Source organism: Aotus nancymaae, unplaced genomic scaffold, assembly GCF_030222135.1.
Source record: "Aotus nancymaae isolate 86718 unplaced genomic scaffold, 86718_ANA_hifiasm-v0.15.2.pri h1tg000030l, whole genome shotgun sequence".
NCBI lineage: Eukaryota > Metazoa > Chordata > Mammalia > Primates > Aotidae > Aotus > Aotus nancymaae.
The window spans coordinates 878,777-949,328 of NW_026988443.1; the positions used below are offsets into that span (position 1 = coordinate 878,777).

Consider the following 70,552-nt stretch of genomic DNA (forward strand, 5'->3'; position numbering starts at 1 on the left):
AGAATTGCTTGAACCTGGGGGGCAGAGGCTACAGTGAGCCAAGATCATGTCATTGCCTGGGCAACAAGAGCAAAACTCTGTCTCAAAAAAAAAAAAAATTAATGGAACAGAATAGAGTCGGAATCTTAACCATACATGTAATGGAATTTAGAAGATCTTTCAGGTTATCTGTTGGAGCAATTGTTTATCCAATTTGGAAATAAATAAAGTCAGACTCCTACCCCACGGTATTGACTAATTAACTTCATGAAAAAGTAAAAGCAATGATAACCAAATTTAATACCACTATGTTAATAATACTTGTTAATGCATGCGCCAGTTAGTAATTGATATTCTAGCTAACAGCAGTCATTTGTGAGTGCGCTGAGTGCTGTCTGGGCCAGGCTCTGGGCCTGGTGCTTCCCTGCATCATCTCATTTGATCCTCACGAGAGTCCCGAGAAGTGGACACAAACAGGTCAAGTCCCCGCCCAATGTTGCCAGCTAGTGAGTGGAGAATCCTAGGATGTGAACTCAGACTATGGGGTGTTCTGGTGCCTGGTTATAGCCCTCAGAACAGAAAGCACAGGTCTGGCCCATAGCGTACCTGACTCCTTTCTCCAGGACCTAAAGTGGGTCACTAAACAATAAGCAAACACAGTGTCCAAAGACAGATCCGGCCAGGAAACTGCAGACTCACATGACGCAGCAAGCTGAGCTGACCTTCCCGGAAAGGGGATCGCAGATCGTGGTGGAACTTGCCTGAGTTCATGGGTCCTGATTTGATCTCTGCCTTTCTCCCTGAGAAGGAAAAATCTTTTTTTTTTCTCTCTCAACAAAATAACATGCACATAACGTATTTATTGTAATTTTAGTAAAAAAGCTAAACGAATATGCCTGTGGCCCAGAAATAGGGAAAGTCAGCTTAATCTCGAAAAGCCAACGCCATGACCTCACGATTGACCATTTGACTACATCCACACTAAGAACTTTCTGCAATAAATTGCATCCTCGGTGTTACGATATAACAGGCAGGTTGGGAGAAAAGGACAACCCAGTGGAAAAGTAGGCAAAGGATAGAATAAGTAGGCGATTCTCATAAGAATAAACACAAATGACAAATATGCATATGAAAAAGGCACAGAAACTCACCAGCAATGAGGAAAATGTGAATTCAAATGACATACTTTTCTTTTCACAAAAATTAAAAATATCAATAGTATGTGTGGGGTAGACAGAAATAGACTCACACATTTTGGAGACACATTTAACATTATCTGTCAAAATTTAAGAGGCACATATATCACCTACTATTGAGAAGTTTCACTTCTTGGCATCTACTCTGGAGAAATGCTCCCAGAAGGGATTCATGATAGTCCTGGTACTGTTTTTAAACAGTGGTAACAATCAAGTGACTGTTGACAAAAAGTCCTAATCAACAATGAGTAATATGCATCTATCCAGATGTGCAGAGTTCTATAGGACATATGTTCATGCAGAGAGAAGTGTCCAAAAACAAGCTTGTGGAACACAAACACACCCCTGCCTATAAGCAAATCAAATGTCAGTGTGTGTCTTTCCAGACCCTTCCAATGCATCTGCCTAGAGATCACTTCACTTTACAGATAGGAGTTGATGGACTCCTCCAGCCTAGGAGGTCAGGTTTGGGTGGCGGCCATCTGCATGCCAAGGAGAGCAGCTTCAGCATGAAACCAATTCTCGGAAGACTGGAAATGTTTTTTCTTTAAGGTTGGGAACAAAGCAAGGATGCCTGCTTTGGCCACTTCTATTTACATAGTACTGAGTCTCAGCCAGAGCAACTAGGTAAGAAAAAGAAATAAAAGGCATCTAAATGGAAAAGGAAGAAGTCAAATCATCTCTGTTTGAAGAAGATATGATCTCATATGTAGAAAACCCGAAGATTCCACACACACACTAATCTGTTAAAATAAATGAATTCAGCAAAGTAGCAGAGTACCAAGTAAATACACCTAAATTCATTGCATGTCTGTATACTAAAAATGAACAATCTGGAAAACAAATTATGAAAAAATCGTACTATTTACAACAGCATCACAAAGAAGCTTAAAAATTGACCAAGAAGATGAAAGATTTGTATAAGGAAAACTACAAAACATTGCTGAAAGATTTTTTGTTTTTTTGAGACAGAGTCTTGCTCTGTTGCCCAGGCTGGAGTGCAGTGGCGTGATCTCGGCTCACTGCAACCCCCATCTACCGGGTTCAAGTGATTCTCTTGCCTCAGCCTCCCTAGTAGCTGGAATTACAGGTGTGCACCACCACACCCAGCTAGTTTTTTTGTATTTTAGTAGAGATGGTGTTTTCGCCATGTTGGTCAGGTCTCAAACTCCTGAGCTCAGGCAATCCACCCACCTTGGCCTCCCGAAGTGCTGGGATCACAGGCATGAGCCACCGCACCCAGCCAGATTGTTTTTTTTCCGGTTGCTGAGTTTCAGGAGTTCTCTATATATTCTGTATATTAATCTCTTATCAGATACATGATTTGCAAATGTTTTCTCCCATTCTGCTGGTTGTGTTTTGCTCTGTTCATGTTGCCTTTCGGTGCACAAAACTTTTAAATTTTCATGAAGTCCAATTTGCCTACTTTTTCTTTTGTTGCCTGTGCTTTTGGTATGATATCCAAGCAGCATTGTTAAACCCAAGTTATGAGTTCACACTGTAAACAAATGTTCTTTAGTGCCCCTTCTTTCACATTTGGTGCTTTTGGGTTAAATGGCCCTCGAGCACAGTGCTGAAGTGCTGTCGAATGCTTGAGAGTGCTTTGATGTGACTTACAGAGAAAATACACGTGTTAGACCAGCTTCGTTCAGGCATGAGTTACAGTGTTGTTGGCTATGATTTCAATGTTAATGAATCAACAACATACATTAAATAAGGGTGTCTCTAAATAGAAATTCACATAAAACAAGGTTACATATTTCTTAGCTGAGAAAAGCATTGTGACTATAAGCTCATAAAAGCCTAATCCTATATTTATCCTATGAACAGCAGTTCACTATTCTCTAATTCAGTGTTTGTCGTGAGTTTATAGAACATAACTACTGCGGTTAACAAGGAATGAGTCTGTCTATCTATCTGTCATCTAACAGAAAATATGCAAAAGATTTGAATGCATACTTCACAAAAGAAGATACACAAATATCCAATGATCACATAAAAAATTGTCCAACATCATTAACTGTTGGGGAAATGCATATCAAACCCTCAAAGGGCTACCACTATGTACCCACAAGAATGGCTAAAATTTTAAAAGATTGATAATAGCAAGTGTTACTGAGGATGTGGAGAAACTGGAACTCTCATATATTTTTGGTGGGAATGTAAAATGGTAAAACCATTTCAGAAACCATTTTGATGATTTCCTATAAACCTAAGCTTCATTGATCATTTGACTTGGCTATTCTACAACTGGATGTACCCACATGAAGACTTTTATGTGAATGTCCCTCGCAGCTTTAGTCATAATAACTAAAACTGAACCAAGCCAAATGTCCATTGGCAGATGGATGAATAAATAAACACGTATTCATACAATGGGTAACTGGGGGAAAAAACAGCAATTAGAAGAAATAAACTGCTGAAGAACTCAACAACATGAATGAATTTCATGCACATCATGCTGAACAAAAGAATGCGGGCACCGTGTACACTGTGTGTGAGCCTGCCGTGTAAGATTGTATTTACGTAAAACGCTAGAAATGACAAATCTAATCCATAGTGGAGAAAGTAGGTTAGTGTTTGCCTGGGACTGAGGGTGAGGGTGGTGGGGCTTGACTGGGAAAGGGCCCCGGAGCTGTCTTATGTGATGGAAATGTTCTTTGATTGTCATGGTTGTTACATGCGTGCATGTATGTAGCAAACTTATTAAATGTGTTTGGAAAATGGTTGCCTTTTATTAAATGCAAATTGTGCCGCAATAAGATTGTTTTTATTTATTTATTTATTATTTTTTGAGACAGAGTCTGGCTCTGTTTCCCAGGCTGGAGTGATTGCAACCTCTCAGGCTCAAGCAATTCTCCTGCCTCAGTCTCCCGAGTAGCTGGGACTACAGGCATGCGCAGTACCATGCCTGGCTAATTTTTGTATTTTTAGTAGAGATGAGGTTTCACCATGTTGGCCAGGCTGGTCTTGAACTCCTGGCCTCAGGTTATCCGCCTGCCTTGGCCTCCCAAAGTGCTGGGATTACAGGTGTGAGCCACTGCGCCCAGCCCCAGTAAGGTTGTTTTTAAAATATAAGTTATTAAATAAAGATTACCAGAAATCCCAGGAATGCCTTTAATATAATACAGAGAGATCAAAACAAACAAAAAGTGAGTTTAAAGGAGAAGAAAACATCCATGCAATTATTAATATCCTAGGAGGGGAAAAAAAGAAAAGCTAACAGATCCATGAAGCAAAGAAGGATGACTTTGAAACGGAAAATCAGAGCACCGAAGAAAACTCTTAGAAATAAGTTTTAAACAATTAACAATAAAAATAAACTCAGTAGAAGGATAGAAAGATGAATTTGAGGAACTTCTCAGAAAGTAGAGCAAAATGACAAAGAGATGGAAGACAGTAAAATAAAGAAGCTTAGAGAACCAGTTCAGTACACTGGATACACAAATAATAAAAAGCCCCAAACAGGACAGAGAAAAATCGGAGGAGATCATGGAAGAAACAGCAGCTCTGTCAGCTTAAATGCAAATAGAGCTATGCCTCCTACATTTTAAAAGGAAATTATTTTGAACCCCAATTCTACTCCCGGCTTAACTATTAATCGAGGGTGAAGGTAGAAGAAAACATTGTCCGACAGTAGCAGCCTAAAACCCAGCCTCCTCGACTCTCATTAAACAGTTTCCTAGGAGGTCAATGGAGCACGAGTTCCCAAAGGAGCGGGCCTAACAGGAGCAAGAGCTGTGCACACAGCAGGAATGGGGAGCGGGGCACAGGGGAGAGGAGGGGCACCTTAGGAAGATGACGCAGGGACCACTGGCCCCAGGCGATGAGGGCACCCAGTGTGGGTGGGAAGGCTCTGGGAGAGACTCCCTAGGAGGAGGAAGCCGGTGGAATACGTGACGTGTCTGATGATCCTGAGGGAGACTTAGAAAACTGTCACCACCTAGGAGTTTGGACCAGCCTGGGTGACATAGAGAGATCCCATCTCTACAAAGAAAAAAATCAGCCAGGCGTGGTGGTGCACCTCTGTAGTCCCAGCTACTCAGGAGGCTGAGGCTACAGTGAGCTGTGATCATGCCACTGCACTCCAGCTTGGACAACAGAGCGAGACTGTCTTAAAAAAAGATTGTCACCAGATTTGAGTTGAATTAATGATAAGTAAATAGAAGAAAATAAGCCCCTTCTCTTGAAAAACAAACAAAAAACAAACCCAAATCGCAGGTAATTATTAGCTCCATGGGATACAAAAGGGGAAGTAGTTCTGGTGCCCTGCATGGCTTATCTCTGACTCAGCTTAATACAGTGTTGCAAACGATGAATTCTGACCTGCACAAGATTACCATGCAGCCACACAGGAGCGTGGAGGGAGGGGAACTGAATGCAGGAGGTGGCAGATGGAGAAGGATAGGAGCCAATTCTCATCATCCAAAGTGAGGAGTCTGTGAATGTACTTTTCTTTTCTCCTTTTTGTGGAGAACGGGGTCTGGCTACGTCGCCCACGCAGGTCTGCTGTGCTCAAGCAATCCTCCTGTCTTTGCCTCCCTAAGTGCTGGGATTACAGGTGTGAACGACCACACCCAGCAGGAAAACCTAAATCTAAAAACCCAGGAAGCCTAACACAGACTTGTTATTTACATGATTAGCGAGAGATGGAAGTGGCTGCCTCTCTGCCTCTGGGGAGAGAGGAGGGTGCAGGAGGGCAGGAGTCCAGGGCAGTGTTGGGCATTTTTATGAACTATTTGAGCTTTCAAACCGTGTTCACATCTACGCTTGGTAGAAATAAAAATGTAAAGATTACTAACACAAATGAAGAGAGCACATTGGAGGCAGAGAACTGGGCAGAGCCTCGGGCTGGCTCTTTCAAGGAGTCAGGCTGGGCAGGGGAGAAGAGGGGCGGGGTGGTGGTTTTCTTGGGTCTGGTGTGATTTGGGTGTTGTGAGTTTTTCATATTTTCATTTTTGCTGATGTGTTCTTCATCTGGTTTTGGTTGTGGTGCTGGTGGTGGTGTCTTGAAGGATGCAGAGATTGGACCAGATGCCGTGGGGGCGACCTTGCCGGGAGCAGAACAGCCGCCGAAGACGGGAGGCAGCTGTTGGAAGGAGGCCTGATGTCTGGCAGTGGGGGGTGGATGTGACCCAGAGGATGGAGGTGGGTTTGTAGAGGGGGAGGGATGGGCAAGCAGAAGGGGCCCAGGAAGAGTCCCTTCCTCCAATAGGGAAGCTTTTTTTTTTAAATTACAAAATTTCTATTTTTAAAAGTAGGAAGTGAAGTTACTCCCTGCGCCAAAGGGAGAGGCCAACAGGGGCTTGAGGAGTGAGTGAGTTCCGCGGGACGTTTCAGTCACTGGCTGAGGCCCTGTGGGGTGGGAGGCAAGGATGCCTGGATTCTGTGAAGCCATGGCCTGTTCTCAGCACCCCGGGTGGGAGGGCAGGAAGGTGCCTGGGGACGAAGGAAGGTTCCCGGTGCCCACTGTCTGAGCAGTTGGCCAGAGCACGGCTCTGCACTTCCCATGGTTCCACGTGCAGATGCAGAGGCCCAGCGTAGCAAAGGCCGCAAGCCAGACCCACGGCACCAGTGTGCTGGTGCCCAAGACTGTCATCTGTGCCTGTCCCTTGCACCTCTGTCTGTCCCCAGCCACTCGCCACAGACCTTGGATGGCTTCTGCAGCAGTGCCTGTTTTCTCACAGCTGTCTCGGAAATAAGTCGACTGGAGCTTGCTTGAGTCTGCTGGGGCTTCCTTACAGCTCCTCGTGGACTGGGTGAAGGGGCTGCTCCTGTGGGTTTGTCCTCTCACCCCTGCAGGAAGCACATGCTCAGCAGACAGAAGATTCAGAGAAGGAAGGAGTGAGCAGGCCTGAACAACTGGCCTCTTCCCAAACCTGGACCCTCTGCTCGGACCAGGCCACTGTCAGGGCCAGGGAACCTGCCTCTCTGGAGTGGGAAATGCCTGAATTCCATTCCCCTGAAACAACACAGAGTGTAAAACAGGACCAGGCAACTGTCTTCACAAAAGTCTCATCCGAGTCCTGTTAGGTCAAAAGATTAGCACCATTCCTGTTTGGGGTGTATAATAAGCACTTTTTTTCCCCTATTTTTGGCGATAGGATCTTGCTCTGTTGCCCAGGCTGGTCCAATCATAGCTCACTGCAGTCTTGACCTCCTGGGCTCAGGTGATCCTCCTACCTCAGCCTCCTGAATAGTTGGAACCACAGGTACACACCACCATGCTCTGATACTTTTTAATTTTTTTTTGTAGAAACAGGGTCTCCCTGTGTCACCCAGGCTGGTCGCAAACTCCTGACCTCAAGCAAAACTCCCACCAAAAAGTACTGGGATTACAGGCATGAGCCACTGCACCCTGCCTGTAAGTTTTACTATAGAATGTTAGTTTTTTGGCTGGGCGTGGTGGCTCACGCCTGTAATCTCAGCACTTTGGGAGGTCGAGAAGGGCGGATCACGAGGTCAGGAGTTCCAGACCAATGTGACCAACATAGCAAAACCCTGTTTCCACTAAAAAAAAAAAATTAGCCGGGTGTGGTGCTGTGTGCCTATAATCCCAGCTACTGGGGAGGCTGAGGCAGGAGAATCACTGGAACCCCGGAGGCAGAGGCTGCAGTGAGCCTAGATCGTGCCACTGCACTCCAGCTGCCTGGGTGACAGAAGGAGACTCCGTCTCAAAAAACAAACAAACAAAACAAAAAAACGTTATTTTTTGCTTTCCAAATCCCCAAATACTCCCCATTCTGGTGTCCCATGCCCCACCAGGAGCACCTTCTTGTGGTTGTGGATTTTCAAGGGTCTCTGGCCAAAGTGCAGGGGTCTTTGGGAACAGTAGCCCTTTTAAGCCTCAGAGCGAAGCTGGGACAGCAGAGATCATACATCCAGCGCAGTCTGCATATGGGGCTAGGGTGGGAAGAGTGCTCAAGGGAAGACAGACTCACAGGGGGGCAGGGAACGTCAAGATGCAGGAGTCTACGCCATGCCTCTGCCTGGCTCCATCTGTGTGTGGTGTTAGCTGGGCACGGTTCAGCCTCAGAGAATCTGCTTCCTCATCTGCACGGTGGAAATGATCATAGCATCTCCTTAGGAGGATTGTCTCGAGGTAACAGTGGAGCGCGCATGTGGAGCTCTTAGTTCCGGTCATATGGAGAATGCACGCTGGCTGCTGTGGGGCCTTGTGTTTGATACAGTAGGTAACGACATTCAGCAGATGGAGCTGGTGGATGGGGCCCCAGGCTGACCGCGTGGCCAGCTTTCTCTGTTCCTCTGTCACCTCTCTCCACCCACCTTTCTGCCAAGTGAGGCCAGAAACCCTGCCCCTTCCGTTCCAGCAGGGGCAGTGCCGGCTTCCGAGAGCGAACCCTGTGGGGACAGCCACGGGGCTGGGTGTCCTTCACCTGTCAGCACCTGAGCCAGATAACTGCCTGCCTCAGGAAGTGGGGTGAAGGGCAGGGCAGGCCCTATTGAGGCATCTGGCTGCCCAGGCCGGCTTGGCTGGGCTGGCTGTCTCGGTGCACATTCCCGTCATTGTTTGTCCGAGGTGGGGCACAGGCTGAGATCAGAGGTCCCAATCCCAATTGTAGAAGTGAGTAGTCCATGAAAATATGCTGTCTCTCCACCTGCAATTCCCCTTCGGGCCACCGTCTTCTGGCTTGCCTATTGGGGATGAGTCACAGGTGAAGGGCCCTCAGGGTCAATTCTCTTCCTCTTCCCTTGGCCAGCACCTGTCCTGGGGCTGCGTGGGGCTCCTCAGTCCTCCTAGCCTTTCGGGGATGGCTATGGGTGAGCATCAGCAGAGACCCAGCCATGGTGTCTGGGAGGCAGTGGAGTCTTGGGAGTGGGGTCTGGAGGGTGGGTGCTTGCAGGCTTAAGGGCAGCAGGTGGGGTGTGGGGAGCCAGGATGCCCAGGAGCAGGAGTGGGACAGGTGTAGAGCCCTGGAGGAGGGGGCATGTGAGCTGGGCAGGGTTTAAGCCAGTAGATGACATCCTCATCACCATCATCATGCCACCTAACATCCACGGTACAACACACCTGGACTGTGCTGGGTGATGTGTGTGTGATGCAAGGGGCAGCCATGCACCTCATTCCAGCCACTGGAGGAGGCATGTCCTGAGCAATCCACAGGTGTTACCAGCTCTCACCCCAGAAAGTGGAGGCCAAGGGGCCAGACTCCCGGTGGATAATAGACTTGGACGTTGCCATCAGCAAACCTCCCAGGCCCTTTTTGCCCCCTTTCCGTCTTTATCATGGGTTACTCATCGCTCTCATCAGCCCCTGCCTCTTCCTCTGCCTCAATTCGAGAAGCGGTAAGGTACCCTTGCAGGGGAGGGAACCTGGGAGGCAGGGCCAAGGCCAGCCTGGTGCTGACTTGTCCGGTGCCCTGGGCCAACTCTCACCCTCCTGGGGCCTGGCTCTTCATCTGTAAATTCCCAGGCTTCTCCCAGTACTGCTGTGCTGGTGGCTGAGGCTGTTCTGACTTGGCTGCTCATGCCCAGGGCTGAGGGAGCAGAGAGGCCCACCCAGTGACTGTGACCCTCTCAGGCCCTCTGGGAGCTCCTCCCTCAGTGCCAGGGGCTGCGGCAGGAATGGCCTTTCCCCGAAGCACTGGAACTTGGTTTCCTAAGTGGTACTATTTTAAACTCTGTTATGACTGAGTAAACATTCAGTTCTATGGGAAAAAGCAAAAGTACCAGTCCAAGTTTATGATAAAATGCAAAGAACATGGCATTCTGTGTTTAATGAATAAGCACAATGTGAAGCCATCATCTGTCCAGGCTGGAAATTGCAGGATCATTCTAGAACTTCCTTTTCTTCATTCCCACAATGATAACAGCTGCCGGTACTTGCTGAGATGTCCTTGGTCCCAGGGGCTTATCTGAACCGAGTCCTCAAATCCTCCCAGCAGCCTGTGAGGTGGAAATAATATTCCCATTCTGCAGACAGGAAGCTGAGGCTGAGAGGGGCCACACACTTTGGCTGGCTCAGGCCACGCCCTTGGCCACCTCCCTTCGGCTGCTCCCAGTTCACCAAAGTTGGGCCGAGACTCTCCCATCTCCCTGGTCTAGCCTGCCTGCCCACACCCACAGCATTTCTCGGCTGGATGGCTGTCACTGCCCAGCAGATAGCCCCATAGGGCTTGCACCTTGGGCGAAAGCCAAGCTCAGCTCTGTCTGCAGGAGCAGCCCAGGCCCTTGTAACCTTCAACACACACCTGGCCCAGATCAGCCTTGCCCTGCCCAGGGAAGCCCTTTCTGACTTTGTATGGCAAAGTCTCCCTCATCTCAGACAACCCTGCCTGGCAGGTTGGGCTCCTGGCTGGGTTTTCCTGACACTCAAGTGCCATTTGGAGTTTTCAGTATTGGTGAAGTCAGTATTGTGGGTGTGAAAAACTTCTTAGCATGTCTGTGCCCCCTGCTCCCAGAGGGACAGAGACCCTGTCATAGTGAGACATGAAGCATGATGGTTAACCTCAGGGGCCCAGGAGCCACTCTGCTGGAACCAGGATCCACGCCTACTTGCTGTGTGACCTTGGGTAAGTCACTTAACCTCTCTGTGCCTCAGAGTCCTCATCTAAATTGTATCTACCACATAAGGTTGTCACAGGATTAAGTGAAGAAGTAAAGCACTTCGAGCAGCACCTGGCACCCAGTGGCGCTGGCAAGTCATCTCACGCTGCATGTGCTGGGTGCTTGCCTCCGGCTGAAGGAAGTCCTGGCAGCTGAGCATGCTGTGTGGATCCAGCCTCTCTGGGTACCATCTAGAGAGCCTGGCAGTGTGATGATCTCATTACCTGTGACGGAAGAGAGCAGCCACAGCTAGGAACCCCCGTGTCTGCCCCAGCGCCCCAGATCTTAGAAGTTACTGTCACTGGGAACGATGCAGACAGAACAAAGGCCCCTGAATCGTGCGGAGTGGGAAAAATCACTTCAAATCTGTTTTTTCAAATCGCGTTATTTTAAATGCCCTGGGCGGATGCCCACGTGTGCAGGGACACTCAGCCTGTCCAGAGGCGCTTTGTCTCTTTGAAAGGCCCTATTGTGACCCCACACCGGCCCCAATTGATTCCCAGAACAACAGGCCCTTGTGTGGGCCCCGAAGGCAGGCTCGCTCCAACCCACGGCTGGCAGCGCAAACCCTTTGCTGTCTCTTTAAGGTCAGTGTAAAACAGCCTTCAATCCTCCATTTGGGCTGCTTTGCTGCAAAAATAGTCCTACAACCTGTAGGGGCAGGGGTACGAGATGCTGTTTAGAATTCAGCTCTCGAATGTTGATGAAGCCCGGCTTCTATAAACCGTGTCTTCTCCAGAAGGGCAGATTGATGGGGTTCTATCGTGTGCAGAATGGGGGGCAGGAGCTTGGCTCCCCGGAACACCTCCCAGGCCACCCTACCCTGCACAGGGAAGGCCATCAGGAGGGTACCCCTAGGAATCCCCCTGAAGCAAGGTGCCACAGCCTGGAAGTGACAGGCCATAGCCTCCAAAATGTTCTGGTTGGATTTGGCTCGTAGCTGCCTTCTGCTGATTGCCCTCTGGTGACGCGCACCCTCCCCACATGTGTCCATACAAATCATAAGCCCTGTGGAGCTGCCCGAGGGCCATGGAAGACAGGAGGGAGTGCACTGATGAAATCACTGTCCAGTCAAAGCCACACCGGAGCGCTCCCAGCCACTGTCCCAAAGCCCTGGCTGAACCCCTCTCAGAAGCCCCCTTTCACCTGGCATCTGTTCACAACAAGGTCTCGTCTCACTGTCATTTCCTGAGAGGCCAGAAGACAGATACGCATGAGCTCAGGTCAGCTAGAGCAGCCCTAGGGCGCTGGGCCTGCTCACGCATGCGGCCGTGTTTACTGAGCACTGGACCCATGCCCTCCTGGCACCTGGCCAGGTGCTAGTGTTCCTGGGTCCACGGACAGCACACAAGCCACAGGGACAATCAGGGGAGGAGGAGGAGGCCCTTAGCAGTGACCCACGAGGGCCAGTTGGTCCGAATTCCCTGGTCCTCTTCTCTGTTGGCCCCAAGACTTGGTAGGGATGACAGTGGGGTGACTGACTATGGTTTGGCCTATTCTGCAAGCTTTGGCTCTTGGTCACATCATAGACATTAGCTTCTTCCTAATCCTTTCTCAGGCTTGTGGATAGATTTAGCTCTTTATTCTGTGAGCATAAAAATACCCAGTTCCTCACCTTTGCAAAATATCAGCTGGACTGGGCTAGCCTTTGGCTCTGTGAGGGCTGCAAAGTAGACCCAGTAGTTACCTGAGCTGGCGTGGCTGTGGCTACAGCTCTGAGCAGCCAGCTCCTCTCCAGAAAACAGCTGAGTCCAGGTCCTGGCCGTGGCCGTGGCCATGGCTTGCTGTAGGCCCTGGTGGTGATCCAGGGCTGTCTTAAGTGCTTGGCTTCACTCCCTGAAGGCCCCTGCCTACTGGCATCATGGCACCACTAAATCTCACTGCCACTTCCTGGGAGGCGGGTGGACAGCCCTGTGTGAGGACAGGTCTGGGCACCTTAAGGTCATATCAGGCCCAGGGCTCCAGGGCCAGAGGGAGGCTGCCCTCAATCTAGCTGCACTTCTCACCACCTGCACCAGCCTCAGTTTCCTCATCTGTAGGATGACATGGCCACTGGAGAAGTGACAAAGGCTATATATGGAAGGTGCTTACACAGTGCCTGGCACAAGGCAAAAGCCCCAAAATGGCAGGGAAGATGGTTACACAGGAGTGACTTTGGGTCTTCTGGGCAGTTATATTCGATCCAAGTGAGGGTCACCAAGCAGGCAGTCTCTGAGTGCCTTGGGTGGCACCAGGCTCTGCTCTAGAGGAAGTCCCCTCCTGTATAAGACCCAGAGGTAGAGAGGTGAGGCGTGCCAGACAGAGGCAGCTTTGGGGGCTAGACATTATTCTCCCAGTGGTCCCGGCACACAAAGTGCTCAGCTGGTGTCCCTGCTCTACAGCCTGCTTCACCTAGCAGGCTTATTTAATGTCCTCATTCACAGCCCTTCCTACCCAGGCACCGTGGGCTCCCAGGGGAGCAGCGCCCACGGCTGGCAGGGCTGCTGCCAGCTCGCATGTGTACCTGCAAGCACGAAATAGCTGGAAACGGACAGAGCTGGGCACAGAGTTGCCGGAGCAAAGAAACCCGACAGCGGGTAGGGGTGGAGGTGGGGGACAAGGAGGAAGAGCAAGACCGGGAGGGGGTATTTTTTGAGGCTGGAAATGAAACCTTGCCCGTTCAATTCATATCCAAGTCAAATGTGAAATGAAACTGCAAATTTAAAACATGCCCAGGGATAGAAGGAATGAGAAAGGGGTGCCAGAGAACCATCTGCAAAGCCTTTGGTTAAAGAGAAAATAGAGAAAGAGTATATGAAAGGTTTTTAAAAAGAGAATGATTAAAATGTCAAAACACTGAGAAGCCCTTGGGAAACTAAGCCTTCCATTTCTTCTTCTTTTTTTGATGAGAGGAAGAAGTGAGCTTCATTAACACGACGTTGCTGGCTTCCTGTAATGCAACTGGACAGTTATGTTGAAAAATGAGGCTTTCCTCCATCAACGACTGATTCAAGTTTTGTTAAACACGTAACAAACTTCCTATTACTTCTCATTTGTAGTTTAGTTTTTTAAGGTGAATCTCCAATCCAACCTTTTGCTCATGATGTACAATGAAATGTTGGCTGTTTGAAGTGGACTTACTAAAAGTGGCTGGTTTCTGGTAACAGTTATCCTGGGTTAACAAAGGACCTCCTGAATACACCAATTTAGTTGTAGAATTTCAAGTTGAAGAGGAGCAAAATGTCAACTAAACTCACCACTTGAGGCTTGAATTATTATATTTTATTTTATTATTTTATTTTAGAGACAGGGTCTTGCTCTGCTGCCCAGGCTGGAGTGCAGTAACACCATCACAGCTCACTGCAACCTCAAACTCCTGGGCTCAGGTGATGCTCCCACCTCAGCCTCCTGAGTAGCTGGGACCACAGGTACCTGACACTATTCCTAGCCTGAAGCTTGAATCTTTGCCTCCACGGCTGCCAACAAGAGGTCGCAGACGCTCTGCCACACACCTCCATGGCGGGAAGCTCAAGGGTCTTGGCGCACCTGTCCCAGGGTCCCATCACTGGAATGGCGCTCATTCCTGGGAGCCATGGGATAAAGGAGCATTTCATAACAGAGCTGGGCATCCCAGATTCCTAACTCAGTGCCTTCTTCCTAATCATCCCATCTCCTTTCAACCCAGACGTCTCAGACCCGAAACATGGCATTCCCCCTCTTGTCACTGTACATCCTTTCACTCCGTAATCTCCCTTCCTTTCTCTCCTATGGAGTGCCCTAAGGAAATTCTAAAATAATGTATGATCCACATAATTGGAACAGAACAGACTGCCCAGAACATTCTGATGAGTTTCACAATGAGTGAACGGAAACTTCTGCACCGTGTTTTCTTTTGGTGGAAGGAGGTTCCAGTGGGGCACAGACCACTGTGTCTTATAGGAAAGAGAAGGGGCCCCGGGCTGGCACTTAGCCAGTTTCCACAGAAAGGGGCAGCCATCTGGGCAGGTGGCTGGGAGGGTGGGCTCCCCAGAGTGCAGTGGCCAGGCACACACAGTGTCGTCTGAGCTCCCACCTGATGCTGTCTCTTGAGATTCAGGTTAAGTCAAAGGATTCCTCAGAAAGAAAGCTGAAATGATGGCATTCCTGATGCTGGGGAATTCAATCCAAACCCAAAAAACACCCAACAAATGTATTGAACATAAAGACACTTTATAAAGTATTTCAAAGGGTTATCATCTTCCACCATGGATATTCGGAAAGATCTGTTGAGTGAGTTTTAGTCCCCATGACACACAGACATCCACGAAGACTTAAGAAAACATGCCACAAGATGGGGCGCTCAGGAGAGCCTGTGGAAAATTCCAGATGGCCCTTCTCAAGAGCTGGTCCAGGGGTCAGCAGGGGATCTTTGTTTCCTTCTTAGGTCATGGTCCCCACTTCCCATCCCCGAACAAGAAGGTCCCCTTTCACAAACAGGAGGTCACCTAGCAGCCAGCGCAGCAGTCGGAGGTTAGACACAGCAAGCTCCCAACCCGGACTCGAAGGCACGCGGGAGAGTCAACACGGCACCCACAAGCAACAGGGCAGGGTTTTTTTTTTTTGCGCGGGGTGGGGGGGTCGTTTTCTTTTTTCCACCATCAAGGGCATTTCTGTTTTCTAAAAAGTTATTCTGGAAGGTGGGGGGACCAGTTAACACCATCTGGGTTTTCAGGTTCCGCTGTGGCTTTATGAGGACTTCCACCTGATTAAAGAGAACACCGCGTGGATCACGTACAGCAGCGTGGCTACGTAGGAGAACACCTGGAACCAAGAGAAATGGCCGTTAATGGGCTTGCTCAGGGAGGACGAGGCACAGCGTTTCCACTGCATCCGGCCCCACATGGCGCAGGGTTACCAGACCCAGAAAGCGTGAGCTGCCATTGCTTCTCATCCCACACGCGGAGGATGCCCTCCCTGCTGAGCCCAGGTGTGCACCAGATCCTCTCAGTACGGAGCTGATGTGACCCACGGGCTCCTGGACCTGGTGTGCAAGGTAAGACTCTCCACTATCACCCACCATCACACTGGACTCGGCTTGAGGTCTCAGCTGACTTGAGATGGAGTCCTCAAAGGCCCCTCCGGTGAAAGCATCTCAGGCGGGTAACTCTCCAGGGACAGTTCCCTCCCCACACTAGTGAGACCAGCACCCACCAGCTGTGGTCCTGATAGCTCAGTTGAGAGATGGTAAAGACCTGGGTTTGCTGGCCCTGGTGAAGTCTCCATGCTGCTTGGACATCCTTGTCCTCTCGGGATTGTGTTCTAGGGTTCTTAATATCACCGGTGTGGCCAAGGGAGCCAGGCTTCATAGGAAGTGAAGGACAGGGATTTTGAGCTTTTGTTGAAAGAAGGGGGCTTACTGTTGGGACCATGCAGTCAGCCACTGTGGCCTTGGGAGGGATGGCCCTGCTCACTGGAGACTTGCTGTGTCCTCCTGGGCACCGTCTGCTCCCATCACCCTACTCCCTAAACACTTGCCTGCTGCCAAGTCCAATCTCTGCACCTGGTTTTGTGACCTTGAGTGGGGGTCAAGAGTTTCCAGCTCAGGCACAACATCCATTTAGGGTGGCTACGCTTCTGTGACTCCTGAAAATGCCCATCAACCCCAGCCCTCGGGGTGCCTGCCCTCCTGCCCCCATGCCTGGGCAAGCACTTTCTCTCATGGCCAAATTATTGAATAACACATTTACGAGAATGTATCCAGGGAGGAGCAGTCACACACCAGAGGCAGCCCTCCAAAAATATGGGCATTTCAGAGCAATGGGAACCTTTGGCAGAAGCACCTTGGAAGTCCCCAGCAGTAAGAGCAGTGGACACTCATTTTCCAAGTAGGACCAAGAAATGGCCCACTGGGAAAACACAGAGCTGGGCACGAATAGACGTGTTTTGGCTTCAGAAAGCCCTCTCCCTAAACTGCAGCCACAATTGCCCACCATAGTTATAATCGAGAAGCCTCCAGATTTCTCCAGAAATCTCCATCTCGCCCCAATCAGCTTCCACTGGTCCCCAGGGTCCCTTTGGGAAAGGGACAGCTCTGCCACCCACAGAGGAGAGAGGGAGGAGCTCGGCTTGGGACAGACCCTAATTAGTAGCCACAGAGTGGCTGTGAGGCAGGCTGGCTGCCTCCAAAACCAGGTTGTGTGAGAGGGTGTGAGGTGCCTCCCTGTACCCGAGTATCCCCTGGACTGGGAATGCTGTGGCTGGCGGGGCGGGGGGGGTCTGGGGTTGAATCCTGAGTAATGAACTTCTTTCTCCCCCACGAACAGATGCAGTTGACACCATGGGTAGAAAGGCGTGACTTTACATCCAACACCCTGCAGATTCCCCCTTGGTGGTTTTGTTTGGGTGCATCTGCCAGCTGAGAACACTCTGGTTCTCGATTCTAATGGTCCTGTCTGCATGAGCATGTTTGTGTCTATCCAACTCAACTGAAAAAATGGGGAGATGATCAGTTGTGGGATGGATAAATGGCTGTTGGTCTGTTCCTACAAGGGAGTGCAATATAGTAATGAGAAGAAACAAGCCACATGTACACCCAGCCACATGGGTGACTCTCACAAACACAAGGGTGAGAGAAAGAAGCCACACATGAGTACCCACTGTGTAATTACACTTATATGAAGTTCAAAGGCTGGCAAAACTGAATGGGGTGCTAGAAATCAGAATTGGGTGGCGGTGGGGGTGCACAACGACAGGGACAGGATTTGAGGAGATTTCTGAGAGTGGTTTATCGGCCCTATTTCTTAGTCCAGATGCCAACTACACGGGGGAATTCACTCTATGAAAGTTTATTAAGCTGTGAGCTGGCAACTGCACACGTCTCTGGCTGTGTGCTGCATTTCGATAAAAGGTAAGAGAGAAAAATCAGAAGGCAGTAGAGCCTAGTGGTTCTCAACTAGTGACCTGTCCAGTGGGAAGGGGCATTCATTCCCCTGTCTGGGTTTTTTTTCATCAAGTGCTGACCCACTACCCACGTCCCTTCTACATTTCACAACCCCTGTCCACAACAATTTTATGGAAATTGTTTTCAGACACTTTGCTGATGTTTGTTAAAAGAGAAGGCTTGGTTGGGATGGAGGATGGGGGATGGGGGATGGGGGAGGTATAAGGCAGTCTTGGGAACGGGAGATGAGACAGAATTGTGTGAAGAATGATGGAGGGTGGGTCACCGGCCTCCTGGGGGAAGGAAGATCCGTGAAGATGCCACCTGGCTGTGCTGCTGCTTGGAAACCATCCATGTTGGGAGACGGGCCAACACGGGAAATGTTTCCACACCGTGAGGCCCCTGGGGAGATGCCAGGATCCTGAGGGGGCCCTCTTTAGGGAAGCAGTTGTAGGCTGGGAGCTTGAGGGCAGTGTGTGGCTTCCCAAGGGCAGGGGACTGTGCAGAGGGACCACCAGGTGAGGCTTTGAGGGACTTTCCCCTGAAGAGTTACCTCACCGACCTCATTCCCAAGGCCCAGCTGTGCCCATCTGTGGGTCTTCTCTCAGCCTCCGTCCTACACTTTCCAAAAAGAGGGGACGACACAGCTTTGGCCACCGGAGCTGATATCTCAGGATCTATCACCACATATTTCCTTGGGATTTGCATAAGTCATAGGTCAAGTTCTAGAGATCTGAAGGGTGCTATTTTGGAAACTTCTTACTTTTTAACAATAACCTGTGGTTAGAAGCATGTTTTATATTACAGACTGGTGCAAGGGCACACATGCACAGCTCTGAAAAGCACTTGATGAAACAATAAATTTGTTACCCTGTCATTCTGATCCAGTCCATTAAAAAGAAAATCCACCTGGCTTCAGCGTCCCCATCCCTGGCTGGATGCTTCAATGGACGGCCACTCAGGAAGAGTCAGGAGACCCATGTGGCCAGACTCACAGCCCTGAACTGGTGTTGAGAGTGTGAGGACTGGGCCCCCAGCTTCGATGCCGGGCCCCACGATGACTGGTGATCTTGGGCCAGTCACCCACGCTCTCTGGCCCCACTTCTCCCTCTGTGAGATCGGCGTCATGACCCTGGGTTGTAGGGTTGCTGTGGATGTTAAATCAGATTGTTCACAAAGCACTCGGACAGGGCGCTGAGCGGCCGTCATCCCTTCACACGTCTGCCTTCTGCAAAGCCCACCCAGGCCTGGGACATGCAGCCCTGACAGGAAGAATAAGTGGAGTCTTGGGCACGACACTCCCCTTCTCAGAGCCTTTCCTGCTTCAAGGATGAGGGGAAGGTTTGACCTCACGGAAAAATTAGTGAGCTGAAAATAGACGGAGGGCCTCGGCAGCTTGCGCACACCCCCTGCCAGCCGCGGAGCCGCCCGTGTGAACACAGCCCCAGATGCCTGGACTCACCACGGCAGCGATGTTTTCGTGGTAGTGCCTGAAGGTGAAGCCTTCTTGCATCGTGATGGCAGCCAGGGCCTCCAGGACCGAGGCGCTGAGGTAAAAGAGGGCAGCGGTGCAGTGGTAGCCTGCGTCCTGCGGGGCAGATGGGGTGTCAGAGGGATGGGGAGACAGAGATGGGGCCCAGATGCAGAGCTGAGGTCCCCTCCCCCCTGCCCCTAACCTCTCCCCCAGCCTCCTCACGGAGGTCCCGTGCCCACCTTGCCACCCTGAGTCTCACTTCACTGCTTGGGGTCAGAGCAAGCACTTCCTTGGGGATGGGACACTGGTCTCCCCTGAGGAAGGGTCAAGCGAGAGGTGGAGGAGGGGCCGGCAACTTGGGGTGCCCCAGGGAGAAGCTGGTCCTGGATCTGAGAAGTGTCGTGCATGGCCACAGTCCAGCTTGGGTGTGGCCTCACTGGCCAGTGCAGGGCGAGGGCGGCCCACACTGTTTCTATTGTGTTTTTTTTGTTTTGTTTTGTTTCAGTGCTTCTTTTCGACTCCTGGTATATTTAAAAGCATTAAAGGGCTGGGTGTGTGACTGTAATCCTAGAGCTTTGAGAGGTCAAGGCAGGAGGATCTCTTGCGGCCAGGATTTGAGACCAGTCTGGAAAACATACTGAGATCCCCATTTCTACACAAAGCAATAAATCTTAGCTGGACACAGTGGCGCATGCCTGTAGTCCCAGCTACTCAGGAGGCTGTGGCAGGAGGATCACTTGAGCCTGGGAGGCTGAGGCTGTAGCGAGATGAGATTGCGCCACTGCACTCCAGCCTGGGTGACAGAACGAGACCCCCAACTCAAAATAAAGAAATAAATGCAAGCAAAAAGGTACTAAAACAGGGTTTTGTGTAGTTATGATTTGGAAAGAGGCTTGGCCAAATGACCACCTCTACAGTAGGAAAGGGCAGTATCCCACATGTAAAAGTTACCTTTTCACAGGCCTCAAAGCAGAATTTATATAGAATAACCACCGTAGACCATTTCTGTTTCCCAGTGTTCTCTGACAGCCCTACTTGGAAGTCAGTGGCTGAGGACCCAGATAGTAAGCATGGCCTGACCCCGAGAGCCAGGGCCAGTTTCCAGCCTGTGTCAGCCTCCGGGGCCCTGCTCCCCTGAGATGCAAACAGCCCTTCCGGGTGATGGGAGGGGCAGCAGGCACCTGGTGGGTGCAGGTGGTGTGGTGGCTGGGCAGCTGATTATCTGTGGAAAGGCAGTTATGCAGGAGAACACAGAACAGGTCCAGTGATAGTTGGCAGCACAGACCTTGCCTCTGCCCCCGACTCTCCTGATTCTGCTGCCGGGAGCCCTGGGCAGGCTCAGCCTTGGACATGGTGGGGTGACATCTATGGGGAAGTCTCACCTGGCACTGGAAAAGCCAGCCCTACTGGGCCAGGGGCCAGTACTACCCGCTCCCACAGCCGCCCTGGGCTGGACTCACCAAGGTGACCCAGGAAGTCTCCCCACCGTGGGCTCCAATTATGTACAGGACGATCAAGGTGGTGGTGGCCACGAAGCAGAACACAGACACGAACATCACCCAGCCCTGGACCAGGGGCCAGGGCACTAGGGAGGAGGCCACCAGGATCCATACCAGGCCCCCGAAGACCTGCAGGGGAGGAGTGGAGTGAGTGTCAGCCCAGAGGAGAGCCCCAGCCCGGGAACAGCCCTTGACTAGCAGTCACATGAGGTGACCGGGGTGCAGAAACACAGAAAGAGGGCGAAGAGAACAGGGCAGGCATTCTCCTCCTCATCAAAAATGCAGCTTTAGTCCCCCAAAAGGCCCTGGGCTGGATCTCATTCCCAATCCCCTGCACACTTGCTTTGATTAACTTTTTTTAAAAAATTTTTTCTTGAGACAGAGTCTTGCTCTGTTGCCCAGGCGTGAGTACAGTGGCATAATCTTGGTTCACTGAAACCTCTGCCTCCTGTGTTCAAGTCCTGAGTAGCTAGGACTACAGGCATGCGCGATCACACCTGACTAATTTTTCTATTTTTAGTAGAGATGGGGTTTCACCATGTTGGCCAGGCTGGTTTTGAACTCCTGACCTCAGGTGATCCACCTGCCTTGGCCTCCCAAAGTGCTGGGATTACAGTTGTGAGCCACTGCACCTGGCCTGATTAACTTTTTAAATACAGTTTAAATTTTTTATTTAACACTTATATCAGACCTACATGCCAGGCAGTATCCTAAGCACTTTACAAATAATAACTCAGTGATTCTTACAACAACCCTATGAGTAATGCTGACCCGTTCGCCAGATAAGGAAATTGAGGTAGGTGGAAGTTAAGTAACTCATCATTCTGAGAAAGGATTTATGTCATTCAGTATTGTCATGAGAAGGCTGCTATTTCTTCTGAGATACTAACCTTTCTACTTGCTTTGATATTAAAATGCCCTTTCTTTTATGCAACTGTAGTGACCAGCATATCCTTTCCGTCTTTATTTGGCAAGACAAATTAACCACACTGTCAGTAGCCACCCCCACCTCTTTTCCCCTCCCCCTCCCCCTCCCCTTCCCCCTCCCCCTCCCCTCCCCTTTCCCCTCCCCCTCCCCCTCCCCTTTCCCCTCCCCCTCCCCTTTCCCCTCCCCCTCCCCCTTCCCCTCCCCCTCCCCCTCCCCTTTCCCCTCCCCCTCCCCATCCCCTTTCCCCTCCCCCTCCCCATCCCCTTTCCCCTCCCCTCCCCATCCTCTTTCCCCTCCCCTCCCCATCCTCTTTCCCCTCCCCTTCCCCCTCCCCTCCTGCTCCCCCTCCCTTCCCTTTTTTCCTCCTCCTCCTCCTCCTCCTTCTTCTCTCTCTCTCTCCCCTTCTCTCTTTCTTTCTCTTATTTATTGTTTCTTTTCTGGATTCAACTCCTTATATCCCCAAGTCCAGGAAGTGTTCTGACCACAGATTTGGAGTTGGAATAAAGTAACCCAGGTCAGCCTTGTCTCCTCGGACTGCCGAGGATGGGAGTGAGGGAAGTACAGCCTCGCGGTTATCCAGAATACATCCCAGTTGATGTCCCCAGGGTCAGTGAGCCCCATTTACTCAAAGAAGAGCAGACACGGGAGCCAGTAGTGCCCCTCAGTGGCCTAGCCCCACTCCTCGCCACGGATGGGCACATACAAACCCCAGCGGGGACTTCCTGCACTTCTCTTTCCCTTCTCTTCATCTCTCCCCGCTCCCCTCAGTGAGAATCAGCTCACCCTCATCCACAGGCTCCCCACTCAGATGGGGACTGAGCTCGGAGGACTCTAGGTGTATATGGAGATTCCTTTGCAGCCAAAAGTCTCCAAGGTGCTACAGAGGCATCTAGGGGACTGAGGATGGGACTGCCCTCCGAGGCCTCTGTCCCCTGTAGTGTGAATTCACACAGCACCTTGACCCCCCACCTCCCTGGACCTGCTATCCACCTGCTGGGTGAGAGATACTACTGTCTTCACGGGTGTTCTTTGAGCTGCTTGTCTGAGAAGCATCAGGAGAGAATTGCATTTGGGTAGAAAAATCAGTGCAATGAAGACTCTGGATTTATTAAAACCAAGTTGTCCCTAAGGAATCAGATGTGGGCATCTCTGACGAGAAAGCGTCCTCTGCTGATGGATCTTAGGTTGCCTGAAGGCACATGGCAGGGCCGGTGGGATGCACTGTGCACCTTATAAAAATGGGAGCAAAATCAATTAAATAAAATTCCCCAGCCCGCCATAGAGTAAGATGTGTGTGTGGATTTCATCCACCGTTGAGTTTAAGATCAAACAGATTATGCGGCCTTTTCCATAGTGGGCACTGATGGAGGGACGGGAGCGCATCGCTGCAGGCAGGACTTGGATTCAGGAGGCGTGTGGGGGTGGCGTGGAGAAATGGGAGGATCCATGGGACACATTCAGAGGGCAGAGGGTGGTCCTGCCCTGGGAATCCCTCCCCTAAGCACCCTTTGCCTGGTGGCCACATGACCCTCCGAGGAGGACCAAACTAAGTTGCCTCCTTGTTCACACGCTCTCGGGGAGTCCTGCTTGTCTTGTCTGTAGCACTCAGCACAAACATAGGGGTGTTGGATTAGGGACAACATGGTGCTTCCCCTGACCAGGTGATAGTGGGCTTGAGATCTGCCTTGCTCACAGCTGGCTCCCTGGAGGGGAGCCGGAGAAGACCCATTCAGCCACCCATCAGTGTCCAAGTCAGCTAACGGGCCTTCAGTCTCCTGGTACCTGGGTGTGGCTAAACTAGAGCCACTTATGAACCAAACCCCAAAGGAGCAGCTTAGGTTGCACATGGTAGGGAGGAGACTCCGTTATGGAATCCCAGTGGGACCCCATGGGCCAGAGGTGCTTATGGGTGACCAATGGGCACGCTATTGAGGAACACTGAATTTCACAGTGAGGCAACGATTCCCTGCTCCTTTACTCTCTTTGTTTTTTCTGATGAAGGCAAGAAGGGCTCACGGTGGAGCTGGGTGTCTGGAGTTCTCTTATAGCGCAGATAGGCAAAGGTGAACCGGATAGTGACATTGTTTCTATGCTAATGATTGCAATGTCATCATTTGGGGAAAAATTAACTGTAAAATACATAAGGTGAATTAATGCACAGGTGGCACTTGGAAATGGCAAATATGAGAAGGTGGCCCCCCAGCTCCTATCTGCAGAGTCATCTCTCTCCACTCCGTTCTTCCCATGTGGCTGGAGATGTGATATGTGAGGAATCAAGGGCAGGAAAAGTGAGGGGAAGTCAGTGTGTGGAGGGCTGGCCACAGCCTCTGTGTGCAGCTTGCTGACTGCAGCCACAGTGTGGGCTCTGAGCTTCCAGCAGCTGCTTGGAGAGCCTCGAGGTCAGGCTAGACTCTCTGCCCTGACTGTTCCGGTGAGTGCTTTTACCAACCTGATGAAGACTATTTTCCAGCTCCCTGGGAAATTCCATGCTCCCCACATTGGCATGCAGATTCCTGCAGTCTGTAATGGTAACCCTGTCCACAGTTGCCCGTAGAACAAAGCCTACCATGGGCTCAGCCCCGGCCCCTGTCCGCTGGCAGATCTCAAAACCCCATCCAAACTCCAGGGGCTTCACCTTGCAAGTGGGTCCTTTAAAAAATCAGGCTGACTTTTTTCCTTTGCATGGTACATTCATGGCAGAAAGGGCACATTTCAAGCTCAGAGGATGCTGAAGCAGTTGTGCGGGCTTCGGAGGCTGAAGGCTGGGCAGCTGGGCACAGGTCAAAGAGTGGCAGAAGATGAGGCTTGAGGGAGGGTGAGCCTCCAGCCCTGCTGTATGCAAAGCTGAGATTTGGTGTGAACCATGAGTCAAAGCTGGTTCCCGTCCTGCTCCACCTACTAAATGTACAGAGCAAACAGAATAAGCAGGGCACACTCACCAGGGAGATAAGGCACTCCTGGGCATGGAGCAATCCACTCCAGCCTGGCCTCAGGACCCACCCCACTGGCCAAATATTTGTCAAGAGCAAGGGAGTAGGTGAGGGTTCAAGCATTTTCCTTCATCAAGGAAACTCCGGTGGCTCCCAGCTTCCAGGTGGCCATGCACAGAGGCAATTATTTTGAAAACATTATTGACACTCTGCAGGCATGGCGCTGTGTCCCCCTGGTTTCTGTCAACAGGTCAGACTTCGCCTGAACCTGCAGCTGCACCCTGTCTTTGTCCATCAAAATAGAGATGGTGCAGCTGGCTGGGCAATCTCAGACAAAGGTCTCCAGTTGCATGGCTGGAGAGGGACAAGGGTTGAGCGCTCTCTGGGTCCCAGGGCCTTAAGTAAGAAGATGGGGATGGGGCCTCAGCAAACACTCTATCGTCCTCAGCCCTGACTATACATTAAGTCACCTGGGATGCCTTTAGAAAAAAACACCAAAGCCTGGGACTCATGCCCAGAGTCTGATTCCGTGGGAAAGAAGCAGAGTGATGGGACAGATGCCCCAGACTCTTGGCCAAGGCCTCGTGATGTGTTACCATAATATAAGGTCATGGGCAATGCTCTGTAGCTCCTGTCTAGGGCCCTGCCTGTCCCCCAGTGATGCCAGCCGACTGCTCCCCTCCAGGTCCTGCCTGGCCTCTCAGTGCAAAAAAAAAAAAACACCCTAGTGTTTCCTCTCCTCTCTCCACCTCTCCTCTCCTCGAGCTTGGATCTTCGTCTTGCCTGGAGCATGAGACTAGCTTGTCCTTGGGTGTCCTCTGAACTCTGAGATGCAGCCTCACTGTCTGAGGATGGGGGCCGAGGGGGTGCATGAGCAATCGGAGGCCCCTCCCAACTCTGATGTGACAGAGCTGGAAACCACCCATCTGTAATTCAGTCCAGTTGGGGGTGCTGAGCAGAGTTGAGCTTCTCTAAGAACAGGGGATAATGTATAAAACTGGACAAAAAGTTTCCAAAGAGTTCACATCCATGGTCTACCTGGTGAAATGAAGTTTGTGAAAAAAATTCCATCTGGAATTGTTTTCCTGGAAGCTCTTGTGTGAACTTGGAGAAGCGTCTCATGTTTTCTTTCCAAATTAATCCATGGGAAGCAGCCAGGTTGTTAAGGGGTAGTTAATGGTGTACACTTTGGAGCCAGGGTTGATGAGTTTGAAGCGAGCTCTGTCACTAGCTGGGTGACCTGCTGTCCCTGGGCAAGTTATTGAATCTCTCTGTCCCCTCATCTGGAAAGTAGTGATAACAGTAGTTGTGACTCGGGTTATACCTTCAGGGGGCCGGTACCCGGCTGCCACTAAGTGCTTGCTGTCACAAATGTCGTTAGATGAAGCAGCCTCTTCTGTAACTCTGTGAAAAATCCCAGCGGTCTGAATATGATCTCACTATGCACAATCATCTACTCCAAAACTTGTCCAAGAAGAGTCAGAATTTTAAAATAACCTCAAAAGCATCAAAAAGAGAAAAATCTATGGTCTCCAGAAACCAAAATTGAGAACAATGTGCCTGCCCTGCACAAGGAAGCCCAAAGGGCGCTAAGATATGAGCCAGCTTTCCTTCCAACAACGAGCCTGGTCATCAAGAACGGGAAGAGGCATTCTCCGGCACATTCTTGAGATTCGTCTGGAGTTTCCACTGCCTGTGTCTGAAAGAACTCTTCATCCACAGTCCCCAGTATTCTTCTGCTGCAGGGCTGGGTAACAAGGGCAATGCAGAGGGCTTGCTTAAATTCTCTGGATATTTTTCTGGGGTTTCATTTCACTCTGTCAGGGCCTCCACAAGCAGAAATTCTTCCAAGGACACATCAAGATGTGAACCTAAGAGGTCTTCCCAGGCAAGGCTTTCCATCTACATTGATGGCGTGGTCCCCAGAGCCCAGCATCAACATTCCCAAGGGCGTGGAACACGTGGTGTGTGCCTTTAAAGGCATATGTGAACAGCAGTTTTTGCCTTGAATTCTTGAGAAGTAAAAGAAACCAGCCACAGAACAGGGGCTGTGCATCACTGCTGAGCTCCCCTGCCACTTAGATCAAGTGACAAATGTCATCTCCCCGGGAAGGAAAAGAAGAGATGTCCTCGCCAGACGAGGGACACATGGAGACTCATCCCGTCTGCTGAGAGGACCCCAGGGAGCTCCCCGCCCTTCTGTGCCCTCCCAAGTCCACCAGGAGAAGCAACCCCCACTCATGTTGCTGGCAGTCTACTTACTGCATCGTTTTAGCAGCCAAGAGTTATTTCAATGCCAGGAGGACATTTCGTGTAGGTGATCTGACCAGAAAAGTAACTGCTTCAGAAGAGTCTCACAGTCTTTGCCCAGCTCTAAGGGTTGATTTAAAACAAATCATTCTCGGAGTGAGGTAGAGAGTAGGAAGCATTTTCCTGTGTGTGCGTGTGCATGTGTGTGTGTGCACATGCATGCTTGTGTATATGTGCATATATGTGCCTTATGTATTTGTGTGTATGCACGTGTGTGTGCATGTGTATGTGTGCGCTTCCCTGTGTGTATGTATATGTGTTTGTGTGCAGATGCATGCTGTGTATATGTGCATGTATGTGCCTATATGTATGTGTATGTATGCACGTGTGTGCATGTGTATGTGTGAGCTTCTTTGTGTTTATGTATATGTGTTTGTGTGCAGATCTGTATGTATGTCTGCATGTGTATGTATATGTGTATGGTGCATGCATATGCATGTGTATATGTTTGTGTGCATATGCCTGTGTATGCTTGTGTATATGTGTGTGCACATGCATGCGTGTGTGTATGTGAGTACACGTGTGTGTGTGCGTAGGTGGGTAGAGTGGGGTTAAGGATGAGCTACTGTAGAGCAGGTAAATGGCATGACAGGCATGGATGCTAGGGTGAAGTCAAGAGGGCACCAAGCACCAGGTGGTGGGAGAATGAATACACACAGAGCAGGAGGTCGGGGGGAGACTCAAGACCCCTAAATGCTGAAGGCTTCCTCAAAGTCCCGCAGCTCTTCTGCTCAGAAATGCATCTGAGAGGGAGGATGGGGGACTCTATTCCAGTTCTGAGAGGCAAGGAAGCAAACACGGCTTGGCTTCTCTACTTGTATTAGCACTATGTACCTCCTGGTATGAAGGAATTCAGTCCCAGCAAGTCAGGGGAGCTTTCTTCACTCACTAAGTCACTCACTCAGTCAGTCACTCACTCAGTCAGTCACTCACTCAGTCACTCAGTCACTCACTCAGTCACTCACTCACTCAGTCACTCACTCACTCACTCAGTCACTCACTCACTCAGTCACTCACTCACTCACTCACTCAGTCACTCACTCACTCACTCACTCACTCACTCACTCAGTCACTCACTCACTCACTCACTCAGTCACTCACTCACTCACTCAGTCACTCACTCACTCACTCACTCACTCAGTCACTCACTCACTCACTCACTCAGTCACTCACTCACTCACTCACTCACTCACTCAGTCACTCAGTCACTCACTCAGTCACTCAGTCACTCACTCGCTCAGTCACTCACTCACTCACTCAGTCACTCACTCACTCAGTCACTCACTCAGTCACTCACTCAATCACTCAGTCACTCATTCAATCACTCACTCAGTCACTCAGTCACTCACTCGCTCAGTCACTCACTCAGTCACTCAGTCACTCACTCACTCAGTCACTCACTCAGTCACTCACTCACTCAGTCACTCACTCAGTCACTCACTCAATCAGTCACTCAGTCACTCAGTCACTCACTCAGTCACTCACTCACTCACTCAGTCACTCACTCACTCAGTCACTCACTCAGTCACTCACTCAATCACTCAGTCACTCATTCAATCACTCACTCACTCAGTCACTCACTCGCTCAGTCACTCACTCAGTCACTCACTCAGTCACTCAGTCACTCAGTCACTCAGTCACTCACTCACTCAGTCACTCACTCAGTCACTCAGTCACTCACTCAGTCACTCACTCACTCAGTCACTCACTCACTCACTCAGTCACTCACTCACTCACTCAGTCACTCACTCACTCACTCAGTCACTCACTCAGTCACTCAGTCACTCACTCACTCAGTCACTCACTCAGTCACTCACTCAGTCACTCACTCACTCAGTCACTCACTCAGTCACTCACTCAGTCACTCAGTCACTCAGTCACTCACTCAGTCACTCACTCACTCAGTCACTCACTCACTCACTCAGTCACTCACTCAGTCAGTCACTCGCTCACTCACTCACTCAGTCACTCACTCAGTCACTCAGTCACTCACTCAGTCACTCACTCACGCACTCAGTCACTCACTCAGTCACTCACTCACTCACTCACTCACTCACTCAGTCACTCACTCACTCAGTCACTCACTCACTCAGTCACTCACTCACGCACTCAGTCACTCACTCAGTCACTCACTCACTCACTCACTCAGTCACTCACTCAGTCACTCACTCACTCAGTCACTCACTCACTCAGTCACTCACTCACTCACTCAGTCACTCTCACACTCAGTCACTCATGCAGTCACTCACTCACACACTCAGTCACACACTCAGTCACTCACTCAGTCACTCTCTCATTCATTCAGTCACTCACTCAATCACTTAGTCACTCAGTCACTCACTCAGTCACTCAGTCACTCAGTCACTCACACAGTCACTCACTCAGTCACTTAGTCACTGATACACTCACTCAGTCACTCACTGAATCACTCAGTCAGTCAGTCACTCACTCACTCAGTCAGTCACTCACACACTCAGTCACTCAGTCAGTCAGTCACTTGGTCAGTCACTCAATCACTCACTCCCTCAGTCACTTCCTCCTTCACTCAGTCACTCACTCAGTCAGTCACTTAATCACTCAGTCAGTCAGTCAGTCAGTCTGTCACTCACTCACTCACTTGGTGGTTCATTCATTCATTCATGCACACATTTAACAGGTGCTGAGTGTGGCCATGATCAACATTGAGGTAATGGATCTCATTCAAAGACATACTCTAATGAATGGAACCCACCTCTCCCTTCCTCTCCTCTCTCATGCCACAGTCCCCACTGGAGCAGCTCTGGGTCCACAAGGGTGGATTCCGGCCCTGGTGAAAGTGTCAGTGTTTGAGCAAGGGTCACCAGCTACAAATGTCACACTGGACAGGGACAGAGCCTGGTAGTTGGCACAAGATCCCCATCTGAGCCCATAGGGAAAGGTCAGGGGTAGGGGTCAGAGTTTCTCTGGATGGTGACCCTCTCCCCGCATCAACCGAAAAGGCAGATTATCAGGAGTCTGATCCCTGGGACTGCCCCCAAAGAGAACCCTGGGTGTGGGAGTAGGGCTGGGATTTGACTTGATTTACCTACACCGGTCACTCTACCCTCCTGGCCTCTTCGTCAGCAGACTTCTTTCTCTCAGAGGGACCCCTCACACCATCACCCCCCTGCAGCTAGCCTTAGACAGTGTTCCTTTATCTAATCTGAAGGCAAGACCAGGACACAAAGAGTTTGGATCTGTTTGTGAAGAGGAGGATAGAGATTTGAGATTAAAAGATTTAAGAGCTGAGTTCAGGGCCACAGTTTATATTAACAAGGCAAGTTGGACCGGGAGGAGCCCCTTATTCAGGCTTGCAATCCCATCCCCCAAACCCCAGGGAAGCCTTCTCTCCCATAGCATATGCTGCCAGCAGGACAAAGTGACTGCTGCCTTAAACCCACCTCCCTCACAAGCTAGAGGATGGTCACTAGATCCTGAATGAAGGAAAACTCCCCTCAGATCCACAAATCTACGAATTTTCTGATAGGCATGTCCTTGTTTGGATGGAAAATTCTGCCTACCACACCTACACCGACTGGCTTTACCCAGCAGGGTAAACAGAAACCAAGAGGCTCCGTGAAAATGCCGGGTAAGCCGCCTGTAAAAGGCAAAATCCATGGAAACGCTAGACCAGGCAGGAGTGGCTTAAATGCAAGAAAAACAAAAGGTATTTATGGGAGTCACCAGGTGGGTCAGTAATGGGAGCAAATCAACAAAACAGGCGTATACCTGCAAGGGGCGAGAGGAGGCTGCCTGCCCAGGGTCTGGGAGGGTTCAAGGGAACTGGAACGCCCAGAGTCTCTTGGGGACTGGCAGCCTTTGTCAGTTTCACCCTCTGTCCGCCCTTGAGGCCAAGGACTCATGATTAATCAACATTAGGTAGGTGGGAGAGGAGATCCGAGCCCCTTCCCTACTGATGCTTGCTGGGAGCAAATGTTTCAGAGTTCTTGGTCTGTGCCAGGTATGTGGGCAGACTCAGGGTGTAGGCACGAGACAGACAATAAGCAAGGTCTGCAGGAGGTGTTCTGGGTGCCAGGAAAGGGTGCTAGGAGGGTGGACTTCCCGGTGGAGGTGATGGGTAAGCCCGGGCCTAAAGGGCCCCCTCCAACAAAGAAGCATTCCCACTGCTGCCCCCCAACCCAGCCACAAACAGAGATGTGGGAGGTCTGTGGCTGGTTTTAAAGAGTCCTGAGACACACAAGCTGGGTGGTTCCTTTCCTGACAGGCCCTTCAATCCAACTGTGCCCACCTGCCAAGCAGCTGGGGGCCAGGATGGAGGCTGGGGGAGATGAGGGCACATGTTTGTGCCAGAGGCTGCCCCCTCCCTGAACTGATGCCCTTGCAGACAGCAGACACATTGACACTAATGACAAATCACTTTTGAAAGCTTTAATCTGAGTCCACTGGTAATTTGTTCCTACGCCTGTGGGTAGATATAGCAATGTGTGTCACAGTTAGAATCCACAAAGCTCTCCTCGCCCATCCTGGTACCAAGCTGGCAGTGTGGTGCAGTGAGGCTTAGAAAGCAGCCTGCTCCCTGGCAGGAGGCAGGCCGGGGCAGCCATCCTGTCCTCTCCTCCTTGGCTGCCCCGTCAAGCTCCTAGCTGAGGACACACCGACCTCTGCCCTCAGTCCTTCCTTCTTGGTGAGAGGAGAGCCACTGGGAAGGCCCCAGGAAGGTGGTGTCTGTGCAGGACTCGGTGACCCCAGGGACAAGTCAAGTGTGCCCTCCACAGCCTGGTCCAATCCCAATCTTCATGTGGCACCTACAGCAAAGGTGATGGGGGCAGGCCTTGCGGACTCCACCGTGGACACAGGTCGGCCAGCTGGTCTCAGAGCAAGTGTTTAAATTATTAGTCAACTAATAATAACAGCACTTGATAGCTGTAGGGCAGTAGCTATGTGAGGCAGGTGCTGCTGCATCCCCATTTTACTGATGCAGAAACTGAGGCACAATTACCTGCCACATGCCCGTAGCTGCTCTGACAAGCTGGCTGAGGTCCAGATCCAGGCCCCCACGGGTATGGCAGTTACCTCCTGTGTCTAGGATCAGCTTTAGAAATGGCTATGAAACTTTCTGTTTTGGTGACAGGTTCTCAGTCTGTCACCCATACTGGAGGGCAGTGATGCGATCACAGTTCACTTCAGCCTTGACCTCCAGGCTCAAGCCATCCTCCCACCCCAGCATCCTGAGTAGCTGGGACTATGGGTGCACACCATCATGGTTGGCTAATTTTGTACATTTTTTGTAGAAATGGGGTCTTGCTATGTTGTCCAGGCTGATCTCAAACTCCTGACCTCAAGTGATCCTCTCACCTTGACCTCCCAGAGTGCCAGGATTACAGGCGTGTTAACATGGAGGAAGGAGAATAACCCATTAGTTTTCAGGCCACTCCCAGACAGCTTTTCCCTCCCTGGCCTACCACTGAAACAATGAGTCTCAATAACCTCTGTTCTTTTAGAGAAAAACAATAGCAAGGTTTGTGTTTAAGACACATAAAACACAAGATGAAAAGCCGAAGAACGCCCCTCCCTCTTCCACAGATGTCGGCCTGGAATTCAGTCGGAAGAAGAGGGAAGGGCTGCCCTGCAGACCTCACCCCTCCGCACTCCACTCATAGGTCAGGGGATGTTACCTTCTGTCCTTCCTCATGGCTCCATTCCTGGAGTGCCCATCTCCCGAGTCCCCCGTGGGACTCCCGCAAGCTGGTTCTGAGACTTTCACTTTCCGTCTTCTCCCCCTGCCCTTCCAGTCCCTTCCCTCCCGGCCCACTGCACCCCTACAGGGACTGGAGGCTCTGGCCAGGAACTGCAGGGCAGTGAGACTGGCTGTGCAGCCCTGCGCCTTCTCTTCCCACTGCCAGTGTATGTGGAGGTGCTGTGGCTGATGACAGGCTTTCCTTTGATTTCCTACATATGTTTTTCAGGACCCAGGGCCTCGGTACATTAAAATGATTCACCCAACACGTTAGCTGTGAATGAGCCGAGAGTGTCAGAGAGCCTGGGGCAAAGTGCTGCAGATAATCAGAGTGTGGCACATTCACGACCCCAGGAAGGGAAATGGTTACAATGCTCGTGCCCAGCTGGGAGCTCACCGGGAACCAAACCTTTCCACCAGGGTGTCGAAGGCAATTTAGAGCCTTCCGAATTGATGAGAGACCACCAGGGACCTACTCTATGCTCCGCGCCCCTGGGAACAATCTGAAAGCTGTGAGAAGGAGCACCCCAGGGTGTACCTGCTTCAAGTACAAGGGGTATTGACTCCCACTGTCTTCACACCCATCAGCACCAGGAGGGAACACCTGCTGGGGCATCCTCTCAGCACCTGCCTCTGGGGCCTGCTGGTCCAAAGCACCGTGTCCAGGGACTGAGACTGGAGGCCTCAGGAAGAAGCCCCAGAGTGGCTTAAGTCGGCCCCCAGCCCTTTCTAGTTCAAGTCTGGCTGACTCTGTCCTATGTCAAGGCAGGTCCCAGGTGGTCCAGTCCCCACTCCCAGCCCCTTCTCTGGGGAATGTGTCCCGGGCCCAGGACAAAGCCAGGCTACTGCTAAGGCTGTGCAGAGCTGGCCTGTGCTGGCAGCACAATATGCTTTGCCCCTTGCCCACTGGTGTGGCAGGTGTAGGTGCAAATAGTCAGCCCTTGGCCCTGGCCGGCCTGAGCGTGAGTCCTGTCGGCAGCAGCATCGTGGGGCCTCCTACTCACTCCTGAAAGCACTTGGACAGAAAGGGTGTGTGTGCACCAGCCCTGGCATTGCCCCATCCCCCTGAGGTGGGGGAGTGACTTATGAAAAGCTAAAAGGCAATCTTTTAAAATATAGCTCAGGTGTGATGACACATGCCTGACAATCCTGTGGAGCTGAGCCCCATCATCGCACTTAGCAGTTTCCAGGGAGCAGCTCAAAGTCACCGAGTTCTCACCAAAGCCAGCCTCTGGTCTTGAAAAACTGGAAAAGTCACTTCTCCACCAAACCCCTGTGAGACCTCTGTCTAGAACACCTCTCCTTTTAGAGAGGGAGAGAGGAGAAAATATGGCAGATCAGGCCGTAGCCCTCTCTAAATAGCTACAGAGAGGGGACAGGGTCAGCAGCCAGTGGACACAGTCAGGGAAGGCCAACTCAGCCACCATCCTGTGCTGGCTAAGCAGGGCCTGCCCCACTCCCTGCGCCTGTAGGAGAGGCGCCTAGTTAGAGCAGCAGGGAACTTTCTCTAGGAACAGAGGAGTCCCTGGCCTGACCTCTGAGAACCTTGGAGCACCTGGCTGCTTGCCCCAGCCTCTCTCTGAGAACTGTTCCCACTATTCTGTCCCCCTGTAAAAATATCAAGAGGGTGGCCTGGCCTCCAGATGCCCACCCTAAGTCTCAGCGAGTCAGTGGAGGTGTGCTGTGCTTACCCAGTGCGGGTTCTTGGACCTGCCCTGGACCTCATGACTCAGAAACTGTAGGGTGTGTTTTTGACAAGGAGGCCCAGGAAGTGCAAGCTTCCCAGTGGCCCTGAGCTGGCCCTTCATTCTGCTGGGGGAGAGAAGGGATCCAAGCCTTGCCCAGGGCTGCCAGGTGGGCAGGGCTGCTCACTCAGGATCCCTGGGTCCCTTTCATGCAAGCAAAAGCCCCGTGTGGCTGTTTAGGTGAAAATAGAAGCCTGGGTGTGACCTGCTCGCTGCCAGAAGGACTTGCTGGACCCTGGATCCGATGACATGGGCAAGTTGCTCCCTGTCTGAGCCTCAGTTTCCTGCCAGCTCTGAAAGTGACGTTTCTGTGATTCTACATCTCCAGTCTCCTGGGAGTTTCCATGCTGCCTTCTCAATGCAGCCACAGCTCGGACCACTCAATGCGAAACTGCCTCGCCAGCCCATGGCCCGGTCCCGGCTCTGCCAGGCTGGCTCTTCCCCAGCCAGGTAGAAATCTAGTGCAGGTCCTCGGACTTCTCTGGTCACTCTTAAATAATAAAAGTCCAGTCAGGGCCGGGCGCGGTGGCTCAAGCCTGTAATCCCAGCACTTTGAGAGGCTGAGGCGGGTGGATCACGAGGTCAAGAGATCGAGACCATCCTGGTCAACATGGTGAAACCCCGTCTCTACTAAAAATACAAAAAATTATGGGCATAGTGGCGCGTGCCTGTAATCCCAGCTACTCAGGAGGCTGAGGCAGGAGAATTGCCTGAACCCAGGAGGCAGAGGTTGCGGTGAGCCGAGATCGCTCCATTGCACTCCAGCCTGGGTAACAAGAGCGAAACTCCATCTCAAAAAAAAAAAAAAAAAAAAATCCAGTCAGTTTGGGTCACAGAAAAGGTGTCATTTTAGTTGTTACTCTGTCCAGTTTACTGTGTCAAAACTACAAACTGATTCCAGGTAGCCCCCCACCCCAAATCCAACACATGATGTGACCACACTCGTCTTCGCATTTCGGAGGCACAGAGCAGGAGGGTGTGCCCCTGGAAGGCTTGGTGGGATTCCTCAAGCTCTCACTCACAACCCCGCCTGGGGAGGAGGAGGCTGAGTGGATGATCTCATGGCCCACTTCAGGCCTTTCCTTCAAAAGTCCTGAAAGAGTGGGGGGTCTCTCCTGGCACTCTGTGGGAGACATTGCCTCTAGGGGCCACAGCTGAGACAGAAATCCTTCCCTGCCAACCTTTTGTTCCCTGAATGGTGTCCCAGTGTCATGAAGCCCCTGGCTTAGAATGGAGAAGGAGGAGGAGACAGAGTGGCTCCAAAAGGAGAAGTTCCTCACTGGATGGAACTTTTGCAGGGCAGCAGACCAGAAGCAAAGCCCTGGGTTTGGCTGGAGGAGGGGAGAGCATTGGCCATTTCACCCCTGGCCTATATTGGGCTGCACCGATGACCCCACCACATGCAATAAGGGCACAGCCTCTGTGGCTTTGGGAGTGTTTGGAACGGCAGTCTCACTGCCTAGTTGGGCCCGCCTTCCTCTTCCTGTGAAGACCCCGCAGCTTTCCAGAGGTCAGGAGCTCTGGGATAGGGGTGCTGGGCCAAGGAGAGGTTGCTATGCCCCGCCCTGAGCTGCCACCCTCGCCTGTTCCAGTGGGCAGTCCCCTGAACATGGAAGTGGTGCTCCACCCTGATTGCCTTGGACATCTGTGCCTCCCAGGCTGCTGGGAGGTCAGGCATGGGAATCTGAACTGAGTCATCAGCAACTCAGTAGACTACAGATATATAAAATAATCAAGCATTTCACACCCATCGGACTAGCAGAAAATTATAAAGTCTGACGCTACCAAGTGATGAGGAACAATGGTGACTTTCATGCGCTGCTGGTGGGACCGGGGAAGGTCCAGGTTTTAGCCTGAAGCTTAAACAACTGGGGGAATCATCTTTATAAAAGAATCAAAATTAGGCAGAGTCTTGGAGGGGCTTGAGTAAGTGGAAGTCTTGAACTTAATTAACATCATCAGCTTCTCAGTAAATCTGCTCCTGGGGTGTGTAAATTGGAACTACTCTTTTGGACAGCAATGTGATAACATCTGGGAAAATGATGATGTGGATATCCCCTGTCACCCAACAAGTCACATCCTCCATGTGTTTCTGGGAGAAATTTCCAACATGTAACTACAGAGGCAAATATGAGAGTGTTCTTGGCAATGCTGTCTGCAGTAGCTAAAGACAGCCAGTTGGAAGTATCCAAAATGTCTATTAACAGAAGACTGGATAAACAAAGTCAACATGTATAAACCTCAAAACATAATGTTGCCCGGAAAGCATGTTGCAGAAGGATATGTACTGTATGCTGGCATTTTCATAAAGTATGAAAACATGTAAAGCAATGCCATGTGTAGTTCACATGTGTGCAGTAAGAGTCTAAACTGCTTGAAGTGATCACCACATTCAGCCTACGGGTGGCCCTGAGGATGGAGAGAGAGAATAAGATAACAAAAGGATGTCTAAGGGGGCTTAGATGCCATCTGAAAGCTTCATTCCCTTAATACATAAAAGCAGATAAAGCAAAATATTAAGATTTGACAAAGTTGGGCAATAATTATGTGGGTGTCGGTTAAAATATTATATACACTCTTCTGTGGCATTTGAAATATTTCTAATTTTTTTCATTTTTTAAACTTGAGGTGAAATTCACATTAACATCAAACCAACCATTTTAAGTTGACAGTTTAGCGGCATTTAGTACAGTCATGGTGTTGTGAACCCACCAACTCGATTTAATTCCAAAGCATTTTCATTTCCCCCAAAAGGAAACCCCATAGCGATTAAGCAATTGCTCCCCTCAGTCCCTGGCAAATCACCAGGGTTTGTGTTCCGTCTCTATGGATTTATCTATTCCAGATATTTAATATAAATGGAATCATACACTATATGGCCTTTTGTGCCTGGTGTCTTTTGCTAAGCACAGAGATTTCAAGGTTTTTCAACTTTATAGCACGTTATCAGTACTTCATTGCTCTCTATGGCCAGATAGTTTCCATCATTTGGATATGTCGCACTTCGTCATTCAGTTCATTGCTGATGGACATTGGACTGTGGGTTATTGTGAACAGTGCTTTTATGAACATGCATGTGCTGGTACTAAAGTCCCTGCTTTGAATCCTTTGGTTATACACTCAGGAGTGGAATTGCTGGGTCAGAGGGCAATTTTTTGAGGGACCATCAAACTCTTTTCCACAGTGGCTGAACCATTTTACATTCCCACCAGCAGCATACAAGTGTTCCAATTTCCCCACATCCTGGCCTATACTTGGTGTTTTCCATGTCTTGGATAGTAGCTATCCTAATGGGTGTGAAGTGACATCTCATTGTGATTTTTTTTTTACTTATTTACTTATTTATTTATTTTTTTGAGACTGAGTCTTACTCCATTGCCCAGGCTGGAGTGCAGTGGCATGATCTCGGCTCACTGCAACCTTGCCTCCCAGGTTCAAGCAATGCCCATGCCTCAGCCTGCTGAGTAGCTGGGTCTACAAGCATGAGCCACCACGCCTGGTTAATTTTTTTTTTTTGTATTTTAAGTAGAGACGGGGTTTCACCACGTTGGTCAAGCTGGTCTCAAACTCCTGACCTCAGGTGATTCACCCACCTCGGGCTCCCAAAGTGCTGGGATTATAGGTGTGAGCCACCTCACCCAGTCTCATTGTGATTTCAGTTTTGTTTTCCTAAAGCCTAATGATGTTAAGCATCTTTTTATGTGCCTGTTGGCCATTTGTATATCTTCTTTGTGGAAACCTCTGTTCAAGTTCGTTGTCCATTTGCTAACTTGGTTGTCTTTTAGTTGTTGAGTTGTAATATTCCATAATTAAAAAAAAAAAAAACTCTCCTGGAGTGGCCAGTGCCTTCTCAGATCCTCTAATTCTCCACTCCTTCCACACATCAAGTATATACAGCTTCATATTTAGAGTCCATGCAGAGGAGAACTGAGAGGCTGGGAGTCAGCTTTCTCCTCTTCTCTCCCACGCATCTGTGAGCCCACCCCTAATCTAGAGCATAAGGAAGACACCAGGAGATGACTATGCTTTGAGGGTCTCCTGGGAAGTGAGGAAGGGAGGTGGAGAACAGAGGTGAGGTGGAGAAGTGACTTTCTAAGACAGCTGAGAGAAGCTTTCTGGGCAAGCGAGAAATTGTTTCCTCTTGAAGCCACAAAGCCACGCTGGAGGAGCAAGCTCCCAGTAGTGGATGGGCTTCAAGGTTTCCCACAGTCCTGTAATCTCTGCAGCATTGGTGGGTTGGGTTGGAGCCTTTGGACCTCTTTCCTGCAGATGAGATCTCCGGGTCTAACTGGACTGTTTCTACTTGCAAGGGCACTCACTCTTTCTTATATGCTGAACTTCTAAAAGAAGGCCAGAGGGGGTCTGCTCTCTGTAAACGGTGGAGCTAGGTTCATTGGCGTCCAGGGATTTTTCTAAATGTAACTGCTTGGATTCTGCCAATCCCTAGGATTTGAAATCACTGGTTCCACCCAGGTTTGGGTTCGACTTGACTTTCACCCCAAGTTCAAAGACAGCCCTGCTCACAGAGCTGTGGCCCTCTTAACCCCTGCTCCCAAGCCCTCCTTAGATGAACTGACCTGCTCCCTTTCGTACTCGTGAGCCCTCGCCCTCCAATCAGGCAATAGCAACCTGGGGTCCAAGTTTTAAAGTCAGGCTCCGACATTTTCTTTCCTACCCAACTATCCACGCCCGATGCTTCTGAGGCAGAGGTGCCAGAAAACGTGTCCCTGAGGCGGTGATGTACCACACCCACATAATATACAAGGCACATTCCTCCCAGTTGAGGGCGAGCGGCCCCCAGAGAGTTGAGGCTGAGGAAGGTCACTTTAGCCTCGCGACACCGTGAGTGCTGATCAGGAGCCCACAGTAGGAAGCGCTTTTCCGCAGTCTCAGGCAGAGACCCTGCGTGCAAGGCGGGACCGACAGCAGGTGCAGAGGCCTCGAGGCTGCCCAAGGTCAGCCGAGGAGCGCGGATCGCTCTCGCCCGCCCATCTTGTCCACCCCCACCTCACACAAGAGGCAGAAGAACTGCGGCCGAGCAAACGACGGCCTCAGTTTCATTTCCAGATCGAATTGGTCGCAAATACTTGAAACTTTAAAAGGCCAGAAGAAAATAAACCGGATTCAGCTCCCTCTCGTCTCGTCTCCAAATCTCGGTTGGTAATACTAACATTTCTTTTGATGATTTTTTTTTTTTAAACGAAACCTCCTTCCTTGAAAAAGCCGGGCACTTCAACCCAACCGCCCAAAGCGCGGCGTGAGCTTCGATGGCGCTGCGCTTGCCAAGAGGGCCCCGCGCGCAGCTTTGGAACCAGCGCACCAAGAACTGTCCCCACCTCGCCCGCTGCCAACATCTGACCCAGGTTGCGAACCCGGTTTTTCCTCCATAGTCCTGTAGACTGTTCCCCTCATTCCGTTGGTCTAGAAGGGGGCAAACGACCAGAGATGGGAGGGGACTTTCCTGGCTTAGTCCCCGCCCTGCCCCTGCTGCCCCGCTGCTCCCAGGACCTGCGCAGCTCGCGAATCCAGCCCGACAGCTGTGCGGGGTGCCCGCGAGAGCGCAGGGCTCAGCCCATCCCGTCCTTTCCCCGACCGCAAGTCACTCACAAACTCGAAGATGAAGAGCAAGTCAGGGAAGGTGGTGAAGACGGAAAAGCCACTGGGCAGGGTGCTGCCCCCCGACGCCGCTGCGGGGGCCATGCCGGCGTGCTGGCGTCGGCCTCGGGACTGGAAGCGCACCGCTCAGGCTCCGCGCGGACCTCTCGCTTGCTCCGCGGAGCCTAGTGGCCTGGGAGCCCCCACGCGCGGGTTAAGAGCAGGGGAGCCCGAGGCAGAAGTGGGAGGAGCCCCGGCCGCCGCCCCGCCCCGCCCCTCCGTCCCAGGGTACCCGGCCCGGGCACCGCGGGCACCGCCCTGAACCACTTCGAGGGCGCGCTGCGGGCTGCAGAGCTGAGGACGGTGGTCCTGACTCCTGCGTTCCAGCCCTGGGTACCACCTCTTGCGGGAAGCAGGGCAAAAGCACTTTGGTCAGCCGCTCCTCACGCTTTTCTAGCTTGGTAGGTGACCAGCATCTCCTAAGAATGATAACCATCAGTAACCAGGACCCCAGACCTTCCCACCGAGGCACTCCTCCCTCCAGTCACCAGTGCTTTAACTTTGAAGTTGGGTCTCCTTCATCTTTCCGCTGGATGCATTAATATGCGCTACCCACACCTCCGGGAGGTTTCCTGGCCGAATGGGACCACCGCCTCAGGCTGGGGGTCTACCGTGGGGGCTGGGACCGGCCCCTGCCGCCCTCTCCTTCCGTGTCCACACAACCAGCGCCGGGACCGTGCACTGGGGCCTCTCTACTTGGTGCTGCGCGTCTGCCTGAGGGTAGCAGGTTGCTCCCAGCCGCGCCGGCCCCAGCAGAAGGCTGTGGGTGGTGTTGCTGGGGCAGGTCTGCCTTGAATCCATGGGACAGGAAAAGACGTTACCAGAGGAGATGCATCGCTTTCTCTGGTTCTGGGCAGCCCAGCCCTTCGGAGGGTGGGACCGCTGCTACCCCCAGCCCCATGTTCTTTGGCTGCCTGTTGACTGCCGGCGTTTCATGTTTTGTTTTTCTGTTTCACTATTTATTAATTTTTGTATTTTGCCTTTAAGCAAGTATTACCAGACAGCAGTTGCCCATTTATTTTAATGTACTATTAATAGTATGATTGCTGTGTTTTCTCTCACAAACACTGAAGCCTAAAATCTGCTCCAGCCCGGATCCTCTCCTGCCAAGAGGGATTTGGCCCCGCAGCCTCCAGCTCAGACTCCCAACGCTCCTTGCTTTCCAGGGGCAACTGCTGCAGGCAGGGCAAGGGGCTCCCCTCTCCCCTCCACTGGGACCCGCACTCTCCCCGCTGCACAATTCTTCCTCCTTCTCAGTCCCTAGGGAGAGAAATACATTCCTGGACCCATTTTCCAAAGCAAAAGTAGCACACCCATGAGCTGGCCATTCTAACTGCTTCTGTAAAGGGGTCAGGCATTTGAAATGAGGAAACCCCACTGTGCCTCCGTGAGCTGCCAGCCTGGATGGCCACAACCAAGGTGCCATTGTGTCAGGTCCCCAGGGCGGCATCCTTCCGGACACAATGGGCTGTGGGACCGTCAGGAGCCCTGGTCCTCACCCGCCTTGGACATCTCATAGCTCGTTTGTCAGACCTGCTGGTCTCCGAGGGGACATTTTCCTCCCCAGGAGACCGTACGGAAATAAGCCTTAAAGCGAGGTGGTCACAGGACGTCGTTGCCTGCTGGAGGTGAGCTGACCCGCAAGCAGTCCAGCAAAGCTGCTTGGAGATTTCCTATCAGCACATACTAATTAAAACAGAAAGATCCTATCAGCTCCTGATAATGTCTTTGCCTGGCCTCAAGGGCTTTTGTTTGTGGTTTGGTTTGGCGTTTTGCTGCTTCTTTCAAGCCTTTGTTGCTAACCATTTCCTACTGAGCCTGAGCCTCTGGGGAAAGGGCTCACTCCCTGGGGCACCTCAGTGGAGCTCGGCAGTCCCAGCCCTCCTTTGATAAGGCAGAGTGGCAATTTCTGAAAGAGGCTTCAGAGGATGAGGAAGGCAGCCCAGCCAGGGTCAAGGGGTTTGTCGCTATCTCTGTGACCTCCTCCCACCTGGAGTTCTCCACTAGATGTTCATCTTCCTGACTGGGCTCTACCCTCAGAAGGGCATCCTCTACCCACCCGCATCTGCCACTCTCCTTCCCTACCCTAGCATATCCTTAGCACCCAAGCAGGACCCAGTCTCTGGTGAGTGCTCATTAAACCTTAGCCAATGCTGGATGACTCCAGCCTTATCTGTGATAGCCTGACCACCAGTGGAGGAAGTGTAAGCACCTTGTTTATTTGGATGTTAAAAGCACTGGTCAGCAGAGAGGCACTGGTGATAGAAAGACATTGGTAAGAGAGAGGCATTGGTGAGAGAGCAGCATTGGTGACAGAGAGGCATTGGTGAGAGAGAGAGAGAGAGGCATTGGTGAGATAGAGAGGCATTGGTGAGAGAGAGAAAGAGGCATTGATGAGAGAGAGACAGGCATTGGTGAGAGAGAGAGGCATTGGTGAGAGAGAGAGGCATTGGTGAGAGAGAGAGGCATTGATGAGAGAGAGAGGCGTTGGTGAGAGAGAGAGAGAGGCATTGATGAGAGAGAGACAGGCATTGGTGAGAGAGAGAGGCATTGATGAGAGAGAGAGAGGCATTGGTGAGAGAGAGAGGCATTGGTGAGAGAGAGAGGCATTGATGAGAGAGAGATAGGCATTGGTGAGAGAGAGAGGCATTGATGAGAGAGAGAGAGGCTTTGGTGAGAGAGAGAGGCATTGGTGAGAGAGAGGCATTGGTGAGAGAGAGACACTGGTGAGAGAGAGAGAGGCATTGGTGAGAGAGAGAGGCATTGGTGAGAGAGAGAGAGGCACTGGTGAGAGAGAGGCATTGGTGAGAGAGAGGCATTGGTGAGAGAGAGAGGCACTGGTGAGAGAGAGGCTTTGGTGAGAGAGAGAGCATTGGTGAGAGAGAGAGAGGCATTAATGAGAGAGAGAGAGGCATTGGTGAGAGAGAGAGGCACTGGTGAGAGAGAGAGGCATTGGTGAGAGAGAGAGGCATTGGTGAGAGAGAGAGAGGCATTGGTGAGAGAGAGAGAGGCATTGGTGAGAGAGAGGCATTGGTGAGAGAGAGGCATTGGTGAGAGAGAGAGGCACTGGTGAGAGAGAGGCTTTGGTGAGAGAGAGAGCATTGGTGAGAGAGAGAGAGAGGCATTAATGAGAGAGAGAGAGGCATTGGTGAGAGAGAGGCATTGGTGAGTGAGAGGCATTGGTGAGAGAGAGAGGCACTGGTGAGAGAGAGGCATTGGTGAGAGAGAGGCATTGGTGAGAGAGAGAGGCATTGGTGAGAGAGGCATTGGTGAGAGAGAGGCACTGGTGAGAGAGAGAGAGGCATTGGTGAGAGAGAGAGGCATTGGTGAGAGAGAGGCTTTGGTGAGAGAGAGAGGCATTGGTGAGAGAGAGAGGCATTGGTGAGAGAGAGAGGCACTGGTGAGAGAGAGGCACTGGTGAGAGAGAGAGAGGCATTGGTGAGAGAGAGGCATTGGTGAGAGAGAGAGAGGCATTGGTGAGAGAGAGGCACTGGTGAGAGAGAGGAATTGGTGAGAGAGAGAGGCATTGGTGAGAGAGAGGCTTTGGTGAGAGAGAGAGACATTGGTGAGAGAGAGGCACTGGTGAGAGAGAGAGAGGCACCGGTGAGAGAGAGGCATTGGTGAGAGAGAGAGGCATTGGTGAGAGAGGCACTGGTGAGAGAGAGAGAGGCATTGGTGAGAGAGAGGCATTGGTGAGAGAGAGAGGCTTTGGTGAGAGAGGCACTGGTGAGAGAGGCACTGGTGAGAGAGAGAGAAGCATTGGTGAGACAGAGGCTTTGGTGAGAGAGAGAGGCATTGGTGAGAGAGAGAGGCATTGGTGAGAGAGAGAGGCATTGGTGAGAGAGAGCGCATTGATGAGAGAGAGGCTTTGGTGAGAGAGAGAGGCACTGGTGAGAGAGGCACTGGTGAGAGAGAGGCACTGGTGAGAGAGAGAGAGTCATTGGTGAGAGGGAGGCTTTGATGAGAGAGAGGCATTGGTGAGAGAGAGAGGCACTGGTGAGAGAGAGAAGCATTGGTGAGAGAGAGAGCATTGGCGAGAGAGAGAGTCATTGGTGAGAGAGAGGCATTGGTGAGAGAGAGAGGCATTGGTGAGAGAGAGAGGCATTGGTGAGAGAGAGCGCATTGATGAGAGAGAGGCTTTGGTGAGAGAGAGAGGCACTGGTGAGAGAGGCACTGGTGAGAGAGAGGCACTGGTGAGAGAGAGAGAGGCATTGGTGAGAGGGAGGCTTTGATGAGAGAGAGGCATTGGTGAGAGAGAGAGGCATTGGTGAGAGAGAGAGGCATTGGTGAGAGAGAGAGAGGCATTGGTGAGAGAGAGGCATAGGTGAGAGAGAGGCATTGGTGAGAGAGAGAGACACTGGTGAGAGAGAGGCTTTGGTGAGAGAGAGAGCATTGGTGAGAGAGAGAGAGAGAGGCATTAATGAGAGAGAGAGAGGCATTGGTGAGAGAGAGGCATTGGTGAGAGAGAGAGGCACTGGTGAGAGAGAGGCATTGGTGAGAGAGAGGCATTGGTGAGAGACAGAGAGGCACTGGTGAGAGAGAGGCACTGGTGAGAGAGAGAGAGGCATTGGTGAGAGAGAGGCTTTGGTGAGAGAGAGGCATTGGTGAGAGAGAGAGCATTGGTGAGAGAGAGAGAGGCACTGGTGAGAGAGAGGCACTGGTGAGAGAGAGGCAGTGGTGAGAGAGAGGCACTGGTGAGAGAGAGGCATTGGTGAGAGAGAGGCAATGGTGAGAGAGAGAGAGGCATTGGTGAGAGAGACACTGGTGAGAGAGAGGCACTGGTGAGAGAGAGAGAGGCATTGGTGAGAGAGAGGCTTTGGTGAGAGAGAGGCTTTGGTGAGAGAGAGAGGCATTGGTGAGAGAGAGAGGCATTGGTGAGAGAGAGGGGCATTGGTGAGAGAGGCATTGGTGAAAGAGAGAGGCATTGGTGAGAGAGAGAGGCACTGGTGAGAGAGAGAGAGGCATTGGTGAGAGAGACACTTGTGAGAGAGAGGCACTGGTGAGAGAGAGAGAGGCATTGGTGAGAGACAGGCATTGGTGAGAGAGAGAGGCATTGGTGAGAGAGGCATTGGTGAGAGAGGCACTGGTGAGAGAGGCACTGGTGAGAGAGAGAGAGGCATTGGTGAGAGAGAGGCTTTGGTGAGAGAGAGAGGCATTGGTGAGAGAGAGGCACTGGTGAGAGAGAGAAGCATTGGTGAGAGAGAGAGCATTGGCGAGAGAGAGAGTCATTGGTGAGAGAGAGGCATTGGTGAGAGAGAGAGGCATTGGTGAGAGAGAGCGCATTGATGAGAGAGAGGCTTTGGTGAGAGAGAGAGGCACTGGTGAGAGAGGCACTGGTGAGAGAGAGGCACTGGTGAGAGAGAGAGAGGCATTGGTGAGAGGGAGGCTTTGCTGAGAGAGAGGCATTGGTGAGAGAGAGAGGCATTGGTGAGAGAGAGCGCATTGATGAGAGAGAGAGAAGCACTGGTGAGAGAGAGGCATTGGTGAGAGAGAGAGGCATTGGTGAGAGAGAGCGCATTGATGAGAGAGAGAGAAGCACTGGTGAGAGAGAGGCATTGGTGAGAGAGAGAGGCATTGGTGAGAGAGAGAGGCATTGGTGAGAGAGAGAGGCATTGGTGAGAGAGAGAGGCATTGGTGAGAGAGAGAGGCACTGGTGAGAGAGGCACTGGTGAGAGAGAGAGAGGCATTGGTGAGAGGGAGGCTTTGGTGAGAGAGAGGCATTGGTGAGAGAGAGAGGCATTGGTGAGAGAGAGGCTTTGGTGAGAGAGAGAGACATTGGTGAGAGAGAGGCACTGGTGAGAGAGAGAGAGGCATTGGTGAGAGAGAGAGGCATTGCTGAGAGAGAGAGGCATTGGTGAGAGAGAGGCACTGGTGAGAGAGGCACTGGTGAGAGAGAGGCATTGGTGAGAGAGAGGCTTTGGTGAGAGAGAGAGTCATTGGTGAGAGAGAGGCACTGGTGAGAGAGAGAGAGGCATTGGGGAGAGAGAGGCATTGGTGAGAGAGAGAGACATTGGTGAGAGAGGCACTGGTGAGAGAGAGGCTCTGGTGAGAGAGAGAGAGGCACTGGTGAGAGAAAGGCTTTGGTGAGAGAGAGAGAGGCATTGGTGAGAGAGAGGCACTGGTGAGAGAGAGAGCATTGGTGAGAGAGAGAGGCATTGGTGAGAGAGAGGCACTGGTGAGAGAGAGAGTCATTGGTGAGAGAGAGGCACTGGTGAGAGAGAGGCATTGGTGAGAGAGAGGCTTTGGTGAGAGAGAGAGACATTGGTGAGAGAGAGGCACTGGTGAGAGAGAGAGAGAGGCATTGGTGAGAGGGAGGCTTTGGTGAGAGAGAGGCATTGGTGAGAGAGAGAGGCATTGGTGAGCGAGGCACTGGTGAGAGAGAGGCACTGGTGAGAGAGAGAGAGGCATTGGTGAGAGAGAGGCATTGGTGAGAGAGAGAGGCATTGGTGAGAGAGAGAGGCATTGGTGAGAGAGAGGCACTGGTGAGAGAGAGTCACTGGTGAGAGAGAGAGAGAGGCATTGGTGAGAGAGAGGCTTTGGTGAGAGAGAGAGGCATTGGTGAGAGAGAGGCATTGGCGAGAGAGAGAGTCATTGGTGAGAGAGAGGCATTGGTGAGAGAGAGAGGCATTGGTGAGAGAGAGAGGCATTGGTGAGAGAGAGAGGCATTGGTGAGAGAGGCACTGGTGAGAGAGAGAAGCATTGGTGAGAGAGAGAGCATTGGCGAGAGAGAGAGTCATTGGTGAGAGAGAGGCATTGGTGAGAGAGAGAGGCATTGGTGAGAGAGAGAGGCTTTAGTGAGAGAGAGAGCATTGATGAGAGAGAGAGAGGCATTGGTGAGAGAGAGACTTTGGTGAGAGAGAGAGGCATTGGTGAGAGAGAGGCACTGGTGAGAGAGAGGCATTGGTGAGAGAGAGGCACTGGTGAGAGAGAGAGCATTGGTGAGAGAGAGAGGCATTGGTGAGAGAGAGGCACTGGTGAGAGAGAGAGTCATTGGTGAGAGAGAGGCACTGGTGAGAGAGAGGCATTGGTGAGAGAGGCTTTGGTGAGAGAGAGAGACATTGGTGAGAGAGAGGCACTGGTGAGAGAGAGAGAGAGGCATTGGTGAGAGGGAGGCTTTGGTGAGAGAGAGGCATTGGTGAGAGAGAGAGGCATTGGTGAGCGAGGCACTGGTGAGAGAGAGGCACTGGTGAGAGAGAGAGGCATTGGTGAGAGAGAGGCATTGGTGAGAGAGAGAGGCATTGGTGAGAGAGAGAGGCACTGGTGAGAGAGAGGCACTGGTGAGAGAGAGAGAGAGGCATTGGTGAGAGAGAGGCTTTAGTGAGAGAGAGAGGCATTGGTGAGAGAGAGGCATTGGCGAGAGAGAGAGTCATTGGTGAGAGAGAGGCATTGGTGAGAGAGAGAGGCATTGGTGAGAGAGAGAGGCATTGGTGAGAGAGAGAGGCATTGGTGAGAGAGAGAGGCATTGGTGAGAGAGGCACTGGTGAGAGAGAGAAGCATTGGTGAGAGAGAGAGCACTGGCGAGAGAGAGAGTCATTGGTGAGAGAGAGGCATTGGAGAGAGAGAGAGGCATTGGTGAGAGAGAGAGGCATTGGTGAGAGAGAGAGGCTTTAGTGAGAGAGAGAGAGCATTGATGAGAGAGAGAGAGGCATTGGTGAGAGAGAGGCTTTGGTGAGAGAGAGAGGCATTGGTGAGAGAGAGAGGCACTGGTGAGAGAGAGGCATTGGTGAGAGAGAGAGGCATTGGTGAGAGAGAGAGGCACTGGTGAGAGAGAGGCATTGGTGAGAGAGAGAGGCATTGGTGAGAGAGAGAGGCACTGGTGAGAGAGGCACTGGTGAGAGAGAGGCACTGGTGAGAGAGAGAGAGGCATTGGTGAGAGGGAGGCTTTGGTGAGAGAGAGGCATTGGTGAGAGAGAGAGGCATTGGTGAGAGAGAGGCTTTGGTGAGAGAGAGAGACATTGGTGAGAGAGAGGCACTGGTGAGAGAGAGAGAGGCATTGGTGAGAGAGAGAGGTATTGGTGAGAGAGAGAGGCATTGGTGAGAGAGAGGCACTGGTGAGAGAGGCACTGGTGAGAGAGAGGCATTGGTGAGAGAGAGGCTTTGGTGAGAGAGAGAGACATTGGTGAGAGAGAGGCACTGGTGAGAGAGAGAGGCATTGGTGAGAGAGAGGCTTTGGTGAGAGAGAGGCATTGGTGAGAGAGAGAGGCATTGGTGAGAGAGAGGCTTTGGTGAGAGAGAGGCATTGGAGAGAGAGAGAGGCATTGGTGAGAGAGGCACTGGTGAGAGAGAGGCTCTGGTGAGAGAGAGAGAGGCATTGGTGAGAGAGAGGCATTGGTGAGAGAGAGGCATTGGTGAGAGAGAGGCACTGGTGAGAGAGAGAGGCACTGGTGAGAGAGAGAGGCATTGGTGAGAGAGAGAGCATTGGTGAGAGAGAGAGGCATTGGTGAGAGAGAGGCACTGGTGAGAGAGAGAGGCATTGGTGAGAGAGAGGCTTTGGTGAGAGAGAGAGGCATTGGTGAGAGAGAGGCTTTGGTGAGAGAGAGAGGCATTGGTGAGAGAGAGGCTTTTGTGAGAGAGAGAGAGGCATTGGTGAGAGAGAGGCTTTGGTGAGAGAGAGAGGCATTGGTGAGAGAGAGGCTTTGGTGAGAGAGAGAGGCATTGGTGAGAGAGAGGCTTTGGTGAGAGAGAGAGGCATTGGTGAGAGAGAGGTTTTTGTGAGAGAGAGAGGCATTGGTGAGAGAGGCACTGGTGAGAGAGAGAAGCATTGGTGAGAGAGAGAGCATTGGCGAGAGAGAGAGTCATTGGTGAGAGAGAGGCATTGGTGAGAGAGAGAGGCATTGGTGAGAGAGAGAGGCATTGGTGAGAGAGAGGTATTGGTGAGAGAGAGAGGCATTGGTGAGAGAGAGGCACTGGTGAGAGAGAGGCATTGGTGAGAGAGAGGCATTGGTGAGAGAGAGAGAGGCACTCGTGAGAGAGAGGTATTGGTGAGAGAGAGAGGCATTGGTGAGAGAGAGGCACTGGTGAGAGAGAGGCATTGGTGAGAGAGAGGCATTGGTGAGAGAGAGAGGCATTGGTGAGAGAGAGGCTTTGGTGAGAGAGAGGCATTGGTGAGAGAGAGAGGCATTGGTGAGCGAGGCACTGGTGAGAGAGAGGCACTGGTGAGAGAGAGAGAGGCATTGGTGAGAGAGAGGCTTTGGTGAGAGAGAGGCATTGGTGAGAGAGAGAGGCTTTGGTGAGAGAGAGGCATTGGTGAGAGAGAGAGGCTTTGGTGAGAGAGAGGCATTGGTGAGTGAGAGAGAGGCATTGGTGAGAGAGAGAGAGGCATTGGTGAGAGAGAGGCATTGGTGAGAGAGAGAGGCTTTGGTGAGAGAGAGGCATTGGTGAGAGAGAGAGGCATTGGTGAGAGAGAGAGGCTTTAGTGAGAGAGAGAGCATTGATGAGAGAGAGAGAGGCATTGGTGAGAGAGAGGCTTTGGTGAGAGAGAGAGACATTGGTGAGAGAGAGGCACTGGTGAGAGAGAGGCATTGGTGAGAGAGAGAGGCATTGGTGAGAGAGAGAGGCACTGGTGAGAGAGAGGCATTGGTGAGAGAGAGAGGCATTGGTGAGAGAGAGGCTTTGGTGAGAGAGAGAGACATTGGTGAGAGAGAGGCACTGGTGAGAGAGAGAGAGGCATTGGTGAGAGAGAGAGGCACTGGTGAGAGAGAGGCATTGGTGAGAGAGAGAGGCATTGGTGAGAGAGAGAGGCACTGGTGAGAGAGAGGCATTGGTGAGAGAGAGGCATTGGTGAGAGAGAGGCTTTGGTGAGAGAGAGAGACATTGGTGAGAGAGAGGCACTGGTGAGAGAGAGAGAGGCATTGGTGAGAGAGAGAGGCATTGGTGAGAGAGAGGCACTGGTGAGAGAGGCACTGGTGAGAGACAGGCATTGGTGAGAGAGAGGCTTTGGTGAGAGAGAGAGACATTGGTGAGAGAGAGGCACTGGTGAGAGAGAGAGAGGCATTGGTGAGAGAAAGAGGCATTGGTGAGAGAGAGGCATTGGTGAGAGAGAGAGGCTTTGGAGAGAGAGGCATTGGTGAGAGAGAGAGGCTTTGGTGAGAGAGAGGCATTGGTGAGAGAGAGAGAGGCATTGGTGAGAGAGAGGCATTGGTGAGAGAGAGAGGCTTTGGTGAGAGAGAGGCATTGGTGAGAGAGAGAGAGGCATTGGTGAGAGACGCACTGGTGAGAGAGAGGCTTTGGTTAGAGAGAGGCATTGGTGAGACAGAAGTACTGGTGAGGACAGCGAGAGGCACTGGTGAGACAGTGACATTGGTAAGTAGAGATGGGCCTGTCTTCATTTTCCAGCACAGCTTCCCCTGGTGTTCTGGGCCACCTGCTGATGAATGAGGTGGTTTATACTTACCAGAATCCCAGGACCATATTTTGTTCCAGCAGGACATGAAAAAATAACTTCAGCCAATAAAAACTCAGTGAACATCCTCTGTCTTCCCAGTGGGTATGAATGAGAGGGTGGGTCTGGGGCTTCTGTCAAATTAGTAATGTGGCCTAGGGTGGGTTTCCACAAAGTAGGAATTGGAAAGTCACAATTGCAGAGCCAGCCTGGGGAAGGAAGTGTTACCTCCAGCTTGTGTGTGTTCAGGAGGAGGGAGGAGGTTGTGGGGAGAGGGACGTGTTCAGCCAGAGTCACGGGGCAGGCATTGCCATCCGTAATAGCAGGTGCATCGGTTTCTGAGGTAGGTAAGATGACTCCCGTTTTACTGATGAGGTCACAGAGGCTCAGAGGTGTTCGGAAGCTGCCCAAGGGCACAGAGCTGCTGAGTACCTTGAACCTGAGTGACGCTGCACCTCTAAAGCTTCAAGCCCTCGACGAAAACCGTGCTCAAGATAGGCAATTGCAAGTCAAATGCCGAGACATCAGCAGCCTCCCAGTCTTCATCGTCATCTCAGGCGTGGCCCTGGGCACCTGCCCTGGTGGACAGGGCTCGGGACTCCTCTGGGAACACAAGGAAGTGGGGGTTGTCATCCCCATTTATGGATGGCGAGGCTGGGGGCAGACCTGAGTTCAGAGAGCTACCCTGACCCCGCGCTTACCCCTAGGGATCTTACCTGTCTCACAGACACAGTCACCCACAGCACTGGGTTCCAGAGATGGTGTGAAGCAGTGAGACCACCTGCTGGCGGATGGTGGAAGGGCAGCCGCAGCTGCCTTGGCCTCAGCGTGGGAGTGGAAGCCGTTACTGAGAGCCTGCTAAGTCCCAGCAACGCCACAGGCACTTTGCCCGCATGGCCTCATTTAATCCCACAGAGCCCTGCAGGCAGCATCATACAGGCTGGGAGTGGGAGGAAATGTGCTCAGGACACATGGCGGGTGAGCAGGCCTCTTGATTCCAGCATGCAGGCCCTGTGTCTACTGCATGAAATCCACAGACTGGAAAATCAGAAGTGATGGCTGCTCACCAGGGCACAGTCCTCTGATGGGCATGGGCTTGTATGCCCGCTGCCTTCAGGGACAATGATCCGCATGCGCTCTTTTCCTCCATCCTCCTGTAGGATCATGTTTTCTAGAACCAGGGAGATGTGGCACTCTGCCACTGTTCCACAGAGTCCTCATGAGATTCTAGCACAAAACAGGCTGGCATCATCTGGGTGTCTTGTGGATGGGGATGGAGGATAGAGGGTGTGTGAGTAGGAAAGTCAGAGTCCCTGCTCTTTACAAGGACACTGATACCAGTCATGAGGTTTCCACCTTTACGATCTAATCACCTCCCAAAGGCCTCAGCCCCGATACCATCATCTTGGGGGTTAGGATTTCAACACAGGAATGTGGGGAGGGGGCACAGACATTCAGATCATAGCAGGTGGCACATGGACCGATTGTTCAAGAACAAAGTTGGGGTGGGGGCAGGCTGCACAGTGCCGCCCTATTTCTGAGCACCTCTTGGGTGGCACCTCTGTGCTCCCCTTGAAGACGTAACAGTAAACTCAATAGATTCTCCTGCCACCAGCCCAAGTTCAGTAAGCACTGGGTGATGGGGACACCATGGAGGAGGGAATCCTGCTTCTTCGAATCTTATCATGAGGCGTGGGAGGCAGACTTCAATCAAGCACAGCACACTGCAGGGAGCCCGGGTACACCATCAGCCCAGGCTGACCTATAAGGAAGCTTGTGGGAGGAAGCGTCCTTTGGTCTGGTGGGCAGCGGTTGCCAGGTGAAGGGAGGGAGCCTTCCCGACACAGGAACAGCACACATCAGGCCCCTTGTCGTCTCCCGGATGAGGGTCTGGCACTGCACCACACGCTGCGGGCCTCCAGCGGACGTAGAGCAACAGTAACAGTCGGAGGAAGGCGATTGAGCAGGGAGGAGACAGAAGCCACAGGTGCCCGGGGCAGAAGGAACAGGCATGGGGGCAGGTTCTGGAAGGGGAGGAGGGCGGAACTAGTGCTACAGGGGAGCTCGAGGAAGGCCTGTGAAGCTGCATGGAATGTGGATGTGCAGGAAGTGGGAGGATGGGTGCCAGGCCAAGGGGACAGTGCAGATGAGTCCCGGGGCCAGGGAGGCCTGTGACGTGTGAGAAGGCGGCTCCTGCGCAGACCTAGAAAGGCCAGGCACAGGCTGGGCTCAGGCAAAATGCAAAGGGTGTGCTGTACGCCTTGAATTTAGTCAATTCCCTCTGTTCAGCCCCAAAAGTAAGACCCCTCTTCTTCCCTGTTTGGAGCCCATCTTCTCTGCCCTGGAGAGGGACTGGACCCTGCACCTCCACATGAGAGCTCACAACCTGCCCAGCAAGTTGCACCAGGAATTTGGCGCAACTTGCCCGAAACATCAGACCCACAGGGCTGGGCCAGTGGGTCTTTGGAATGCAGTCTCGGCATGTTTGGGGCTAGGCTGGTTTGCTCCAGTGCAAAGCATCTTGCTGCAGGTTTCACTTACGCCACCCCTCAGATGGCCGCTGCCTGCCTTCTTAAGCTCTGGAGTGGCTGTTAAGTAAATAACAGAATTCAGCAGATGCATCCTGCAATGAGCTTGGCCCCAGTCTTTTCCTGCTCAAACTTACACTTCCACCTGGGGCTTCCTCCAAAGGCACCCCCCATCTTGCAGTGAGATCACTCCCTCATGGATGGCCAGGAACCCATCTTCTAGAGAAGCCGCCTGGCCTTACAGTCAAGGAGAGAGACCGTGGCAGTGGGGCTCTCCTGCTAGATATGGTTCTTAGCATTCTTATTTTCTGTTGGAAAAAACACACCCTTACTTAGAAAACGGAGAAAAACAGCATTGCCCTAATGCCCACGATTCTTCCAAATCAAGGCAACTATTTTCATTTCCGCACATGATTTTTTAGAACTCACGGAGAAATGAACTCATTCCCTCTCTACGCTTCTCTTTCCAGCTGGTGACTTGTCCATTCATTCAGCCTCAAACACACTCCCCCCGTGTCACACCCAGGCTGTGCAAGCACAGGCAGCCAGGCTGGACGGGGAGGCGCATGTGGAAGCCTGCGAGGTGCAGGTGCAGGCACTCCGGGGTGCGGCCATCGAGACCTTTGACAAGGACAACGTGGGTTCTCCTCTGGGGGAAGAAAGCAGGGTCCAGTGAGCGTTACTGTTGCTTCTGTCCCTTGAATGCTTGGCCAGGGCCAAGCACTTGGAACAGAGCCAGAAGAAACAGGGCACAGAGACCAGCCCAGATGTCTCTGAGTTGGCCCAGGGGCCTTGGAGGTCAGGAACGGCGTGAAATCAGGAAACACAACAAAACCATAAAACCTCAATGAAGCAGAATGCAAAAACTTGCTGCAAAAGAATGGCATGTTTGCATGGAGGGTAGTGGGAACTTGATACTTCATGTCTCAGTGCCCAGTGCTTAGCACAGTGCCTGGCCCATGGGCGGGACCACGAGTGCTTATCGAAGGACAGAGAGAAAGCGGGGAGAAATGAGCTCGCGTGCAGGCGTCTAGAAAGCCGGGGAACGCTCAGACCCCACGGGGCCTGTCCTGTTGGTTTCCTAAACTTGCTGCTCATGACACAAAGTGTGTCCTTTGGGTGCGTTGGTCCCTGTTGTGTTAACAGAACTGCTTTTCCAGCTGTAGGGCCTAAATGAAGAGGAAGGAAAAGCTCCTGGCTGCCTTAGGCCTTGGTCTATGTGTCAGAGCAGCCAAGCCTTGGAAAGAAGGGAGGGGACTTGCCACCGCCCCGCCTGGATGACAGATGATGAGGCACCCACAGAGGTGCGCCTCAGAGGCATACAGGAAACCGGAGGGCAGCCACAGCCACAGAGGGAAGGGCTGCCTGCATCTGGTCAGCCTGGCTTGTTTGGGAAGGGGTCCTGACCGTGCAGGGCTAGTCATTACATCACGGGGAGGATTCAGACCCATCCCCTCTGCCTCACCTCTCAGACTCCAAACCCCCCGGACCCATCTCCTTCCAGACCCCACTATCTTCCCAAACCGTCACTACTTGCCAGACCACATCACCTCTCAGATCCATCACCTCCAGCAAACCCCTTAAAAAATCAGTGAGGTCAGAATCTAGGAGCACTACCCGCTCCTCTGAGACGTGACAGCCTCTCCCCACCTGCTCCAGGCCCGATCGCTTGCTCTTTATGTGGGATAGGACAGTCCCTTCTCACAAAGTGTCCATTTCGCTTGGCATAGGGGGCCTGTGTCCAGGCTGTGGGATGACGCCTTGCCAGGGGTGGAAAAGGGACTGTAGATGTCCATGTGCTGAAACAGGAGGATACTGGGACAGCGTCCTTTCGGGGTAAAAGAGGAAGTGGCAGAGCTGTACTTAAGGCATAATCCATTTTTTGCTGCTAATAGAATGTGTCTGCAGATACAGAGGCAAATGCACACCTGGACGGGCAGAAGCTGCACTCCTTGCAACGGCTCCCTTTGAAGATGGTAGGGTGGTATTGGGGGTGAGGAAGAGCTCGGCTGAGGGCAGGTCACTTTTTCCTTAAACAGTGGACAAAGGATGTAGCATTTGCAACTGAGAACTCACTAAGGGAATGCATGCCTTGGCTCCAGCCTGTTGACCTGCGGAGGTGTCTTCCTTCTGCCTGGCTGGGACTCCTGTGTGCTGCAGAGCTGGCTGGCTGCACAGGACACCTTGGATGCCACATTTCTGGGGACTTCCTTTTTCTTTTCTCCACCCTCGCATGGTCTCAAACTCAAAGAGGCAGGGTTAGAGACAGGGCTGGGTAGAGATGGCTGCAGGTTTGCTGTCCCTGGGAGGCCTGGGGCCGGTGAGTGGCCCCTCTGTGTTGGCCTCACTGTCCTGTGCCTTAGCCTTCCTTCCCAAGAAGGGGCTGCCGGCTCAGGTGCCTGGCACTTCTGGGGCCTCTGGCTTTCTCTCCTGCATAGTGCCTTCCCCAGAGATGGCTGCACACAGGGTCAGTGTGGCAGCACCTCTGTCTTCTTCACAGCATCATCCTCCCTCTTGTCACATTGAATTCCTCAGAATACCACAGAATTCCTCCTTCCTGGGAGACCTCAGAGAGCGCTCAGATTAGAGTGACCTCGGGGCCTGGATTAAAAATCTCCCTTCTAGGATGGCTTGAGTCCAGGAGGCAGAGGCTGTAGTGAGCCAAGATCATGGCACTGAACTCCAGCCTGGGCTATAGAGTGAGACTCTGTCTCAAAAACAAACAGAGAGACAGACAGACAGACAGACAGACAGACAGACAGACAGACAGACAGACAAAATCTCCCTTCTGCTATTTCCTTGCTGTGCAACTTCAGACAAATTACTTGACTTCTCAGAGCCTCAGTTTCTTGTCTACATGATGGTGATGGTAATCTCTCTCTTCCAGTGCTATCTGTGGATTAAACGAGATAATGTGTGTGAGTGCCCTTGGCAGTGCCTGGCATGAGGTAGTGCCCAGGACGTGGCAGCTGGTGTTGACATAAATGGAGGCTCCCTGGGTTCTCCCAGGACTCTTTGCCATCCTGTGCGTGCCATGTCCTGTTTCACAGCTTCACTCTCAGGAGAAAAGTTTTCTTCCCTATTTGAGTGTAGTTTCTGTTAGGGAACATTCTGGTTCTCACACACATACCTGCGTCCCCACCTTTTCTCCAGGCTGTCACCTCCCAGGCCTAAGGCTATTTCTGTACCTACTCGTCCAGCAAGTGGCAGTTCCTGTTCTGGTCACTGCCGGAGCCACTGCACTGTGAATTCCTTTACAGCAGAAGATGGGACGGCCTCGTGAGCCAACCTCACAGCTGACAGCTGAGCTTCCGGCGAAACCCAAGGCTGACACAGTGTGAGTGTCACTGTGCCTCACTATGAGCTCTTATAAAGGGTCACTGTGGCCTTTCAGTGCTAGGGAAGGAAAGCAAATTCAAAAAGCTCCCGGAGTTGTCATCAGCCGGTAAAGTCTCTCAGCTCCAGTGGAAGCCTAGCCTTCCCAGGAACCCAGCCCTCATGGGCTCGCTCCCTCCACAGTTCACTGGACCATCAGGTGCACTGTGTCATGGTGTATGTGGAGCAGCTGATACGGGGCCCTGTCAGCTGCAACCGAAAACCCACTAAAGGAACGCATGCCTTGGCTCCAGCCTGCTCACCTGTGCAGGTCACTTCCTTCTGCCTGGCCAGGAACTCCTGTGTTTACAGTCAGCTGGCTGAGCAGGAGATCTTGGATGCCACATTTCTAGGGCCTCATCATGGGGCCTTAGTCACCTGCTGAGCTGGCTGCACCTCTAGGGCCTGCGAGGGAGGGCTAGGGCCCGCCCAGCTCAGAGGTATGACAGGGCAAGCTCACCACTGGCAGGTTCTGCTTGGGGTCAGGCCTGGATCAGGGGTCCTGTGTGACAGCTTCAAGCCCAGAGTTTCCATTTCACTCCTGGGAAGTGAATGTGGTTCACAGAAGTCCTGCCCATGCATCTGGACCCACTGCACTAATGTGGGGACTTCCTGCTCTTTCTGTGTTGGGGAGGGAGGAGTGAGCAGTACGCTCACACAGTTGAATAAGGAGATTGGCTCACATATGATGAGGACCCCCTAGGGGGCTGTCAGACCACTCATGAGAAACCAACAACTCATTTAACAGATGCTCCCTGAATCTTTCTTGGTGGCGGTTGTTCTTTTTTCTCTTTTTTTCTTCACCACTTCAGTGAGATATAATTGATGTGTAATACACCACACAATTTAAAGTGTATAACTTGATGAGTTTGATATGCATACATTATGAAACCATTCCCACATTAACACATCAGCCTCCGAATTTCTTTTGTTCTCCAGCCTTATTGGGGTATAATTGACAAATAGAAATTGTAAATATTTAAGGTGTACAACGTGACAATTTGATACATACATTGTGAAATGATGACCACAACCAAACTAATTAACATACCCATCACCCATGTAACACAGTTACAGAACTTAATATCTACTTTCTTAGCAGATTTCAAGCATACAAAACAGTGTAATTAACTATGGTTACCGTGCTGTACATTAAATCCCCAGAATGTATTCATCTTATAACTGAAAGTTTGTACCCTTTGATCCACACCTCTCCATTCCCTCACCTGTGACCCCCAGGTAGTAGCTTTTGTTAGAATTTGTTTTTTTTGAGACAGGGTCTTTCTCTGTCACCCAGGCTGAAGTGCAGTGGCACGATCACAGCTCACTGCAGCCTTGAACTCCCAGGCTCAAGCAATTGTCCTACTTCAGCATCCCTAGTAGCTGGGACTATAGGTGTGTGCCATCATGTGGCTAATTTTTGTATTGTTTTGTAGAGACAGAGTTTTACCTTGTTGCCCAGGTTGGTCTGAAACTCCTGGGCTCAAGCGATGCTCCCTTTTTGGCTTCCCAAAGTGCTGGGATTGTATGTGTGAGCCACCATGAGAGGCTGGTGGTTGTTCCTTTTTTTTTTTTTTTTTGAGACAGAGTCTTTCTCTGTTGCCCAGGCTGGAGTGCAGTGGCACGATCTCTGCTCACTGCAACCTCTACCTCCCAGGTTCAAGCAATTCTCCTGCCTCAGCCTTAGTAGCTGGGATTAGAGGCACGCGCCACCACTCCTGGCTAATTTTTGTATTTTAAATAGAGACAGGGTTTCACAGTTGGCCAGGCTGGTCTTGAACTCCTGACTTCAAGTGATCCATCTACCTCGGCCTCCCAAAGTGCTGGGATTACAGGTGTGAGCCATCGCACCTGGCCCTGGTGGTGGTTCTTAACAGACAAATGTCAGTGGCTTCCTGGACTTTCTGAATAACTTGTGCATGAATGGAGAGAGTCCTCAGGGACTTTCTGAACCCGGCTAAGTTTGATATTCATAAATGAGAAGTTTGGTACCAGAGTTTTCTGATGCCCCAACTCAGTATTTCCCTAAGAAATCTCTCTGAGAAGCAGTTGTGTAGCTTCTGGGCCTGCACACACGCACATACACGAGCGTGCACACACATGCGTAGTTACAGTTTCTGCAATTTTGAGGAAGCCCTCAATATCACAAGCATTGTTGCCATGAGTTTCTCACGGTTTTCAGCTGCTCTTGTACTCTTATTGACAAATACAGCCTTAGAGAGATTTACTGCTTTCTTTTGTTGACGGCTTTGTGCCTGGGTTGATCTATCACTTCCATTTCACCATGGTCTGTGTAGTCACCATGTCCTTTCTGCATGGGAAAGCAGAAGCAAGTCTGGTGAGCGGCTGCTGAAAACCTTGCAAGCCCTGGCTGAAGAGCTCGTGTCTAAAGATGGCCTCACTCAGTTGATCCAAGAGGCTTCCAGATAGCCAAGGGGTCTGGGGGAAGGTGACCTCACAAGGAACTGAGGACATGGGAAACCACCCTTCACACAGGTGAAATAGACCAGCAGGTGCAGGCCTGACTCCATCTAACATCAGGGAGGCCTCAGTTGCTGTGCCAAACCTGTGGGGATGCTGTTGGCATGACCCAAAGGGTCAGCCGTATGGACCTAATGGGCAGCTGCATGGAGGCCCACCGGCTTAGGGGCTCTGAAAGCCTTTATTTTCGGGAGAGCCCAGTATGCGGCCAGCAATGTTTTCTCTACGGTGTACAGCATGGAGCCAAGGAGGGCAGTTTTTATTTTATTTTATTTTTTCCAACAGAAGCCCACGGGCAACTCACAGCTGGATAGGTGGTCCAGAGACTCCAGGAGGCTGGAGGAGGCTGCAAAAGCGTCTGCAGGGAAGGAGTCTCCGAGTGCACTAATGGGAGTGGTAGCGGGTTTCACTTCTGTACCGGGGGGAGGGGATGGGGGAGCCCCACAACACCTTCTTTCACAGGAGTTGCTTGAAAGACACAGAAAAGCCAGGATTCTGCCCAAATAATAGTGAACACTGATGTTGTAGAAATAATGAGCCCTAGGACGGGCCTCCACCACAGACACAGGAACGCTCCCCCACCCCCACAGGAAGAAAATTGCTGCTCTGGTTCCCATCACTCCCCTCACCCTAACGTGGGCCCCCTGGGCTGGTGTCTAGTCCTGGAGTTTAGACAGTTAGCTCTGTTCACTTTGAATAGTCCCATGCTGAGGACATTTGGGTGGGGAGAGAACAGGCAATCCCTGGCAGATTCAGTAGCAGGCAGCTTGGCTGAAGTGCAGGCTCGAGCTCTGCCCCAAGCCCTCTTGAGGTGGCCTGGGAGAAAGTGGCAAGCCAAGGGCAGTCCCTGACAAAGCTGTCCAAGAGCCAGTGCCACAGCCATGCCATCCTGCTCACAATGCCAATTGTTTTGTAATATTTCAATGTTCTTTTGACAGCGGACACAACACAAACACTTTGGAAGGGATGAAAGGCGGAGCTTTTTGTTACTTACAACTCTGAAAGAGAGCCAGCTGCCAGGCAGGGCCATGCAGGGGAAATCACTGGGGGATGGCGGACCAGTAGGCTGGGAATGTCAGGACACCTCGTACATGGCAAGTGGGGTGGGCTTTATGGGCTCCCTGGGAATTGATTCACTGACACAATTTTGCAGGCTCAGGAGACTGAAAGGCATCCCTGGTTGTCCGGAACTTCACCCCAGGCAGTTAGGGCGGGTGTATGGTGGTCTGGAGAGACTGTCATAGTGACAGCCCCCTAAGGAAGGTGGTTGGTGTAAGGCTGGTTGCATCGCGGAGAGCTCGGACACACCCCCTCCCCTCGTGGGGGGCTCGGACACACCCCCCTCCCCTCACGGGGAGCTTGGACACACCTCCTTCCCTTGCAGGGAGTTCAGACACACACCCCCAACCCGGGAGCCTGGGAAAAAAAGCCCCACCAGGACCTACCTGATAGCATTTTGTCCCATCCAGGCCCCACTCCCCACCATTTTGTCCTATCTGGGCCCCACTCCCTGCCTACCATTTTGTCCTATCTGGGCCCCACTCCCTGCCTACCATTTTGTCCCATCTGGGCCCCACTCCCTGCCTACCATTTTGTCCTATCTGGGCCCCACTCCCCGCCATTTTGTTCCATCTGGGCCCCACTCCCCACCATTTTGTCCCATCTGGGCCCCACTCCCTGCCTACCATTTTGTCCCGTCTGGGCCCCACTCCCTGCCTACCATTTTGTCCCGTCTGGGCCCCACTCCCTGCCTACCATTTTGTCCCGTCTGGGCCCCACTCCCTGCCTACCATTTTGTCCCGTCTGGGCCCCACTCCCTGCCTACCATTTTGTCCCGTCTGGGCCCCACTCCCTGCCTACCATTTTGTCCCGTCTGGGCCCCACTCCCTGCCTACCATTTTGTCCCGTCTGGGCCCCACTCCCTGCCTACCATTTTGTCCCGTCTGGGCCCCACTCCCTGCCTACCATTTTGTCCCGTCTGGGCCCCACTCCCTGCCTACCATTTTGTCCCGTCTGGGCCCCACTCCCTGCCTACCATTTTGTCCCGTCTGGGCCCCACTCACCTTGGGCACAACCAATCAAACACCTCCACTTCCTATAAAACCCCACGTCTGAGAGGAGTCCGTGGGATTTCTCCGGCCCCTCCTGTCGGACTGCAGAACGTCGTCTGGGAGCCTGAATAAATCCCTTCGCATTGAATCTTCTTGTGCTGGCCTCGGTTTCTTCTCTTTAAACTCGGGGAGAACAGACCTTACAGTTGGAATGTAGACTTAACTGCTCAGGAAATTAAACTAACTGGCCTCTAACCAGGGCTGCAAAACTGGATCAAGACAGTATATACATATGTATATATAAAATGTTATTACAACTGGTTCAGGTGGCAGAGGCCTCTTCCAGGCCTGAAGAAGCCATACCTCAGCACCCAGGACCGGCCCACCCGTGCACACCAGAAGAGGAGTGCCCAGGTCGAGGCCAGTCCTGGTGATGCCAGTCTCCCTGCTGGTCGTTAGCTAGGGTGTAGGTATGCGACACAGCCCAGGCAATGATAGAGTTGATTCGTTTGGTTTCCACCCGCACACTTACTCTACTTGCATAGAGCACCTGCTTATTTCTAGGCATTATTGTGTGAACAGGGAATTTGCATGGGATAGAACAATGTCCCTTCCTCGGGGAGCTTCTGGCCTAGGGAGAGAGCTCTGCTGTGGGTCAGGGTGTTTTCAATGGCTCCCACTCACCCTGCTGGTGAGGAAAGGATTCTCATCTCAGGGTTATGGGGATGGCCCAACACACGATCTCGACACACTGGACAGATGACAAGGACAACAGTCTGGGAGAGGAGGACACAGGACCCGTGGGTGCTGTGGTGGGAGCAGAGGAACCCAGCAGGGGCTGGGGAGGCAGGCTTTGCAGTACAAAGGGGAGGGGGTGACCCTAGTTCCCATCTGATGATGTGACTAGCTTGTTTAAATGATTCTGTGGGGCAGGGAATGGAAACGCAGGGACAAGCAGGAACGGTGCCCAGCCCCCTTGAGAAGGAGGGTGGAGGCTTACAGAGGGGAACTTGTGGTCAGGACATTCAAGGCCCTCCCGGTTTTACCAGATGTCAAGGCAGCACATAATGTCATTAATAATATTAGTTTAGGCCTTATGCCACAGAGGGCTGCTTCTGGGATGTGGCTTTTTTGTGTTCTTGGGCCTTATTGTGTAAAGACATGATGCTTGGAGCTGCTGCAGCCTCTGTGAGAAGATGACTGAAAAACCGCAGAAATGACAAAGAGGCCAACCCGGGCCCTGACGAGGGTGGAGCTGCTGAATTACTCAGTCTGGAGGTGCTGCGCCTCCAGCCTTTCCATCACGTGGGATGTGGCACTCGATTCCTTATTGTTTAGGCTTCTCTGGGTTGGGATTCTGTCCCTGCCACTCAGAAGTAGCCTGGTCCTGTGCTCATACTGCACGATCCTGTGTATATCGTGGCCGTAGCTCCGCGGTGCTGAGGAGCACAGAGCAGATGTGGGTTCCTTCTGCGTCTGTGCATGTCTCTGTGCAGGTCTGATGATATCCGGTGTGCATTCTTTTTTTTTTTTTTTTTTTTTTGAGACAGGGTCTTGCTCTGTTGCCCAGGCTGGAATGCAGTGGCACAATCATGGCTCACTGAAATCCCGAACTCCTGGGTCTAAGTGATTTTTTCTTCTTAGCCTACCAAATAGCTAAAACTACAGGTGCATGCTAACATGGCTGGACAATTTTATTTTTATTTTTTTGCAAAGACAGGGTCTCATTATGTTGCCCAAGCTGGTCTTGAACTCCTGGTTTCAAGCAATCCTCTCACCTCCTCCTCCCAAATGTTGCGATTACAGGCATGAGCCACCTCACCTGGCCTGATGTGCATTCTGTACAAAAAATATAACAAGTCCCAATGTATCACTGGAGGGTAACAGGAGGAGGAGTCCATGTAGGAGCTGGCCAGTCCTGGAGCCAGAGTGTGGGCCTCTCAGGAGGGATTTCCCCCTTGGGGGGACTGCAGACCAGCAGGGCTGAGGTGAGTCTTCGGCCACTCTGGCAGCAGGGGAGGTCAGAATCAGTGACCCACACTGGTCAGCCAAATATGAGGAAGCTTTAGAAGAGGGGAGCGTCCCCTCTGTTGTTGTCACTGATGATCTGAAGACCCTTCTAAGTGCTGATTGATGACCAAGAGAACAAAGTGCTGGTACTCATGACTTGGGACACCGTGAGTCACTGCACCTGGAGGCAGAGGAGCCCTCTAAAGGATGGCAGCCTATCTCATGGCCAACGGTAAATTACCTGTGTGCTTGTTGGGCTTCGGGACTCTTCCTCGCAACCAATGACTTACACACAAGGTCGCTGGTACAAGGAGCTCTTTGCCAGGTTTCTGGTTGGTGGCTGGAGTCATCTGATGGCCACTTCTGTCCTCTAAACCCCACCTGCCCTTCTGAGTATTAGAGGAAAGGCGTGGCCACTTATTGAACACATATGAACTGACAAAGGTTTTTTATTCGTGATCTCTAAACCTTACAACCTTCATTATAAACAAAGGAAGTGATGCTCAGAGAGACTAAGTGACTTTCCTAAGCCCACACAGCAAGAAAATGGTGGAATCCACATTCCTTCTGGAATGCAGAGCCTGCTCTTCCCTCTGGCCATCATCCATGTATTGAATGCTTTGAACAGTTGCCTCGGTGACAGGCAACCATGACCTCTTCCATGAGCCTCAGTCCCCTCATCTGTAAATGAGGATCACAAGAGTTGAGAAGGCAGTATCTGATACCTGGCACAGGGCAGCCCTTGACTACTGATGCCAGCCCCTCTTCATGACCCGCCTCTGGGTCAGACTCTGACCCTCTTTAAAAATCTCTCTCCACAAACTGGAGGCAAAGAAGAGGATGGCACTAATGATGGCAGTATTGACGCGAGCCTGAGGTCTTAGAGAAAGTCACAGATGACCGCATCACCTCGTTGCCCACCACAGAGACCAAGGCACAGAGGGCCTCTCACCCTGACGGCTCCCAAGTATTGGAGCTGGAGGCACACAGGTGGCAGTGTGCACGGGGTGGGGCTGGCAACAGACTGTAGGCTTTATGGCCTGGTGAGAGACCCCGGAATGTAATCTGGGCTTTCATCACTCTGCAGCCGGAGCCGGGCAGGTCACCACCAGCCTGCGCCGGGCTGGGCTGCTGGTCACCAGGGAACTCTAGACTTCTGTCCACAGCAGACTGCCAGGCCTAGAGCCCAGGGAGCCCAAGGTAGGACTGATGGAGTGGGCGGAGGGAAAGGTGAGGCCCCTACTCCTCCCGTTTGCAGGCTCCAGCAGCATTGGAAGGGAAGCCTGTTCTAACGGCCTCCTCCAGGTGGAGGGAGTGGTGTTTAGGGGGCAAGGACAACAGGGGCCTGAGGAATGGCCCTCAGTGAGCTCCGTGAGGCCTACTGTGCTCTGGGTCATGTGGCATGAACTCCAGACCCCTTCTACCATCTGGAGACTGTAACAAGTTCTTTCACACTCGTGTGTGAAGCAGGCATCCTGGTGGTCCCTCCCCGTGGGGTGGTTGAGGGGTTAAGGGAGCCTTTCCTAGCCTGAGCCCACCCCATATGAGTGACTACTAAAGGATGATCACAGCATTCATCACCCCCGGGAGGGCCTCCTGTCTCTCCTCTCTCTGCATTAGCTTGCCAGCCGGCTTCCCACCCAGCATCCAGGCTTCCAGCCCCCAGAACTGGGAGACACACATGGCTGTTGTTTCAGCCACCCAGTCCGTGGTATTTGGTTACGGCAGCCTGAGTTGACCGGAGTAGAGAGCCCACACCCTCTGATTTCTGCTGGAAGTGGTGACAACAGTGCTCAGAGCTACCATGGCTTTGTGCAGCAGCCCCTGGGCCAAGCCCTGATGTAAATGAGCTCCCATCAGCTCCATCGGGGCAGCAGTCACGCAGGCGTGCCCACTGTAAGGATAAGGCAACAGAGGCACAGCGAGATGGAACCACTTGCCAGAATCACAACAGTTAGAAAATGGCAGGGGAGGGATTTGCACTTTTGGGCTCTAGAGTTCAGTGTTTTGTTTTTTTTTTTTTTGAGGCAGGGTCTTACTGTGTAACTCAGGCTGCAGTGCAGTGGTGATCATGGCTCAGTGCAGCCTCAATCTCCCATACTCGGCTAATGTAGTTTTTCATTCTGTTTGTGGGGTTTTGCCAGACGTCGCCCAGTCTGGTCTCAAACTCCTGGGCTCCTGATCCTTCTGCTTCTGCCTCCCAAAGTGCTTGGATTACAGGTGTAGCCATGGTGCCCAGGCCAGGGTCTAGCTTAATTACAGTGTGCTATTCTGCCTGAAACCAGCTCAGTTGCCTCTGGGTCTCAGCAATTCAATTTTTAAACTTGCTATTTATATACCCACAGTCTGTGAAATACACACAACACATAATTATGTGAACACGCTGCCCGGTCCCCTTGCAGGGCCATGGAAGGGACCGGCCAGCAAGGGCCCAGCTGCTGAGGCTGCACAGTCCCACAGCAAATCCTCCCTGCCCTGAGCAGAGCTCAACCTTACAAAGAATTGAAGAGCAGGTTTATTAAATAATGGGATGCATGATGAATTTTTAAATTATTGCCCAGATAATACAACTTTGGAGCAATATGTAAAAATTGTGACCCCCTAGGGGAGGCAGGTGTTATTTTGACTAGACTTTCCCTGTTTAAGTTATGCTTATTCTTTTATTCCACTTTTTTGCCCACAGTGCTCTGGGCATTAGGGTCGGGCTTTAGGCTCACTCTGGCTTCCTCTGACTGGCCCCAGAAAGGAGGCCTCCTTCATGGCAACTTTTGCTGTCCTTGAAGAAAGTTTTCGGTACAGGAAATGTTAACCAGAGGTTATTCTGCTTTATAGAGCTAATATCTCACTCATTAAACCCACACATTCAAAATCCCAGTTTTTACTCAGGCGTTTAATTTCAGCCAGCAAATTTTAAAATTGTACATACATATTTTAAAAATCTTATATATTTTATCTAAAATTTTTTGGCAATTGTTTTAAGAGCAACTTTATTTCTTAAGGATTGAATTCCCTTAAGTCTTTAAAATTGTATTTATAAATGGAATAGTTTCTATTTTTCTTTTAATTATTCTAAGTATTTGAATTATTAAAAATATTCCTGAATATTTAAACAACTTTTCAATCTAATAGGTTAAATCTAGAAATAGAATGTGTTTTAAGTTCTCTCAAGTCTTCTAATACTGCTTATAAATTTAGGACATTTTAACCGAAAATCACAAATCTCAGCTGATGACATATTTTAAATTAGAATCAAAAAAGGTGAATTTTTACTCCATTAAGGCTAATTTCTTTTAAACTTGAAAAACACCTAGAATTTGTAAACTATGTGCAAACATACATGAAATACTATTATTTTGGGTTTGGTTTATTTAATAATTCTCTACTTTATTCTGACCATTTCTGGGCCATGGTGACTCAGAGACAGGTCAAGTGACAAGTGACAAGTCCTCAGGTGTGAGGACAAGAATGCAAATGGCTCTTCCTTAAGTGGGAGAAATGGGGAGTCTAGTGCCTCATTATGTCAAAGAATCGCAGAAGAAACTGCATCCCACTAAATGGGAAATACGGTGCCATTTGCTAAAACTTGGAAGAGTGAATGCGAACCTCTCATCTCTCCACAACTTCATATGCTGCAGACTAATTCTAATCATGGCCACAGCTGGGGCAACATAATTCCCAAAGCAGAAAAAGTCCAAGTTTAACAAGGAATGTAGTGTTAAAATCATCCATAAAGAATTCTTTGAAACCAAATCCTTTGGAATCTAATTCCTGGGACTTCTAGGTTTTTGTAATTAACATATTAATTTATTTGTTCAATAAATTGTCAACTTCAAAGTTTTATTTAATTTATATCCTTATTAAATTTATTAACTAAACTAACAGTGGGCTGGGTCCGTAGAGAGCAAGGCATCCAGGGCTTATCGAGGGCCACTAGCCGGAGCTGCTCCCCTCCCTGCTCTTTAAGTGATTGTAACAGAAATGGGTGACCTTAAGCCTAGCTGGGAGGGGGTTTCATCACACCTGCCTTGTAGGGATTCTGGGATCTGTCATGGGGACACACTACAATGTGTACCTTTAATAAGATGGAAAGATGTTCAGTTACACTCTACACATATATACACATCAAACGGAGGGACCCCTTTTTGCTTTGCATGTGTGCAGTAGATGCTTACATGGAAGGTTCGGTGAGGGCAGACAGAGACAAGAGGCTCCGCATTTCAGGAAGGAGCAGATCTCTACAGTGTCCAAGGAGGAGGGCCAGGTACAAACTGCTGGAAGTTGAGGAGCAGGTTCTCAACTTGACCCTCCGAGTGCACAGAGGACATTACCGCGCAGGCGCACAGGTGTAGAACAAAAATGTCCTGTGATAGAGACTGGAGCACCTGCTCAGAGTAGAGCCATCTCTATGTGTATGATCACAGTCCTGTGACATCAGGTGTGTCACGTGCTTGCTGGTTGATGAGGCCCAGAAAGGGGTTTTTGGAGGTGGCCGCCAGGCAGCACTAATGTAGGATACACTTATAAGGAAGCTTTTGCCGGGACCGGGCAGGCAGCTGTCCTGGGAACTGCAACCCCACCGTGCTTCTGGCTTTCCTCATCATTAGCGACTCCTTTCCTGTCAAATACCCCAGCAGAGCTTTAATATTAATTGTGTTTTTCTCCTGGGGCAACCACCTGCAGAATCTCCATGGAGGGGCTGGGAAAATGCTTTGCAGGACCCCTCAAAGCTCCCTCTCATCAAGGGAAAAAAGGCTGAGAGGTGGGCCTGAGAAAGAACTTTGTGGGAGGCAGGAGCCATCCCTGGGGGAGGAGAGGGGCGCAACTGGTCTAGTCCATCTGAAGTAAGGGCTTTAAGGAGCCTGCTGGGAGAGTTTAACCTGGGACGCTGCAGCATGAGGGACAGAGAAACTGGCCTCAGACCCAGGACTGGACGATCCAGAGGGCCTTCAAGGTTCAAGTGATTCTTGTGCCTCAGCCTCCTGAGTAGCTGGGACTACAGGCGTGCACCACCATGCCCAGCTAATTAAACAAGATTTTGTATCTAGTAAATTGAATTTGAAGTATGTTGAACTTTATATTATCTTAAATGTTCCAACACTGTTTGTGAACTTAGATTTCAATCTAAAACCACAAGGCTAAAGCGACTATGCAATTCCACACCAGAATCTGAGTTCCACATTTCTAATATATTATCTTCAGAAAATTCCAAATGTGCGGATTTCTTCTTGACACCCAGATACTAACACCTAAGCATTCTTGAGCTTGCCCAGATCCTTCTGGGACTGGCATGTGTGCGCCTGCTGTGAAGGCCCGTTGCCCTCCCAATTGCCCACAGAACTTGTCGGCAGTTTCGCTCACTCACCTAGGGAGTAATCCAAAAGTCTTGTTCAGTAATTGTAGCTAGTTCAAGCAAAAAGACTGACCCAAAAAAGTATGTAAACAAATGGAAGCCAAAGTTTCTCATTAAGTTTTTAAAAAAAGACTTGGTTTTTATGTTTTATATCAAATCCACCTTTAACACCTCCCCAATACCTCTAAAGTTATTTTTATCATAGTTAAATATATACAGAAAGGTAATAATTTTTTCACGAAGCCTCATATAATTACCTACTTTATCCAATTGTGCAAATTGTATTATTTTCTATGCATTCCATGATGTGTGAGATTGGGAAGTGAAATATAAGAAGGTTCTACTGTGCCAGGCTCTTGATCCCCATTTCCTTGTTTAGTTCTCACAATAGAAGTGCATTGCCCAGGACAGAGTCTCTGACTCCTAATTAGTTGGCTCTCAAGAGACACTTGCCAAAGGAAGAAATGGCCTATACCTACCATTCACGCTTTAGTGTGAATTTATTTCTAGAGCCTCATTTCTACTTTCTGTGTGAAATGAACGGCAAATGTTTCACTTAAGCTGCTGTAGTAAGAGACACCTATGACGCTGGCTGGTTCTAGTTATGCAGGTGTTTCGACCTGGTGCTGCAGAATACTCTGGCCTAATTCAGCGCTGAAAACAGAAGCCTTGGGCCAAGGACTCTGCCTGCCTTGGGTGTTTTGAATGCACCTGGGCAGGAGGGGAGCCAGGAAAAAAACAGCCTGACACACAGTAGAACCTTCTTGTATTTTACTTCCCAATCTTGTACACATTATGGAATGCATAGCAAATAATGCTTTTTTTCCTTCCCTTTCTTTCTTCCCTCCCTCCCTCCCTTCCTTCCCTCCTTCCTTCCTCTTTCTTTTCCTTCCTTCTTCCTTCCTTTCTTTTCTCTCTCTTTTTCTTTCTTTCTTTCTTTTCTTTCTTTCTTTTTTCTCTCTTTCTTTCTTTCTTTTTCTCTCTCTCTTTCTTTCTCTCCCTTCCCTTCCCTCCTTCCTTCCTTCCTTCCTTTCCCAAGGTGGGGGCGATTCGAGGGAACCTTGCTGATCCTGCCCTCTTCCCAAACGCATGGGAAATATGACCGACCCCATGTCTCACACACACTGTCTGACGACTCAGCAGCCTGTGAGGTCTGGGGAAGAGCCCTGGCTCCTCCGAACCTTCCTCTTGGTACTGTGGGCCACAGGCGCTTCCGTGACTCAGACCTAGGCTTGAATGTGGCCCCCTCAGTCATCCACGTTGTGAGCTGTGGGCTGGTAGCCTCACCTCTGTGAGTGCAGGTGGGCGAGGAACCCTGCCCGGGGATGTGGTGGGGTGGAGGGAGCAGATGTTACATGCGTGGCACATCCGGAGTCCCACCTCATGTCCTTTCCCTCACCCTCCATGATACCTCCTCTGAGCTGGGCCCAAACCTCCCTCCCAGGGAAATGAGACCCAGGGACCCACTGGGCTGTGCTACCACAGGCACCTTTGAAAGGAGCCCTTGGGAATCAGTAGGAAAAGAGCAGGCTATGTGTGGGGACGTGGCCATTCCCATTGGTCCTTAACTTGACCACCCTAACAGAGGTGGCCAAAGGCAGGAGGGCTTCCTAACATCTCCAGGTGTTCCCTGCAGCTTCCAGCTGATTCTCACACAGTGACAGCTGCTCTTCTGGCCTTTTCTTGGGGTGTGAGCCCAAGCATATGTATGCACATGTGTGAGTACAGGCTGAGATCCCACGATGGTAGCACCCTGTGTGTGTGCCTGTGTGTGTGTGTCTGTGTATGTGTACACATATGTGAAAACTATGCAGGCTGTTTTTCTAAAACTAAATCTGGCTTTTTTTGATTTGTAAGTCATTTACGTGAAAAAATTTAAGGAAGCCTAAAAATGAAATTATATTGTTACAGTTTTAGTGGGTCATCTCTGAGAAAGAAAAACTTAGATTCTATGAAATTGAATTTCTAAGACACTCCAGGATTTCCCACAGTTAAAGGCACGAGGCAGAGGCAAATTCTGGCCATGATCAAATGTGGAGGGCATGGGTGGTAGGCATGAGAAATGGGGTTCCCAGCCCTGTTCCCATCACCTTGCCCTGTCTCTTTCTGGCTGCCCTGGTTTGTCTTTTCCAGTATCTGTGAGCCCCTCAGGGCAGAGGCCATTCCTCATTCATCCTGGCATCTAGCACCCAGGGCCCAGCCCGGCATGAGTAGGGGCCCAGAAATTTGGTCAAAGATTATTTGAGACTGGGGACTGATTCTGTCTTTTGTCGCCTCCTTGGGTTCCCAAATTTTCCTTATTCTGCTCCTTCATATTTAAATTGATCTCCAAATGGGATCAGGACCTCCTGGCCTTCTTGGAGATGTGGGCTCCATGCACGGATGACAGAGGCCAGTGTCTGGAGCTGCCCTCAATGCTGCAGAGCTGGAGCCTGCTTAGAGCTCACAAGTCATCAAGCAGAATCCCCTGGGCCCTCAG

The 70,552-nt window shown here is 51.2% G+C and overlaps 1 protein-coding gene across 1 annotated transcript; it reads right to left on the reverse strand.

Moving 5' to 3' along the window:
• Positions 1 to 14,913: 14,913 nt before the first annotated feature.
• Positions 14,914 to 40,027, reverse strand: MAL (mal, T cell differentiation protein). Its single transcript, XM_012438324.2, has 4 exons — positions 39,850 to 40,027; positions 20,575 to 20,742; positions 19,103 to 19,228; positions 14,914 to 15,521 (listed from the first exon to the last, which is right to left on the reverse strand). Exons 1-4 carry the CDS (start codon positions 39,940 to 39,942, stop codon positions 15,447 to 15,449), a joined length of 462 nt encoding a protein of 153 aa, XP_012293747.1. The 5' UTR covers positions 39,943 to 40,027; the 3' UTR covers positions 14,914 to 15,446.
• Positions 40,028 to 70,552: the final 30,525 nt, after the last annotated feature.

Coding starts and splice junctions, on each gene's coding strand:
- MAL (XM_012438324.2), bottom strand. CDS start 39,942: ATGGCCCCCGCAGCGGCGTCGGGGGGCAGCACCCTGCCCAGTGGCTTT. Junction 20,743..39,849: donor TGCTCTTCATCTTCGAGTTT/GTGAGTGACTTG, acceptor CCTCCCCTGCAG/GTCTTCGGGGGCCTGGTATG. Junction 15,522..19,102: donor ACGAAAACATCGCTGCCGTG/GTGAGTCCAGGC, acceptor TCTTGGTTCCAG/GTGTTCTCCTACGTAGCCAC.